This window comes from Symphalangus syndactylus, chromosome 1, assembly GCF_028878055.3.
Source record: "Symphalangus syndactylus isolate Jambi chromosome 1, NHGRI_mSymSyn1-v2.1_pri, whole genome shotgun sequence".
NCBI lineage: Eukaryota > Metazoa > Chordata > Mammalia > Primates > Hylobatidae > Symphalangus > Symphalangus syndactylus.
This window is the reverse complement of record NC_072423.2, coordinates 86,877,407-86,938,354: the sequence shown is the minus strand read 5'-3', so window position 1 is coordinate 86,938,354 and position 60,948 is coordinate 86,877,407. Positions and strand designations below refer to the sequence as shown.

General features: G+C 35.9%; 2 protein-coding genes and 1 pseudogene across 2 annotated transcripts; all 3 read left to right on the top strand.

The window, feature by feature from the left end:
* The first annotated feature begins 1,144 nt into the window (after positions 1–1,144).
* On the top strand, positions 1,145–2,090 carry LOC129490200 (olfactory receptor 5B17). Its single transcript, XM_055293813.2, has one exon. It carries the CDS (start codon positions 1,145–1,147, stop codon positions 2,087–2,089), a length of 945 nt encoding a protein of 314 aa, XP_055149788.2. The 3' UTR covers position 2,090.
* Positions 2,091–9,053: 6,963 nt separating this feature from the next.
* LOC129488634 (olfactory receptor 5B2-like) lies at positions 9,054–11,288 on the top strand (annotated as a pseudogene).
* Positions 11,289–15,514: 4,226 nt separating this feature from the next.
* Positions 15,515–16,447, top strand: LOC129490192 (olfactory receptor 5B3-like). The gene is given in 1 exon segment (XM_055293801.1): positions 15,515–16,447. A coding segment is annotated over 1 exon segment (933 nt).
* The last annotated feature ends 44,501 nt before the right edge of the window (positions 16,448–60,948 follow it).

The window sequence follows — 60,948 nt, the reverse complement described above, 5'->3', positions numbered from 1 at the left end:
AGACAGAGTAAAGCTGCCAACTTCAAAACCCACCCACACCTTGAACCCTGTGTGTCACCTCTACCTTTCCTACACCAACATAGACACCATCATTCCATCCTAATAATAATATTATAGCTAGCACTCATCAGGACTGTGCTGTGTGCCCACATTATGCCAACTGCTGAGCATTATCTCATTTAACTCTCAAAATAATCTCTTGACATAAGTCCTAATATCATCCTCATTTTACTAATGGAAAAAATGAGATTCAAGGAAGTTAGATTAAGACAAGTGTCTCCCAAGTAGTAAATGTTAGGGCTTATTAGTTAATACAAATCTACCTCTTCTTAGAGCCCTGGATTTTATACCCAATATTATATCTTCTCTGCAGAATTGGCTTTGTTGGTTGCACATGACGTTAATGCTGCATTTATTCCACTTCATCTACTATGCATTTATTTGTGCATTGCTATACTATGCAACTTCATATGTTAAGCTTGGTATAATAGAGAGAATGAGTAAATATAAATCGATTAACATTTAAAATAATTCAAATTCATTAAAAGAATTTTAATTCTTTTAATTTAGGACAGGAACCACCTGTTTGTGTCTAAAGCTTAGTTCTATCTACTAGTGCTTGTGTAATCTTGAATAAATTATTCAAACTCTTTTTTTTACCAAGATACTTCATGTATAAATTGGTAATAATGACTAATTAAATAATAGGATTAATGAGAGAATTCTATGAGGATGTACATATAAAGCATCTGGCACAGGACAACTATAAGTGTGTTTAAGATGTTAGATTCAAAAAACATATTATTTGGGAAATAGATTCATTTCAGGCACGTGACGTTGGACAACTCATTATCCTCTTCCTATGACTCCATTTACTCAGACACAAAATTAAGAAGCTGGAAAGATGATCCACGAAGTCTATTACTTTTTTTCTTCAAAAGTCTATTACTGTATAGATAAGTTATCCACTAAATTGTGTTTTCATATCCATAATTTTGATCTAGGAAATATAGAAGACAAATCATTGCTATAATAAAATAACACATACATTTCAGTTTTGCACAACTCTGTTTTGTTCATCACAGGGTTTTTCCTTTTTATCTCCCCTTGCTACAGAGTATCTTGTGGTTCTAAAATAACATCCATGGAGAATAATACAGAGGTGAGTGAATTCATCCTGCTTGGTCTAACCAATGCCCCAGAACTACAGCTTCCCCTCTTTATCATGTTTACCCTCATCTACCTCATCATTCTGACTGGGAACCTTGGGATGATCATATTAATCCTGCTGGACTCTCATCTCCACACTCCCATGTACTTTTTTCTCAGTAACCTGTCTCTGGTGGACATTGGTTACTCCTCAGCTGTCACTCCAAAGGTTTTAACCGGATTGCTTATAGAAGACAAAGCCATCTCCTACAGTGCTTGTGCTGCTCAGATGTTCTTTTTTGCAGTCTTTGCCACTGTGGAAAATTATCTCTTGTCCTCAATGGCCTATGACCGCTACGCAGCAGTGTGTAACCCCCTACATTATACCACCACCATGACAACACGTGTGTGTGCTTGTCTGGCTATAGGCTGTTATGTCATTGGTTTTCTGAATGCTTCTATCCAAATTGGAGACACATTTCACCTCTCTTTCTGCATGTCCAATGTGATTCATCACTTTTTCTGTGACAAACCAGCAGTCATTACTCTGACCTGCTCTGAGAAACACATTAGTGAGCTGATTCTTGTTCTTATATCAAGTTTTAATGTCTTTTTTGCACTTCTTGTTATCTTGATTTCCTATCTGTTCATATTGATCACCATTCTTAAGATGCACACAGGTAAGGGATACCAGAAGCCTTTATCCACCTGTGGTTCTCACCTCATTTCCATTTTCTTATTTTATATAACTGTCATCATCATGTACATACAGCCAAGTTCCAGTCATTCCATGGACACAGACAAAATTGCATCTGTGTTCTACACTATGATCATCCCCATGCTGAATCCTATGGTCTATACCCTGAGGAACAAAGATGTGAAGAATGCATTCATGAAGGTTGTTGAGAAGGCAAAATGTTCTCTAGATTCAGTCTTTTAATGATGCAAAATCATCGCAAAGTTATTTTATCTCTCTTTGATCTACTTTATACAATAACTCAAATGTTAAAATGCTATATGGTATATAGAATGTAAAATTTCATCTAATATTATTTCTGTCTTTAGTTGAGAAACAGTTCTAAGTACCCACAAGTTAGAAAAATAAGATGATAATTTCTCATGGAGTTTAATGAAATATGTGTTGTCTCTTGTCGTATTTTAGCCAACTATAAGTCATTACTGTTTCTTAATAAATGAATATTTCAGGCATTAATAATTTTAGGTATTTGGTACAGCTTGTTCATATGACAATTTATAAATGGAAAATAACTATATTAGAATAATAATATATTAGAATTAAAAGGCAGAGATAATTCTTTTTTTAACCTTAGCCTACGACTATCAAAGACATCTTGAACTGAGAGAAAGAAATAAAATAATGTCTGTTTGCTATTTAAAATATAAAATCATGACCTGGCACAGTGGCTCATGCCTGTAATCCCAGCACTTTGAGAGGCCACGGCAGGTGGATCACTTGAGGTCAGGAGTTCAGAACCAGCCGAGACAACATGATGAAACCCTGTCTCAACGAAAAATACAAACAAATTAGCCAGACATGGTGGCGGACGTCTGTAGTCCCAGCTACTCCGGAGGCTGAGGCAGGAGAATCACTTGACTCCAGGAGGCGGAGGTTGCAGTGAGCTGAGATTGTGCCATTGTACTCCAGCCTGGGCAACAGAGCGAGACTCCATCTCAGAAAACAAAAGATCATAAGTAATCCCCTAAAAATTATTAGAACTAAAAAATCAATTCAGTAAAGTGTCAGGGATACAATAACAACATGCCAGAATCAGTGGTATTTCTATATACTAGCAATAGGTAATCTAAAAATAAAATGAAGAAAATTCTATTTACAGAATCATCAAAAATAAGATGCACAGCAAAAACAATTACAAAAAGAAGTGCAATGCTTATATTCTTAAAACTGTAAAACCTACTTGAAAGATGTTAAATAAAATCTAAATAAAGGAAAACATTACGTGATTATGAACCAACATTGTACAGCTGGCCACATTCCCTAATTGATATTCAGATTAAATACGCTTCCTGTCAAATCCCAGCTGGCTTATTTGCAGAAATTGGTAAGCTTATCCTAAAATTCATAAGGAAATTTAAAAGCCCAGAATAATATTTTAAAAAGAGAACAAAGTTGGAGTACTCTCACGCCACAATTTCAAAAGTTACAACAAAAGCTATAGTAATCAGGATAGTACGGTAATGGCATAAGAATAGACATATAGACTAATGGAATAGAATTGTGAACCCAGAAATAAACCCTTACATTTGTGATCATTTGATATCCTATAAGGGGGCCCAAAGGACTCAAGGAGGGCATGTAGCCTTTTCAACAAATAGTCTTGGGATAATTGAATGTCTACACACAAAAGAATGAAGTTGGACCCCTGTCTTACATCATACACAAAATTAACTCAAAATGGACTACAAACCTAAATGTAAGAGCTAAAATTATATCACTCTTAGAAGAAAACAAAAGAGCTAATGGAAATAGCAAGGTACATTAGGTAATATTTTTAATGAAGAAAAAGTGTAATCAAATTTGTGGGTTGCTGAGGGGGACAAAAATTTATTTATGCATGTATTTATTTATTTTTGTGATTTAAAAGTTTTCATTATTCTTTTGAAAAACCAAAAGCAAAACCCAATAGCCACCCACACGAGAGAGAAGCAACAGGGACCCTAGAGTCCATTTAATACAGTCCAATTTTTGGAAGAGATGTCTGAGTTTCAAAAATCTCATCATAACCCTCCTCCAAACTCTCTCCTAACCCACATCACTTGGCAGGGGGTAGAGGGAATATCATGAGAAGAATGGGAATCAGCTGGCCATGGCTTGCTGAAGCATGTTTGTCTTTAGAAGCCTTCTGCAACTCTGAGGGGGAAATTCATCACACTAAATGCTTATGGCGGCAAAGAAGAAAGTCTCAAACCACTGATATAAGCTACCATCATTAAGTAACTGGAAAAAGAGAAGTAAATTAAGAGCAAACACTGAACAGATCAACCAGAAAAAAAGGAACTGACAAACATATAGCAGAAATCAATAATTTAAAAAAACAAAACAAATGAAATAAAAATCTCTCTGGTGGGGGGAGTGGAAAGTAATAAAATTATAAATCCATAGCAAAAAATGACCAATATCAGAAATCAAGAGGGGGACACTACTGCAGATTAAAAGAAGAGGAAAATTATGTGGTTAAATCTGTGCTTTAAAATGTGACAAGTAAAATAAACAGATTTTTAAGAAACAAAATATCATAGCTCACTTGAGAAAAAAAATATGACTATACCTTCAGGGATCATTTCTACAGTTGGTTACTGGATACATTTCTCTAAATGTGTAGAGCACCTAGAGAAGAGGGATTGAGGGAGAGCTGATCATAATTCCAAAAGACAAAATCCCAATACCATAATCCCAAATGTTGAAATCCCAAAAGATCAAAATCCCAGAAAAATAATTCTGGAAAAAATAATTTTACCACTTTTAAAAAGATGTTTATTTATATTTTTTCAAGAGAGGGTTATTCAAGAAACCTTAAAAAGTGACAACATTTCATAGGCCACTTTACACACAAAAAAGCAGGCAATAGCCACACATTTTTGTGACTCAGGTATACTAACGACAATTGCATGGGTCTAACATAACAGATTCATATCCATAAAAATAGACCAAAGATGGAGATATAAAAATACATATTACTTTGATTGGTAATTGTGTGCACCCAGCTTTATAACTGCAGTCATCTGAAATATCATGAGGAACAACCTAAGTCTTCTGATGAGATAAATCAAAAACACAATGAGTCACCACTGCATAGGCTGCAATGACTCAAAAAGCCAACATCTCAAGAAATCTTATCTTTCACAAATGCAGATGTACAAAAAGGAAATCTCTTTATTTATTGAGAAAATTTTGACATTTTTATGTACACACACAATGCTTACACACAAAGTCAAAACTGTGATAATGCACTCTCATGGGGTCACATTCACAAAAAAAATGCATAAAATGAATAAGAACTCTTGAAAAGTCCATACATGATTTATACCTCCAGTATTGGAAATGATGTGAAGATGAAGCTCATAGCACTTCAAATTGTAAAAATAATGCTGACAAGTTAAAATAGTGAAAAATAACTAAAAAGAACAAAAGAAAAAAAACTAAGAAGAAAATTTGACGTGAAAAAGTGTATCACGGGGATAGATTATGGACAATTGCGTGGAAGACAGTGTGTAAGAGCTAGCCAATTTTTATCTTCATTAGCTGTATTTTGAAGTCTTGTATCACAATGAATAGCTGCTTTTCTTTTTCTTTTGGGCCATAGTTCTCCTCAGAGCATATGTTCACATTCATTTTCTACTTGGCCCTGGTCTTTCTGAAATTCTTCTGTGATTCACTATATACTGACATGAGTATTTCCCATTCAGTTTTCCCACTTTCAGTTTAGAGATTTTGATCTTTGGGGATTTACACATTGGATATTATGGCATTCAAGAGTATGTATTTCGGGATTATGCTCCAAACCCAGTTGGAGGATGATGGATGAGAATTGTTTTGTTCTCAGCCTGTATTCCCACAAGGGCCTCATCATCTCTGGAGCCAATACTGATGTGGTGGTGTGGGACCCTGAAGGCACAAAGACCATCTCAGCTAGCACCTTGGTGCAGGGAGGAAATTTCAATCTCAATAAGAACATGTGCTACTACCGCATGCCTCTGCTCACCATCAAGCCTGGGGGTGCTGTGTATGAGAATGGCCTCTTCATGTGCACTGAGGGCACTGGACAAACTGTTTCCTGTGGTCATTCTCAGCTGAACCATAGAAAGAACACCTTAAACATTAAGGGAGTGACTGTACTCCCTACCTGAGGTATGTAGCTGTTGTGCATCCTGGGAAAGAAGAAATGGGAAGGCCATTTCTGGACATCCCTACTCAGCCTATTATTGACATGAAGGCACGAAGGACCTTCCTGAATTCATCTTCAGCCTCTCTGGTTCTCAGTTTGATGACCATGTTCTAAAATGAGTCTGGCTCAGATCCCTCCCACCCCACTCCATTCCTGCCCTCACCAAAGACAGGTGAAGTGACATTTGGTAAAGGCTGTCCCCCAAGTGAGGGTGGTAGTGCACCTCTACCACCAGCACACACAGCCCCTCCAGCAGCAGCTACAGGGCACAGGAGAGGCTAGACTGGACAACACACCATCTGAGGTGGGTGCACAGGTTCTGGAAGCCATCCCCATGACTGAAATGTGATTCACTGCCCTTCAAGTCAACTCCAATAGGCACTTTGAGATGGGGTCCACCTTCTTGGTCCTTTCCTGAGTTGGTCTCAACACCATTCTGGGGTCCAGGAAGCCCACATCATGCACACAGCCAAAAGCATAGAACCCTGACCAGCCCCTCTCCTCACACCTGCCCCCATGTATAAGTCATACACTCACTTGAAATGCAAAACTATGTTCACACAAAAACCTGTATACAGATGTTTATAACAGATTTTATTGTAATCAATGAAAACTAGATACATTACTATCTGAGTTAGGTCCATACAATGGAATGCTGCTCAAGAATGAAAAAGGAAAAAAAGTACTGATACTACAACAAAAATGGATGTATCTCATCTATGTATTTTGCTAAGTGAAAGTCCAACTCAAAGGCTAGATACTATAAGGTTCCATTTATGTGGCATTTCTTTAAAAAGGCAGGTTACAAGGACAAAAATCAATGGTTGCCAGGAGTTGGGAGTGGCAAGAGGATTTGACTATAAAAGATCAGAAAGCAATTTGGGAGTATGATACAATTGCTGTTTTTTTGTTTTAATCTGGATTGTGGTAGTGGCTATATGATCATGTTTTTTGCCCCAAATCGCAAAAAAGTATACTATATTTTCTGCATATAAATTATGCCTTAATTTTTTTAAAAAAGATAACAAATAATGCAAATACATCTATGTGCTGGCTCAGAAAAACAAGACAGGTATTCATGGTTAGTTTAATTGCTTCTTCTATGAATAAGTGGAATAAGGACCTGTTGCTTCCATAAGGAAAGCCGTTCCCCTGAGATTCTCATGTGTCTAAAACCCTCTCCTGGGCCCTATTCATTGGCTTCTAAAATGCCAATATGATATTGTTTGACCTCATTTTGAAAGGAACAGGCTGTTTGCAGTGATCTCTTCATCATGTATTTACTTATCTGAATGTGAATAGTTGTTAGTACACATGTTTGTCTTCCTGTGAAGGAAAGATTTTTCTGAGTCTGCAACCATTGACAGGGAAAACATCCCAGGATACAAATTATCTTGAATTCAGTTAATATGAAAACCCTTTACTGAGTTGTTTTTTAGACCTTCCCTCATTTGCTTTTCACAGCCAATGCACAATTCTGCATAATTCTGTGAGACACGCATAAGTCTTAATAATAATCATAATAATCATCATATGTCCATTTCACAAATGAGGAAACTGAGGCTGACACAGGGTAAGTGACAATTCCAAGAACACTCTTTGACGTATTCAAGAGAAAGCGTCTCTAATAGAATTCGTACATTCTCTCCTGGCAGTTTCAGGTCAATGAATCAAAATTCAAGGTTGCCAGCACCTTTTCTCAAGGAGCAAGGTAAGCTTCTGTATTCCGTACACATTTTTAGTGAGATGTGAACTACACGTAAAACAGTAGGGAAGATGCATCTACCATGATCTATTTGAGCTGAAAATAAGATGTCATGAATGTTTTTCTGAAATAGTTGGACTAGAGTCTCAGTGACAAAAATACTTCTTTCAGTAGGAAGTACACAGATATTCATGAAACACCACATCATGTGCCTGAAAGAATGAGCAAAAACATTAGATAGATGGTGCTGTTATTGAGTAGTGGTCATTCCAACCTAGTTATTAGCTGTTGATCATTGTAGGAAAATCAAAACAGACGTTTGGATTAACCATTCTTTAGATTCCGAGTCCTCACAAAATTACTTAAATTTATACTGCATTTTAGTTTTCTTTACACCATAATCTCAGCCTTTTCTTTATGTCTAGAAAAGCTGACAATGTGGCGGTTCAAATTGCAGGTTGCGAAATCAGTCATACCTACCTTTGAACCTTGAATCTACTTCACAGTACATATGTAATTTTAGGAAGTAGTATAATTCCTCAAATAGTTTCCTAACCTGTAAAATATAGATAATAGTACTGATATATAATGTTGTTATGAAGATTAAGTGAAATATATCAATATTTAAATCTATAATTCTCTTTTTTTTTTTTGAAATGGAGTCTCACTCTGTTGCCCAGGCTGGAGTGCAGTGGTGCAATCTTGGCTCACTGTAAGCTCCACCTCCCGGGTTCACGCCATTCTCCTTCCTCAGCCTCCTGAGTAGCTGGGACTACAGGCGCCTGCCACCACTCCCGGCTAATTTTTTGTGTTTTTAGTAGAGACGAGGTTTCACTGTGTTAGCCAGGATGGTATCGATCCCTTGACCTCGTGATCCGCCCACCTCGGCCTCCCAAAGTGCTGGGATTACAGGCGTAAGCCACCATGCCTGGCCTAAAGCTATAATTCTCTTATAAGTGTTCATAGAATAGAACATGTGTGATAAAAAATTATAGGTTATACTATACTATTTGGAAATTGGCAAACACAAATCCTTTCAGGGACCAGGAATGTCAAATGAAGTTGTACAGTGGCTAGGATGAAGATGGTAGAGAAGACTAATTACAGAGAATGGATGTCCTGTTGAAGAATCCAAATTCAAATTTAAAAAAACAAAAAAACACGGAGTTTACCGTGAGCACTTATCTGCCAGCTAGAATAAAATCACCAGTCTATAAATTTTCAACCCCTCAAATCTATAGTTTATCTAAGGAATGCAAGTAGAAAGAGTAGAAATGTGTTTTGGGAAAGCACACACTTCAAAATATGGAATGGAGGGAAAGTTAAGCAAAAATAGGCAGAAGGTATCTGGGCTCCTAGGTGGCATGGCTGACAGACAATGAAAAACACAGAGAAGACTGAATGAACCTACCGTGTGAGGAAAAGTAAATACAACAGCGAGACCCCCAGGCTTCCTATTCACCCACACCTGAAAGTCCTGCATATCACACCCAGCTTTCCCAAACCAAAATGAAGATCATCATTACATCCTAATGATATTATCATAGCAAGCACTCAAAAGATTGTGTGAGTGAAGATTGAAGCTTCAAAACACCCACATCGTGCTCACTGGTTTTTATGCATTATTTCATTTAACTCTTACAATAATTTCTTTTGTTAGATCCCACCACCGGCTTCATCTTACAGATAGATAAAACGAGGTTCAAAGAAGTTATGTTAGTGTCAATGTCTTCCAGTAGTAAATAGTAGGGCTGTTACTTGATTGTATATACCCCTCTTCTGAGAGCCCAAACTCTAACACTCAATGCCATACCTTCTCGTTAGAATTGCTTTTGTTGGTTGCATAGGTCTCTACTACTGTTGCGCTATTATCCCACCACACCTAATTTACATATATTACTTCACTAGGCAGCCTAAGCGTGGGCTAATAGACACAATAAGTAAATGTGAATTGAGTTCAAATAAATTCAATTTAATTTCAGATAAGAGCATAGGTCTTGAGAATCACTCTGCCCAGGTTCAAAACTTGCTCTGTCAGTTGATACTCACGTAAATTTGCACAAAATACTCAATCTTTTAACCAGCTGATTAACAGGATTGAACATACTAAGCATGTGGTGTGTGTGCATGTGTGCGTGTGTATATGCTTGGAATGAGTGCTATAAATGTTAACTATTTATACAATCAGGTGATGTGATTTGGGAGATGCGTTTGTTGCAAATATGTGACCTTCAAGAAATCATAGCCTTTTTCTGCACCACTACACCTCTGTTTGTTCATTTACAAAAGTAGAAATTTGTGCATGTGATGTGAGGATACTTCATTTCAACAGTCTGTGACCACATAAATAATTTATCTGCCAAATGTTTTGTTTTGCTCAAATTAATGCTTTAGAATAAAAAATCATGAAGAAAAAATTATGGCCTTAATGAAATGATGAAATAACAGAATATATGTGTATGTGTGTGTGCATGCTCATGAACACAAACTCTTTACGTTATAAGTGCAATGTCTTTTATATTTACCAACTCTTCCTTTTTTTCTTCTTACAGTAGAGAATTTTTTCATTCACATGTAAAATAACTCAAAGGTTACTGATATCATCCTGGTAGGTCTAACCAATGCCACAGAACTGCAGATCCCCCTCTTTATCTTGTTAATCCTCATCCACCTCCTCATTCTGACTAGGAACCTGGAGATCATACTGTTGATCCTGCTGGACTCTTGTCTCCAACTCCCATATACTTTTTCCTCAGTAACCTGTCTCTGCTTGGATACTTATCAACTGTCACTCCCAGGGTCATGGCTAGGTTCCTTAGAGGGTAGGAGGCTAAGTTCCTCCTACAATGCTTGTGCTGCTCAGATGTTCTTTTTTGTAGCCTTGGCCATGGTGGAAAATATTGCTGGTGACATCAATGGCCTATGACCACTATACAGCAGTGTGCAAACCCCTACACTACACTACCACCATGATAGCCAGTGTATGTGCTCATCTGGTCATGTGCTCCAATGTCTGTGGCTTTCTAAATGCCTCCTTCTGCATTGGAGACATATTCAGTCTCTCTGTCTATAAGTCCAATCTTGTCCATCACCTTTTCTGTGATGTTCCACCAGTCATGGCTGTGTCTTTCTCTGGTAAACACATTAGCAAGAAGATTCTGGTTTTTATGTCAAGCTTCCATGTCTTTTTGGCTCTTCTAGTTATCTTGACCTCCTACCTGTTCATATTCATCACCATCTTGAAGACGCACTCAGCTCAGGGACACTTAAAAGCTTTGTCCACCTGTGCCTCTCACCTCATTGCAGTCTCCATCTTCTATGGGACTACTATCTTCGTGCACTTACAGCCTAGCTCCAGCCATTCCATGGACACAGATGAAATGGCATCCTTGCTCTATGCTGTGTTCATCCCCATGCTGAACCTTGTGTTCTATAGCTGGAGGAGCAAAGAAGTCAAGAACGCATTCAAAAAGGCGGTTGAGAAGGCAAAATTGTTCCTAGAACTGTGATTTAGTGTGGTAGGGTACACAATAACCCAGTTTCATTCTTTTCAGAACTTCCCCATGAAATTAATCAAATTGCATTTTCACAAGGCATTTAAATTCCTGTTGTGATAGCCTTACTTCTTCAAAAGGTGATAGCCTTACCTTTCTTTTTACTTGCCTAGTAAAAAGAAAATATTTCCAGAATGTGTTACATGAACGAAAATAGTGCTGGAAAAGCATAAGAACATTTGGGTCCTTTTTGTCAAAACCTTTCTAATGGCAGTTGATTTGTTTCCTTGTCCCACTGCATTTTTTCTATCACCCATCAATGTAAACATATGTACCTAACAGGGGCACAAACAAGCTCATGAACAGAAGCAAATGTATGTGAGAAATTTGTCAGAGGTGAATGGGATCTGACTAGCTTTTAATAAAAACTATTTAAAATAATTAATTGAAGTATTAGAATATTAGACCAAATTTATCTAATATTATTTATTTCTTTAGTCAAATTACTGTTCTAGGAACTTAAATTGAAGAAAAAAATGTATATACTTGATATGGTTTGGCTTTATGTCCCCATCCAAATCTCATCGCCAATTGTAATCCCCATAATCCCTGTGTGTCAAGGGAGAAACCTGGTGAGAAGTGATTGGATCAGGAGGTGGTTTCCCCCATGATGTTCTAACGATAATGAGTGAGTTCCCACGAGGTCTGATGATTTTATAAGAGGCTCTTACCCCTTCGCTCTCTCTTTCCTGCTGACACGTGAAGAAGTTATTTGCTTCTATAATTTGCATCAATAATTTGTCAATTAACAAAAATATACTACTACTGTTATAGGTAACAGTATGGATAGACCTCCAATATGTTTGTTATGCTAAATGAAAGGTGCCAGAACCAAAGATTACATATGCTAGGATTCTAGTTAAGTATATTCTTGCAAAAATAAAATTATGTACACAAAAAGATTGTGTTTGCCTGGTGCAGTGGGTGGGAGAATGATTTGACAACCAAGAAGCTTGAGGTTATTTATTATGTGTGATCATGTTAATGGTTACATGAATATATAACCATTCATTTTATGAGCAAATTTTTAGAACTGTACTTTAAATATACACATGTTTTACAAACATTAGTTTGTAAAATATACATTAATTAAAAATGAAAAAGAGACTAATACAAACATATGCGTGAACAGTCAAAATATCCTGCTTAATTCCCACAGGTAGTTAAATTGCTTCTTCCCTGGGAGAGTGGATGAGGAGCTATAGATGCCCTCATGAGGGACATCACCAGAGAGTTCCATGTCTCCATAATTCTCTGCTGGTTCATTAGCATTAGCCTATGAAAGTCAACATGACTCCAGGTAACTTTATTTTAGAGAGACCAGGCTATGTGATGGGCCTCCTTGGTCATCATTTATTCGTCTGAATCTTAATACGTGTTAGTACAAACAGGTCTTCTTCTGCCATGAAGATTTATTATGAGGTTACTACCATAGTTAGGAAAAAAAAATACACACACACACCACAAAATTAAAATTATATTAAGCAACAAAAATAATAACCACTTAGCAAGTTGTTTTGGAGACCTTCGATTATTTGCTGTTTACAAACATAATTATGTGTATTATATGGAAGATGTAATTTTATAATCTTTATTTTACAAATAGGGAGGATATAAATAACTCCTTAAGGACATAGAAAGAAGGAAGGATAGAATCCTGACCTGAATGTGTATTAGTGTCTTTCCTCCATCTTTCCCTGCCTTAGAGTCCTTAAAATCTCTTGAAGAGGAGGTTCTACGTCTAAGAGTCCTTAGAACCTCTTGAAGAACCTACCTGCAAGAGAATTTCTCAAACAATATTTACGTTATTTCATGGAAGAATTTTTGATTTCAAACACACTATTCAGGAATGGCTGTCCCTTGTTTTCAAGGAACGAGATAAGCTTCTATATTCAATGTATACTTTTAGTAAAAAATTTAATTCCTGCAAAAATAGTGGGGCAGATATAACATACTATGAGTTATTCGAGCACAGAAATATAGATTTGGAACATTTTTCTAAAACACTGAGGTGAAGCTAGGGTATAAATATTAAAATTCCATCAATAGAGAGTTTGGTGATACTTATAAAACATCCTAAGGCTGCTTTCTAAAAATATTAACAAAAAATCATATAGGTGATGTTCTGATTGAATAGATAGTAATTTCAATTTGTTCACTATCCATTGGCTTCTCATTGGAGATTAAATAAATAGTATATAATGAAATGATCCTACTTTGAACTACAAAAGAACCTAAGTGAATTAGCAATATCTGAACTTCTTTTTAACATTTTTCCTATAATCCCATAATCTCATCCTTATTATTATTAGCATATCTAAACATGTTGAGAGTGATGTGGCTAAAAGAACAGGCTTTTGATTATGATAAAACTGGATTTAAATCTTGAATCTTAAATCTTCCTTATACTAGCTGTAGAATTGTACAATATCACATAACTTCATGAATTATCAATTGCCTTGTTGATAACTAAGAACAGGCTTGCAAACACAAACACAATCACACACACAGCTATGTATAAAGCTCTTATCCTATATTTTGGAACATAGTATATGCTAAAAGTGGGATGTGTGTTAAGATGGACAAACATAAAACCCTCTTGGGCTAGGGTTGTACATTGAAGTTGTAAAGGAATAAGAGGACAATAGTAGGGAATAGAATTTAGCAAAGGATGGAAATGCTTCCAAAAGCTTTAAATTAAAATAAAAACGACTTAAAATACTGTTCATACACTAGAACAGATTCAAATAAAAACATTTTAAAGGTAAACGTAAACTTTCCACCAAAACACAACTGCATGCTAAAGGTAATCCACAAACTACGAACTTTCAGCCATCAATATATGTGATTCAACTATAAGGATGACAGTAACGAGAAAAAGAAATTTTCAACTCAAGAAAATTGTGGATTCCAAGAAAAAAATATTAAACAAAAGAATGGCTCACATGGAATGAACAGAGCAGCCAATCATATGGGCAGAGCATGAACCAAGTGTAAATCACAGAGGGGGCACATAAAATCTCATGAACCTGGTGTGTGGGGAAAATAAAGCAAAATAAAGTGGGATAGTTAAGACTTCAAGCATTATCCATACTTGAAGCTCTACATGTTGCCGCCTATCTTCTCAAACCACATAAAGGCAATCATTTCATTCCAATAATAGAAGTGCAACCAGCACTCATCAGGCTGTGCTAAACAATCAGCATTTTACTCATTGACTTTTTTTAATGCACTCTCTCATTTAATTCTCCAAATAATAGCTTGGGGTAGGCCTCATTACCACCTTTTTTATGTAGTTGAAGAAATTCTTGTTCAAGTAGTTAGGTTAGGACCAGTGATTCCTAGGTTGTACATGTAGAAATGACATGCACCTCTTCCCAGAGCCCAAGCTCCATACATAGTGCTATGCCCTCCAGTCCCTCAGCATCACCTCTCTGGTTTACACATTCTTCTACTGCCCCAGTTATCTCACCACATCTACTATGCATGTATCTTTCAGTTAATTCACTGTGAAATCACAAACAGTGATTGAAAAATAGAGAAATAATACAGAAAATGAACAATTCTAAATTAAGTTAAATTCAGTTTTATTTAAATGTAATTTCATTAATCAAATTTGGTAACAATTCTGTCTGGAGTCAAAGCTTTGCCTGCCAATGAATAATTCTGTAAACATGAATAAAACACTTAACCTCTGGTGCCTCACAATCTAAATGAAAGTAACAACTATTCAATTTTATAAATTTATTGAGAAGAATCAAGGAATATAGATGTAAAAGTATCTAGCTGTGGGCACATTGGCAATGTAGAAGTCTATGAATTTATTAGACTAGGAAAAGTTGAACTGGCTGATTTATTAATTCCATAATTATCATGTTGGATAATTCACAAATTTCTCCAAATCTCAGTTTGTAAATATATAAAAATTAAAAACTGGAGAGATGATCTGTGTGGATCCTTCAGTCAACAGTCTAGGGCTCTATTGATAATTAATCCACTAAATCTTGCTGTTAAGTTCATGCTTTCATTATGGAAAATCATGAAACACATATTATTGCTATAATGAAATAGTACATAATGTACATAAACATTTTATTTTCACTGCAATCTCTACTGCCTTTAATACTCTGTTCCTTTATTTCTCATTCATATAGGGTGTCTCCTGATTCCAAATAACACTGATGTAGAACAGTACAGAAGTGTCACAATTCATATTCCTAGGACTAAGCAATGTCCCAGAATTGCAGGTCCCCTTCTTTATCATGTTTGTTCTCATCTATCTCATCAATGTAGTTGGAAACTTGGGGATGATCATTTCAATTCTCCGGTACTCTCGACTCCACAATCCAATGTACTTCTTCCTCAGTAATCTGTCTCTGGTAGACTTTTTTTACCCTTCAGTTGTCACTCCAGAAGTCATGACTGGGCTCCTTAGAGAAGACAAAATCATTTCCTACATTGTGTGGGCTGCTCAGACATTCTTTTCTGATCCCTTTGCCAGTGTGATAAATTTACTATTGGCCTTAATGGCCTCTGACCACTATGCAGCAGTGTGCAAACCCCTGCATTATACCACCACCATGACAAGTGTATGTGCATGCCTGGCCATAGGTTGATACGTCAATGGTTCCCTGAATGCCTCCATTCACACTGAGGAAACATTCAGTCTCCCTTTCTGTATGTCCAATGTAGTCCATCACTTATTCTGTGAGGTTCCAGCAGTCATGGCTCTGTCTTGCTCTGATAGACATGTGAATGAAGTGGCTCCTTTTTATGTAACCAGCTTCAATATCCTCTTTGCCATTCTAGTTATCTTGATATCCTACTTATTTATATTTATCACCATCCTAAAGATGCACTCAACTGCAGGATACCAGAAGGCTTTGGCCACTTGTGCCTCCCACCTCACTGCAGTTGCCATCTTCTATGGGACTATTATCTTCATGTATATACAGCCCAGCTCCAGTCATTCCACTGACACAGACAAAATTGCAGCTGTGTTTTATATTACTGTCTTCCCCATGCTGAACCCTGTGGTCCAAAGACTGAGGAATAAGATGAAGAGTACATTCAAGAAAATTGTTGAGAAGGTAAAATTGTCTCTAGGATGGTGAGTTTAACATTTCAGGATGCTTAATACCTAGTTTCATTCCTTTCTGAAATTCTCCAGGCACCTCATGACATTTTAAGGCCCACACTCCAGTTAATTTCTAGAAATTATATCCTTACCTCTTCAAAAGTCTGTTGTCTAGAAAAGGGAAATATAATGATTAGAAATGTAATACCTGAATAAAAATGGCATAAGGAAAGCATAAAGTGATGTAGTTCAAAAAATGCATTAGGAAGACTTAATTTATTAACTCTTTATATGCATTTTCTCTATCATATGACACAAGTAACATACATGTGAAAACTGGTGACAAACCCATGAACAGAAACGCATACATGTGACTCCTATGGGCACATACACATGGGAGTGAAAAATTAGCCAGAGGTAAAGGGAATGTGGCTAGGGTCTTAATAAAAATAATTTAGTTAATTGGGGTATTCAAATATAAATTTTTGACTACAGTTACCTTTTTCTTAAGTTGAATATTCTAAGCATTATTGTTTGAGAAAAAAAGTGTTATGGCTTTAAATGAAAGTATTGGCTCATATTGTTAGCATATTTTATTGAGAGATACATAGCTAAAGCACTTTAAATGATTAATATTTCTGTCTTTAAATCATTTTGTAGAACATGCATTTTTATATTACATTTTCTTTACATAAAAGACAAAAAGTTTTATTTTTTCTTTATTTTTTTTCAACTTTTATTTAAGATTCAGGGAGTACATGTGCAAGTTTGTTAAATGGGTATATTTTGTGATGTTTAGGTTTGGAGTACAGAATATCCTGTCACTCAGATACTGAGCATAGTACCCAAGAGTTAGTCTGTCAGCCCTTGTGTCCCTTCCTCTAGTAGTCTTCAGTGTCTGTTGTTTCCATCTTTATGTCCATGAGTACCCAATGTTCAGCTCCCACTTGTAAATGAGAATGTGTGGTATTTGGTTTTATATTCCTGCATTAATGTGCTTAAGATAGTGGCCTCCAGCTGCATCCATGTTGCTGCAAAGGATATCATTTCACTATTTGTTATGGCTGTGCAGTATTTCATGGTGTTTATGTACCACATTTTCTTTATCCAATCACCATTGATGGGCACCTTGGTTGATTCCATCTCTTTGTTATTGTGAATAGCGCTGCAATGAACATATGAGTATATGTGTCATATTGGTAGAACAATTTGCTTTCTTTTGGATATATACCCACTAATGGGACTGCTGGGTTGAATGATAGCTCTGTTTTAAGTTGTTCGAAAAATTTCCAAACTGCTTTCCATGGTGGCTGCACTAATTTACATTCTCGCCAACAACGTATAAATGTCCCCTTTGCTCCACAACCTCACCAACATCTGTTCTTTTTGATTTCTTATTAACAGCCATTCTGCCTGATGTGAGAAAGTATCTCAATGTGGTCTTGATCTGCATTTCTCTAATGATTAGTGATGTTAAGCATTTTTTCATGTTTGTTGGTAGTTTGTATGTCTTCTTTTGAAAAGTGTTTTTTCCTCATTTTTAAATGGGATTATTTCTGTTTTACTTGTTTAATTGTTTAAGTTGCTTATACATTCTGGATATTCAACCTCTGTCAGATGCATAATTAGCAAATATTTCCCTCCATTCTGTAGATTATCTGTTTTTAATCTATTGATAGTTTCTTTTGCTCTGTAAAATCTCTTTAGTTTGATAGTCTCTTTTGCTGTACAAAGGTTCTTTGGTTTAACTAGGTCTCACTTGCCAAATTTTGGTTTTGTTGCAATTGTTTTTGAGGCCTTATTCATAAATTCTTTTCCAAGGCCAATGCCCAGAATGATGTTTTCTTCCAGGATTCCTATAGTTTGAGGTCTTACATTTAAGTCTTTAATCCATTTTTAGTTAAATTTTGCATATAGTAAAATTAGGGGTCCAATTTCATTCTTCCAGTTTCATTCTTCTGCATATGGCTAGCCAGGTATCCCAGCACCATTTATTGAATAAGGAGTCCTTTCTTCATTGCTTATTTTTGTTGATTTTGTTGAAGATAAGATGGCTGTAGTGAGTAGCTTTCTTTCTGGATTTCCTATTGTGTTCCATTGGTCTATGTGTCTGTTTCTGTACCATGCTGTTTTGGTTATTGTAGCCCTATAGTATAGTTTAAAGTTGGGAAATATGAAGCCTCTGGGTTTGTTGTTTTTTTTTAATTGCTTTCACTATTCAAGCTCTTTTTTGGCTCCAATGAATTTAAGAATAGTTTTTTCTAGTTCTGTGAAAAATGATGTTGGTAGTTTGATAGAAACAGCATTGAATCTGCAGATTGCTTTGGGCAATATGGCCATTTTGACAATATTGATTCTTCTAATCCATGAGCATGGATTTATTTTTTCCACTTGTTTCCCTGATGAACATGGACACAAAAATCCTCAACAAAATACTATCAAACTGAATCCAACAGTTCATCAAAAAATCATTTCACCATAATCAAGTAGGCTTTACTCCTGGAATGCAAGGTTGTTTCAATATATGCAAGTCAATAAATGTGATTCACCACAAAAGCAGAATTAAAAACAGAAACCATATGATTAATTTAATAGATAGAAAAAAAGATTTTTATAAAATCCAACATCCCTTCGTGATAAAAATCCTGAACAAACTAGGCATTGAATGAATATACCTGAAAATAATAAAAGCCATCTATGACATACCCAGAGTCAACATTATACTGAACAAGCAAAAACACAAAGCATTCCCCTTGATAACTAGAACAAGAAAAGGATGTCCACTGTCACCACTCTTACTCAACATAGTATTGGAAGTTCTAGCCAGAGCAATCAGGCAAGAGAAAGAAATAAAAAACATCCAAATAGAACAAGAAGTCAGTAAACTGTCTTTTTTCCAAGTTGATATGATTCTATAGCTATAAAACCCTAAAGATTCCACCAAAAGGTCCTGCAACTGATTAATGACTTCAGTAAAGTTTCTGGATATAAAAATCAATCTACAAAAATCAGTAGTATTTCTATATACTAATAATGTTCAAGCTGAGAGCCAAATCAAGAATATATCCCATTTACAATAACAAAAACAAAAGATACCTAGTAATATATCTAACCAAGGAAGTAAAAGATGTCTACAGGGAGAACCACAAAGCACTGCTCAAATAAATCATAGATGACACGTTACACTTTTCAAAAGGATAAAATTGCCAGAGGATAATAAAAATTAAGGGAAAATATAGGCATTTTCAATTTATCCATACATGACTACCAACATTCACTCTATTTATGGCCAGAGATAATAATTTTCTACATATTTTCTCTCTGCAAGGGCTTTGAAATAGTTACTCATTAATTTTTAATTTAGTTGAGATACATCATCTCTTGTCAATTCTCCAGTGTTTTGTCTCTATCCATTCACATTACCCTCCTTGATATTTCCTCACATCCCCAAACATGCTCCTGCCTCAGGACATTTGCACTTGCTGATCCTTCTGTATGGAAATTTTTCTTCCTCCACTCAGGCCTTTGCTCAAATAAATGTTAACAAATCATGGAAGCCTTCCCTTTATATAAGTCCCTCTCCCCTCACCATGTGTACTATCCTGTCACCCTGCATTATTCTTCATAGTCCTTAACACTCCCTACTGTATGTTTATTTGATCACTTTTCATTTATCATCCCCGATTAGAACTTGAACTTCTTAAGAGCAGTGACTTTTGTTTTGTTTGCATGATCCTGCTCAGTACCTAAATAGATACCTGTTTCATTGTAGATTCTCTCTAATTATTTGTTAAGTGAATGATTAAAATAATTAAGCTGAGCCCAATTGTATCAATATATTGAATATTTGAGCCATACTATAAACTTTCTTCAGAGGCATGTAGCATATTTCAACAAGTACAGCTTATTTTCTGCTTTGCTGAAATTTTTAAATCTACATTCTCAGTGCTTGCATGCCCCACTTTTGGACCCAATGATTTCCTGGGAATCTCATCACGGAATGAATCATCTCATAATTTTTAGTTTGAAATAATATGTCATTAAGTGGCAAGTCACACATTAAATAAATGCTATTTAGTAAATCACAAAAAGAAATTCAATCTGATTATATAAAAGTATAATGTATGATTATATTTGCAAAATTACTTCCTACATGCAAATCACACAATTAACTGAAATGTTTTTAAATATACAGATAGAATATAAACATGAAAATTTCTATCAGTAAAAAAGATAACATAAATTCAATACGCTAATACAATGCGCGATTTTTGATGCTTTTCCTTTTGATCCTCAGGGAGCTCTATACTATATAAAAACTACTCCCAGGAGCGTGCACCTGTATCTTCTTTTTTGTCTCTGTAAAATTAGATACTTGAACATCTCAGTGTTTGTACGATTGCACTTGTATGTGCTAAGATGCTGGTGTTTGTGGGGCAGTGTAGTACGACACAGATATTTATTTCTGTCTTATGGAAGAGGCAATAAATGGATTGTCCCTTAGACCGTCCTGTGGGAACATATTGCTGCCAACAATTAATTTGGTCTACTGAAACTGCTTTTGAACTTCTGAAGTTCAGAGCTGTGAAATAAATATATGTTATTTTAAGTTTCTAAATTTGTGATAATTTGTCACAGCAGTCATGAGAATTGAATATAAACCCTCCTCTGTTTTCCCCTACGTCATAATCTCATATTATGGTATTTGTCAAAACTAAGAAACCAAGATTACTACAATGTTATATTTTAAATTTCAGGCTTTATTCAGATTTCATTAGTTTTCCACAAATACGCTTTTGCTCTTCTTACATTTACTTGTCATGTCTCTTTAATCTCTAATTCTCTGTGACAAGTTCTCATTCTTTCTCTGTTTTTGATGATCATGACAATTTTAAGGATTTCTCGCCAGGAATTTCACAGAATGCTTACCATTTGAAATTTTCTGAAGTTTTTTTTAATGATTTGACTAGAGTAATGGGTTTTGGGGAGAAATACCTCTGAGATAAAATTCTATTCTTCCGACATCACATCAAGAGTATATTTTATCAACATGACTTAATCACTAATGCTAACATAATCATATGTGCTAGAAAAAATTTACTAAGTTTCTCCATTGTAGATTAGTTTTTAAAACTTTTCTTGGAATAGGAACAGCTCCGGTCTCCAGCTCCCAGCCCCAGCGACACAGAAGATGCGTGATTTCTGCATTTCTGCTTCAGGTACCGGTTTCATCTCACTAGGGAGTGCCTAACAGTGGGTGCAGGACAGTCGGTGAAGCGCACTGTGCGCGAGCCGAAGCAGGGCGAGGCATTGCCTCACTTGGGAAGCGCAAGGGGTCAGGGTTCCCTTTCCTAGTCAAAGAAAGGAGAAACAGGCGGCACCTGGAATATCGGGTCAGTCCCATCCTAACACTGCGCTTTTCCAACGGTCCTGGAAAATGGCACACTAGGAGATTGTGTCCCGCCCCTGGCTCAGAGGGTCCTATGCCCACAGAGTCTCGCTAATTGCTAGCACAGCAGTCTGAGATCAAGCTGCAAGGCGGCAGCGAGGCTGGGGGAGGGGCGCCCGCCATTGCCCAGGCTTGCTTAGGTAAACAAAGCAGTCAGGAAGCTCGAACTGGGTGGAGCCCACCACAGCTCAAGGAGGCCTGCCTGCCTCTGTAGGCTCCACCTCTGGGGGCAGGGCGCAGACAAACAAAAACTCAGCAAGATCCTCCACAGACTTAAATGTCCCTGTCTGACTGACAGCTTTGAAGAGAGTAGTGGTTCTCCCAGCACGCAGCTGGAGATCTGAGAATGGACAGACTGCCTCCTAAAGTGGGTCCCTCACCCCTGAGCAGCCTAACTGGGAGGCATCCCCCCAGTAGGGACAGACTGACACCTCATTCAACCGGGTACTTCTCTGAGACAAAACTTTCAGAGGAACTATCAGACACCTGAATTTGTGGTCTCACGAAAATCCGCTGTTCTGCAGCCACCGCTGCTGACACTCAGCCAAACAGGGTCTGGAGTGGACCTCTAGCAAACTCCAACAGACCTGCAGCTGAGGGTCCTGTCTGGTAGAAGGAAAATTAACAAACAGAAAGGACATCCACACCAAAAACCCATCTGTACATCACCATCATCAAAGACAAAAAGTAGATAAAACCACAAAGATGGGGAAAAAACAGAGCAAAAAAACTGGAAACTCTAAAAAACAGAGCAACCTCTCCTCCTCCAAAGGAACGCAGTTCCTCACCAGCAACGGAACAAAGCTGGATGGAGGATGACTTTGATGAGTTGAGAGAAGAAGGCTTCAGACGATCAAACTACTCTGAGCTACGAGAGGAAATTCAAAACAATAGCAAAGAAGTTAAAAACTTTGAAAAAAAATTAGAAGAATGGATAACTAGAATAACCAATGGAGAGAAGGGCTTAAAGGAGCTGATGGAGCTGAAAGCCAAATTTCGAGAACTACGCAAAAATTGCAGAAGCCTCAGTAGCAGATGCGATCAACTGGAAGAAAGGGTATCGCTGATGGAAGATGAAATGAATGAAATGAAGAGAGAAGGGAAGTTTAGAGAAAAAAGAATAAAAAGAAATGAACAAAGCCTCCAAGAAATTTGGGACTATGTGAAAAGACCAAACCTACGTCTGATTGGTGTACCTGAAAATGATGGGGAGAATGGAACCAAGTTGGAAAACACTCTGCAAGATATTATCCAGGAGAACTTCCCCAATCTAGCAAGGCAGGCCAGCATTCAGATTCAGGAAATACAGAGAACGCCACAAAGATACTCCTCGAGAAGGGCAACTCCAAGACACATAATTGTCAGATTCACCAAAGTTGAAATGAAGGAAAAAATGTTAAGGGCAGCCAGAGAGAAAGGTCGGGTTACCCACAAAGGGAAGCCCATCAGACTAACAGCTGATCTCTCAGCAGAAACTCTACAAGCCAGAAAAGAGTGGGGGCCGATATTCAACATTCTTAAAGAAAAGAATTTTCAACCCAGAATTTCCTATCCTGCCAAACTAAGCTTCATAAGTGAAGGAGAAATAAAATACTTTACAGACAAGCAAACGCTGAGTTATTTTGTCACCACCAGGCCTGCCCTAAAATAGCTCCTGAAGGAAGCACTAAACATGGAAAGGAACAACCAGTATCAGCCACTGCAAAAACATGCCAAATTGTAAAGACCATCGAGGCTAGGAAGAAACTATAGCAACTAACGAGCAAAATAACCAACTAACATCATAATGACAGGATCAGATTCACACATAACAATATTCACGTTAAATGTAAATGGGCTAAATGCTCCAATCAAAAGACACAGACTGGCAAACTGGATAAGGAGTCAGGATCCATCAGTGTGCTGTATTCAGGAAACCCATCTCACGTGCAGAGACACACATAGACTCAAAATAAAGGGATGGAGGAAGATCTATCAAGCAACTGGAAAACAAAAAAAGGCAGGGGTTGCAATCCTAGTCTCTGATAAAATAGACTTTAAACCAACAAAGATCAAAAGAGACAAAGAAGGCCATTACATAATGGTAAAGGGATCAATTCAACAAGAAGAGCTAACTATCCTAAATATATATGCACCCAACACAGGAGCACCCAGATTCATGAAGCAAGTCCTCAGTGACCTACAAAGGGACTTAAACTCCCACACAATAATAATGGGAGATTTTAACACCCCACTGTCAGCATTAGACAGATCAACGAGACAGAAAGTTAACAAGGATATCCAGGAATTGAACTCAGCTCTACATAAAGTGGACCTAATAGACATCTACAGAACTCTCCACCCCAAGTCAACAGAATATACATTTTTTTCAGCACCACACCACACTTATTCCAAAATTGACCACATAGTTGGAAGTAAAGCTCTCCTCAGCAAATGTAAAAGAACAGAAATTATAACAAACTGTCTCTCAGACCACAGTGCAATCAAACTAGAACTCAGGATAAAGAAACTCACTCAAAACCGCTCAACTACATGGAAACTGAACAACGTGCTCCTGAATGACTATTGGGTACATAATGAAATGAAGGCGGAAATAAAGATGTTCTTTGAAACCAACGAGAACAAAGACACAACATACCAGAATCTCTGGGACACATTCAAAGCAGTGTGTAGAGGGAAATTTATAGCACTAAATGCCCACAAGAGAAAGCAGGAAAGATCCAAAATTGACACCCTAACATCACAATTAAAAGAACTAGAAAAACAAGAGCAAACACATTCAAAAGCTAGCAGAAGGCTAGAAATAACTAAAATCAGAGCAGAACTGAAGGAAATAGAGACACAAAATACCCTTCAAAAAATTAATGAATCCAGGAGCTGGTTTTTTGAAAAGATCAACAAAATTGATGGACCGCTAGCAAGCCTAATAAAGAAGAAAAGAGAGAAGAATGAAATAGATGCAATAAAAAACGAAAAAGGGGATATCACCACCGATCCCACAGAAATACAATCTACCATCAGAGAATACTACAAACACCTCTATGCAAATAAACTAGAAAATCTAGAAGAAATGGATAAATTCCTGGATAAATACACCCTCCCAAGACTAAACCAGGAAGAAGTTGAATCTCTGAATAGACCAATAACAGGTTCTGAAATTGTGGCAATAATCAATAGCTTAACAACCAAAAAGAGTCCAGGACCTGATGGATTCACAGCCGAATTCTACCAGAGGTACAAGGAGGAACTGGTACCATTCCTTCTGAAACTATTCCAATCGATAGAAAAAGAGGGAATCCTCCCTAACACATTTTATGAAGCCAGCATCGTCCTGATACCAAAACCTGGCAGAGACATAACCAAAAAAGAGAATTTCAGACCAATATCCTTGATGAACATTGATGCAAAAATCCTTAATAAAATACTGGCAAACCGAATCCAGCAGCACATCAAAAAGCTTATCCACCATGATCAAGTGGGCTTCATCCCTGGGATGCAAGGCTGGTTCAACATACGCAAATCAATAAATGTAATCCAGCATATAAACAGAACCAAAGACAAAAACCACATGATTATCTCAATAGATGCAGAAAAGGCCTTTGACAAAATTCAACAACCCTTCATGCTAAAAACTCTCAATAAATTCGGTATTGATGGGACGTATCTCAAAATAATAAGAGCTATCTACGACAAACCCACAGCCAATATCATACTGAATGGGCAAAAACTGGAAGCATTCCCTCTGAAAACTGGCACAAGGCAGGGATGCCCTCTCTCACCACTCCTATTCAACATAGTGCTGGAAGTTCTGGCCAGAGCAATCAGGCAGGAGAAGGAAATAAAGGGTATTCAATTAGGAAAAGAGGAAGTCAAATTGTCCCTGTTTGCAGATGACATGATTGTATATCTAGAAAACCCCATTGTCTCAGCCCAAAATCTCCTTAAGCTGATTAGCAACTTCAGCAAAGTCTCAGGATGCAAAATTAATGTACAAAAATCACAAGCATTCTTGTACACCAATAACAGACAAACAGAGAGCCAAATCATGAGTGAACTCCCATTCACAATTGCTTCAAAGAGAATAAAATACCTAGGAATCCAACTTACAAGGGATGTGAAGGACCTCTTCAAGGAGAACTACAAACCACTGCTCAATGAAATAAAAGAGGATACAAACAAATGGAAGAACATTCCATGCTCATGGGTTGGAAGAACCAATATCGTGAAAATGGCCATACTGCCCAAGGTAATTTATAGATTCAATGCCATCCCCATCAAGCTACCAATGACTTTCTTCACAGAATTGGAAAAAACTACTTTAAAGTTCATATGGAACCAAAAAAGAGCCCACATCGCCAAGTCAATCCTAAGCCAAAAGAACAAAGCTGGAGGCATCACGCTACCTGACTTTAAACTATACTACAAGGCTACAGTAACCAAAACAGCATGGTACTGTTACCACAACAGAGACATAGATCAATGGAACAGAACAGAGCCCTCAGAAATGATGCCGCATAGCTACAACTATCTGATCTTTGACAAACCTGACAAAAACAAGAAATGGGGAAAGGATTCCTATTTAATAAATGGTGCTGGGAAAACTGGCTAGCCATATGTAGAAAGCTGAAACTGGATCCCTTCCTTACACCTTATACAAAAATTAATTCAAGATGGATTAAAGACTTAAATGTTAGACCTAAAACCATTAAAATCTTACAAGAAAACCTAGGCAATACCATTCAGGACATAGGCGTGGGCAAGGACTTCATGTCTAAAACACCAAAAGCAATGGCAACAAAAGCCAAAATTGACAAATGGGATCTCATTAAAGTAAAGAGCTTCTGCACAGCAAAAGAAACTATCATCAGAATGAACAGGCAACCTACAGAATGGGAGAAAATTTTTGCAACCTACTCATCTGACAAAGGGCTAATATCCAGAATCTACAATGAACTCAAACAAATTTACAAGAAAAAAACAAACAACCCCATCAAAAAGTGGGCAGAGGACATGAACAGACACTTCTCAAAAGAAGACATTTATGCAGCCAGAAAACACATGAAGAAATGCTCATCATCACTGGCCATCAGAGAAATGCAAATCAAAACCACAGTGAGATACCATCTCACACCAGTTAGAATGGCCATCATTAAAAAATCAGGAAACAACAGGTGCTGGAGAGGATGTGGAGAAATAGGAACACTTTTACACTGTTGGTGGGACTGTAAACTAGTTCAACCATTGTGGAAGTCAGTGTGGCAATTCCTCAGGGATCTCGAACTAGAAATACCATTTGACCCAGCCATCCCATTACTGGGGATATACCCAAAGGACTATAAATCATACTGCTATAAAGACACATGCACACGTATGTTTATTGCGGCACTATTCACAATAGCAAAGAGTTGGAACCAACCCAAATGTCCAACAACGATAGACTGGATTAAGAAAATGTGGCACATATACACCATGGAATACTATGCAGCCATAAAAAATGATGAGTTCGTGTCCTTTGTAGGGACATGGATGAAACTGGAAAACATCATTCTCAGTAAACTATCGCAAGGACAAAAAACCAAACACCGCATGTTCTCACTCATAGGTGGGAATTGAACAATGAGAACTCATGGACACAGGAAGGGGAACATCATACTCCGGGGACTGTTGTGGGGTGGGGGCAGGGGGGAGGGACAGCATTAGGAGATACACCTAATGCTAAATGACGAGTTAATGGGTGCAGGAAATCAACATGGCACATGGATACATATGTAACAAACCTGCACATTGTGCACATGTACCCTAAAACCCTAAAGTATAATTAAAAAAAAAAAGAAAAAAAAAATAAAACTTTTCTATACTCTGTTCTTTAGAAAGAAGTCACTAAGTCCAGCTCACACTCCAGGTGTTGTGAAACTAAGCTACATCTAGTTCTTTTGTAGCAAAATTTATCTCTTCCATTCATTTGTTTATTGGCTCAATCAACAACACACTGCAGGGTGTGTCTGCAGCTCTTGAAGTTTAACTTCCAGATCCTCTTAGAGATAGAGCTAGTATATATAGAATAAATACATATTAATATATGCACACAACTATAGTTATTTTTATATCTAGAGAGAATATCTGTGTTTATGTCTATATCCTATTGCTGTTAAGCTAAACATGGCTTCTTATAAATATTTCTGACTCCAATCCAGTGCCTTTACTCTTCCCCCTTTCTTATCTATGACTTCCCTTTCTGACAGTTAGAAACTTAGCTCTCGACAACCCCTATTTATAGACTTATTTTTTGACTCCAATACACAAGTAAGCCAGTTCCATAATTGTTCATCATAATGAGAAGCAATTTTAGCAATAACAGAACCATATTTATGTATAATTCCTTTTACTTTTAGACAAAGTTTTTGGTCAACACACTGTTTTCCAATGTTACTTAGATCAACGTTTTTTTTCTCATCTACCTTCAATGAAATTATGTCATACATTTGTAATACAATTAAATTACTTCATCATCATCTGCTTAAAGATTAAGCAATTATTATTCTCAATAAAGATATTTACAAACACTTTTAAAGAGGTTTATGGGAATGTACAGTTTCAGTTTACACTTTATATTTAGTTCCTTTTTGGCCTATGGACAAACAATTGTTGTGGCACAGTTTAGTGAGAGAATATATTTTGTCTTTGTTCATTTGTGCTGGCTGCTCTAACCAAATAGCACAGACTAGATAATTGATTATAATGAACAGAAATTTATTGGTTCACTGTTCTAGAGGCTGGGAATTCCAAGATCCAAGGGGCTGGCATTTGGTGAGGGGCTTCTTGCTGCATCATTTCATGATGGGAAAGCAAAGAGAGGGCAAGAGAGAGCAAGAGGGGGAAAGCTCACCCCTGCAATAATGAACCCATTCCAGTGATAATGGCATTAGTCTATTGATAGGATACGGCCTTCATGACTTAAATATATCTGAAAGATCCCACCTTCCAATACCATCACAATGGCAATTAAATTTCAACGTGGATTCTGGAGGAACAAATGCTCAAAACATAGCATATTTTCTCCATTGGTCTGTCTTTCCATCTTTCACAAAATTCAATTTATTATCTACCTGTGGATCAATTTCTGTATCCTGTAACCAATTCCATTGATTTATGTGTCTACCTTGTGCCCAATACCATATTGTTTTGACTTCTATTATAAAGGTAAGACATGAAACCAGGTCATGTACATGCTGCAGCTTTGTTCTTTTATAATTATTTTGTCTATTCTGCTAGGTTTGCTGTTATGCAAAAAGTTATAACCAGTTTGTCAGTATTTACCCAAAAACAAGCTTACTTGAGTTTCAGTTGAGATAATATAAAGTCTGGAAAATAGTCACCCTGAAGTCTGCCAATCCTTGAATATAATATATCTTTATGCTCATTTAGATGTTTTATTTTTAACTGATATTCTGTACTTTTTGGAATTTTTAAGACAAATATCTTAAATATGTTCATAGAGCTAAATGAAGTCTTGAAGAAAGAAAGAAATGAAACCAAGAAAACAATGTGTCAAAAAGTTTCTAAAAATTAATAAAGGGAGAGTAATTATAAAATATTACCGTAATAGAAATTGTGGAACAGTAACCAATAAGAGATTAAGTATACCATGAAAAGTAATGGCTCAGATTGCCTGATTTAAAAATATTAATATCTTTTATGCTATCAAACTACTGTCATTTTCACTGCCACATGAGAGTAGGAGCATAGCCTATGAGGAGGGGTAGAAGGTATCTCATTTTGTGAATTAAGAATATATGGCCATGGCAAATCTATACCCAGCTCTTTATGAACAGAGCTAGGATTATAATTGATCTTGTGTTTTGCAGTACAGTCTTATCCACATGCCTGCACATCTGAATTTCTAGATGAAAAAAGAGTCATTTCTTGCTGCTTTATACCTAGAAGTGTATATAAGAGAGTGGGCAGTGCATTGGTTTCTTGGTATTTTAGTGGAATACAGATATTAATTATTTTTCAAAAATAACTTTAATTAGATGAACATTTTATATGTTTTATCGCAGTATTGCAACTCACAGAAGAAAGAAAATTCATGTAGGGTGGTCTGGCACATTCTAAACATTTTCATGGTGATTTCATAACACATTATAGAGATTCTAATTATATCACTTATTACTATTTGGGTGCTTATTTACAGAGCTTATTGGATCTACCCCCATAATAAGTAGTCATGTTATTCACTTTTTAATAACACTGATTAACACAGAAACTGTTATGAAGTCAGAATTCAGTTCTCGTTAAGTGAATTAGGTCAAAGAGACTCAAGCTATGCCTTTTGTGTTAGAGCTAGGAAAACTTTATATTTTAATTCTGAGCACATGGTAGAACATATTTATTATAAAGTGATCACAAGTTCTAAAGCTTTGCATATGTGCAAAGCTATTGAGGAGGAGAATGAGGACTTATTCTGAAGCAAACATTACACTAAGTATTCTATATAATGTATTTTATTTTATTCATCTATTATAAAGGGAGAAAAATATTATTTTTTTCAATTGTACACATGAGGAAAGTAATACATGGAAAAGTTAATTAATGCGACACAGAATTTTGGAAAGACGGTTAAGATTGTGCACTTTAGATGGATTCTAATCTCATTTAAGAGTTGGAAACAAATGAAACAAAAACAGCAACGTGAAATACGAAAAGAAAACCAATAAGATAACATAAAAAATATGCATTCACAACAATTTTATACAATTTTTTATTGAGGGGATAAATATTAAACTAGACAAAGTTAAATTGAGAAATATAGAAGAATTTTAACATATTCAAAATACTCTTCCAAGAGCAAAGAGATAGAAAATACAAAAAAGAATTTAAGTCAGGATGTAGCGATGCCGGCAAGATGGCAGAGTAGAAAGGCCCAAATTTGTCTTCCGCAGAAACACCAATTTAGCAATGATATGTGGATCAAAATAACTTTATGAGAAGTGCAGAATCTAGTTAAATAGTTGCAGTACCCCAGACAAGTACAAAACTAAGAAGAGTCACATTGAAACACGTAAAAAGAGCAATTTCACTTTACCATATCAGCTCTTTTCTCAAGTTGTCACAGCTCAGCACCAACTGAGAGATTGCCTCAGTCTAAAACTTTCTCTTGGAGGGAGGAGAAAGTGGAGCATACATTCAATCTTCTAGTCTTTCAGCATGCTGCCAAAGCCAGTTTGTAAAGACTGGGAAAGAGGGCTTTTTATTCAAACACAGACACCAAGGCAAAGCTACAAGAAACAAAAAAAATCAGGAAAACATGACACAATCAAAGGAATGAAATACATGTCCAGTAATGAAATGTAATATAAGGCTGTTCTTTGTTGCCTCAGTGGCTCTAAAGTAGCTGCATTCTGTCTGCTTTTTTTAAACTTTTACTTAGTCATTTTTCACTACCAAGCACTCACTTCTCAACATATGTGGCCAGGCAATAAGTCATATGATGACCTTTCCATTTTATGCCTTCCTTTCCCTGTTTTGACCTAGTTACATTTAAATTAACCAACAAAAATATTTCCTTCATGCTATGGCACCACCTGTGACTACCCCCCAATAAAAATGCTCACCCATGAGTCATCTCCTCTGTCTGTTTTCCTGACAACCAAGCTGAACCCACAGCTTTTGGCAAATTATGTGACCCTCTGGTAATACTGTGCCTCTTCTTTAAGACCTGTGAGTATAATACAATTTTAAGTTTTTATGTCTCTCTCAGTGCTTTTGATCTGTGTAGAAGTGATCCTTGAAGGACCCCAATAAGGGTGCTTAGCCCTGTTTACACAATACTAACCCTAATGTAATGGAGATCTATAACTTTCTCATCAAAAAAAAAGTAATGATCTTAGAGGAGCTAAGTGAATTATAAGAGAACATAGATGATAAAAGAAAATCAGGGAAATGATACAGGAACAAAATAAGAATATAACAAAAAGTAATGATAAAAAGGAAACACATAGAAATTCTAAACCTGAAGAAAAAAATAACTGAACTGAAAAATTTATTAGAGGGATTAAACAGAAGACTTCATCAAGCAGAAGAAAGAATCAGTAAACTTATAGACAACTCACTTGAAATTATACAGTCAGAGAAAAAAACAAGGAGTAAAAAAGTGAAGGAAGCCTAAGGGACTTAGGATGCAAAATCAATTGAAACAATATACATGTTATGGGAGTTTCAAGGAGTCAACAGATAGAGAAAAGAGCAAAAGAGTTATTTAAATATATTATGGCCCCGAATTCCCAAATCTGGGGAAGAAAATGAATATCCACATTTATGAAGCCCAAAGGACCTCAAATAGGATTACCCAAAGACAGACTATAATCAAATTGTGAAAAGCCAAGGACAAAGAGAGAATTTTGAAAGCAGCAAGAAAAAAAGTAATTAGTGAAGTACAAGTGAGCCTCCATTAGACTACCAATGGATTCTTCAAAAGAAATGTTGCAGGTCAGAGGAAGGGGATAAAATCTCCAAAGTGCTAAAAGAAATAGAAACTACCAATTAAGAACACAATACCTAGAAAAACTGTCTTTCAGAAATGAAGAACAGCTAAAGACCTTTCCAGAATGCAAAAGCGGAGAAAGTTCATCATCACAAGACCAGCTTTATATAGCAGTATCTATGTAGCTAATTTATACAACTAATGTTTTATAATAAATATATTTTATAAAAGTATATTTTATTTTATAATTTACATATTATATTATGAAATATTACTTATGTAAATATATATAATACAAAATTGTATAATAACAATAGCTGTGTAAGGTATCATTCTCTATGTTTTACATTATTAATCATTAATCCAAAACCTACCTGTGAGATAGTATTATCATTTTTCCTAATTCATATATGAAAGAATAGAGGTTCAGAGAGGGAAAAGTAGAGGCAGAAACATAAATACTTGGGATTCCCAAATTCAAACTTTTAATTTCTCTCAGATTTTGGCTCTGACATCCATAATTTTCTAACTTTTAAAAGTTCTCTTCTTCTCTGTCAAAGTTGTACCTTTTACTTATAAGTAACAGCCAGCTAATCCACTTGCTAAAGTGTTCAGCAAGCTCTAGTGGATTTGTGTGATGCTTTCCTCAGAAAATATTGCCACATAAGAAAGTCTTTTAATTGAGCACTAATTATGCACCAGGCAGTATGCTATGTGCCTTATATACACCATCTCTTTTGATCATCACAAAATACTATGGGGTTAATAGATACTTTTTCCATTTCTATTTGAAGAACCCAGAGATAAGAAAGCAGAGGTATTTGTCTAAGGTAGTTCATCCAACTGGTGAGGACAGAGTCAGCAACCAGACAGGAATCCCTCATCTTTCTACTACCAACTTCATTTCTTCTTATATATTTCCCATCCCTTATGTAACAATATTTTTCCTACTCCTAAAGCCGCTGCTTCACAATGCTCTAGATCTCATCTTCTCCTACCAACTCAAAAATTTGCTCACAAAGTATTCCGTCTCCTGCATCAACAATTTCTCCTACATTGGATACTTTCCCTTAACATACCATCATTCCCTGTGGTCCTTTATATTTTAAAAATAGTTCTCCTTTGACCTGATGCCATCTCTAGCTCCATTTCTCTTTTCCTCTATAAAAGTAGAAGTGTATGAAAGATTTGATAAAGACTCTATGCACTTCATTGTCCCCATTCTTTCTTCATCCTTCACTTACTTTAAAAGGTTGAGGATCTGCTATTGTTGAAGCTACTATTCATTTTTGTATGTTTGTCTTATTTGATATATCAACTAATTTGTAATGTAAACTCCATCATAAACCAAGCTGCCATGTGTGCATGGGACAGATATTAGCCTTAATTGTTTATTCTATCCTTCTGTCAATACTACACTTAGATTAAAATAATTTTACAGAAATTCTAGATATCTGGTAGATTATCAGTATTTCTCTTCATCTGCTTTTTTGATTGTTTCTTTCTCTTTTCCTTCTTTTTTCTCTATCTCCTCCTTTTCCTCCTTATGTCCTTCTATTTTCCTTCTATCCTGTCAAATTTTAACTTTATGTTTCAACGTTAATTTTAGAATGAATTTTTAAAATGTGCTGAATCTCTATTAGAATTTTGTGGAATTGAATAAAATAAAGATTATTATAAGGAACATTGCCATCTTTGTGATTATGCTGTTGCAAAAGGATACCTATTGTCTGAATAGTGTGTTTTCTTGTTCTTGATCAATCATATTACAAGACATGTTTTGCTATTCCAAATAAATTTTGTTTATGAAAAAAAAAAGAAATGCTAAAGGAGGTACTTCAAATTAAAATGAAAAGACATGGTGGGGCATGGTGGCTTACCCCTGTAATCCCAGCACTTTGGGAGGCCAAGGCGGGTGGATCATCTGAGGTTGGGAATTCAAGACCAGCCTGGCCAACATGGTGAAACCCTGTCTCTATTAAAAATACAAAAAATTAGCTAGGCGTGGTGGCAGCTGCCTGTAATCCCAGCTACTCAGGAGGCTGAGGCAGGAGAATCACTTGAACCTGGAAGGCAGAGGTTGCAGGGAGCTGAGATCATGCCACTGCACTCCGGCCTGGGTGCAACAGAGGGAGACTCCATCTCAAAGAAAAAAAAAAGAAAAGAAAAGATACTAAAAGCAACATGAAACCATATGAAAGTATAAAATAAAGGTAAGTCCATAGATAAATACAGAATACTGTAATACTGTAGTGGCAGTGTGTTAATCAATTTTAATTCTAGTATAAAAGTTAAAACACAAAAGTATTAAGAATAACTATAATTAAAGAATATTAATACGTTAATGGATACACAATATATGAATTGTGACATCAAATATGGAGCGTGGACAAAAATAAAAATCTAGAGTTCTATGTAATGGAAGCTATTATCAGTTTAAAACAGACTGTTATATGATGTTGTATGTAAGCCTCATAATAACCACAAGAAAGATAACTGTGGAATATAGACGAAAGATAGAAAATCAGAAATTAAAGCATACTGCTATAGAAAACCATCTAATCCCAAAGGAAAATAGCAAGAGAGAAGAAAGAAAGAATTTATAAAACAACCAAAAAAATTATTAAAGTGTCAGTAAAAGTTCTTACCTATTAATTACCTTGAGTGTAAATGGACTAAATTCTCCAGTCAAAAGACATAGAGTAGCTGGAAGGATTTTTTAAGAGATACAGTTAAACTCTGCTGACAAGAGACTCAAGAGATTCACTTTGCCTTTAAGGACACACATACATTGAAAGTAAAGAGATGGAAAAAGATTTTCTATGGAAATGGAAATGAAAAGAAAGCAGGAATAGCTGTATATATATATATACACACACACACACACACACACATATATACAAACATATATATATATACACACATATATGTATATATCATATAAAATAAATTTCAAGTTGAAAAACTATAAAAAGAGACAAAAAGGTCATTATATAATGACAAAGAGGTAAGTCCATCAAGAGGATAAAACAATTTTAAATATACATATACGAACACCTTACATTGGAGTACCTAAATATATAAAGCAAATATTAATAGATATGAGGAAAGAGATAGCCTACAATATAATAATAGTAGAAGGCTTCATTACCCCTCTTTCAACAATAAACAAATCATTCAGATAAAAAGTCAGTAAAGCAAAACATTGGACTTGAATTACATTTTCAACCAAATGGAGCTAACAAATATAAACAACATTTCATCCAACAGTAGCAGAATACACATTAGTCTCAAGCACATAGAGAACATTCTCCAGGGGTAGATCATATCTTAGGTTACAAAAAAGTATTAATAAGTGTAAGAAGGTTGAAATTATAGTAGGTATCTTTCCAACCACAATGGTGTAAAACTAGAAATCAATTATGGGCAGAACTTCAGAAAGTTCACAAATACATGGAAATTAAATAGCATGCTCCTCAACAACTAATTAGTCAAAGAATAAATTAAAAGATAAATTATAATATATCTCGAGGCAAATAAAAATGGAAAAACAATTTACCAAAGCTTATGGGATATAACAAATGCAGTTCTAAGGGGGAAGTTCATAGCAACAAATATTTCATTTCATCCAAAAAAGAAGAAATAATTTAAGTAAACAATACAATTTTATACCTCAAGAAATTAGGAAAAAGAAGAATAATATAAGCCCAAAATTAGTAAAAGCAAGGAAATTTTAAAGATCAGAGCGGTGATAATTTAGAGACTAGAAAACACAATAAAAATGATCAATAAAAGTAATAGTTGGTTTCTTGAAAAGATTAAGAAAATTGACAAACCTTCATCTAGACTAATTAAGACAAAAATAAAGAAGACTAAAATTTAGAGATAAGAGATGCCAGAACTAATACCAAAGAAATGCAAATGATCATCAGTGACTACTGTAAACAATTATATGCCAACAAATTGGATAACCTAAAAGAAAGAATAAATTCCTAGTCACATACAGTCTACCAAGATTGAATCATGAAGAAGTAGAAAATCTGAACAGACCAAAAACAAGTAGAGATATTGAATAAATAATAAAAATTCTCCCATCAAAGACAGCTCAGAAACTGTTGGCTTCACTGTTGAAATCTACCAAACATTTAAAGAACTAATATGAATCTTTCTCAAATTCTTTCAAAATATTGAAGAATAAAAGATGCTTTTAAATTCATTTTAGGAGGTCAGCATTACCTGGAACTAAAACCAAACAAGGACACTACAAGGAAAGAAAATTACAAATGAATATTCCTGATTAACATAGATGAAAAATCTATTCAAACCAAAATACTAGCAAACCAGATTCATCAGCCCCTTAATAGAATCATTCACCATAATCAAGTGAGATTTACCCCTAGAATGCAAAGATGATTCAACATACAAAAATCAATTCTGCAAACACACCACATTAACATAATAAAGGATAAAAATTATATGATTATTTCAATCATTGCAGAAAAGGCACTCGATAAAATTCAACATCCTTTCATGATAAAAACACTACAGAAACTAAGTATAGAAGGAATGTACCTTAAGACAGTACAGACTGTGTGAAAACCCCCAGCTAACATCTTACTCATCATAATGTTATACTTACTGTGGTAATTTGTCTGAAAGGACAAACATAGAATTTGGACTACAAATAGGAATGAAGATTACCAAGATTCAGGAGAAAGTTGAAACCCAATTCAAGGAATATACATAATATGATAAAGTGACACAGAAGCTGAAATTCAAATTTGCCATGTTTTTTAAAAAACAACCAAACTGATCTGATACAGCTGAAAAATTTACCTCAAGAATTTCACAATACAGTCACAATTATTAACAGCAGAATAAACCAACTTGAGAAGAGAATCTCAGAGCTTGAAGACTGGTTCTCTGAATTAACTCAGTTGGAAAAAAAATAAAGAAAAAAATGAATATAACTTCTGAGAAATATGGAATTATGTAAAGAGACCAAATCTAAGATTATTGGCATCCCTAAAAGACAGGGTGAGAAAGAAAGAAACATGGAATATATATTTGAGGATATTATCCATGAAAATTTTTCCAATCCCACTAATGAGGCCAACATTCAAACTCAGGAAATGCAGAGAACCCCTGTGAAATACTACACTATACAAGATGACCATCCTTAAGACAAATAAGTATCAGATTTTCCAAAGTCAACATGAAAAAAAGTAACATTAAAGGCAGCTAGACAGAAGGAGTGGGCACCTGTGAAGGAAACCCCATCAGGTTAACAGTGGACATGCATTCTTAAGGAAAAGAAACCCCAACAAAGCACTTTATATCCAGCCAAACTAAGCTTCATAAGTGAGGGAGACATAAGATCCTTTTCAGACAAGCAAGTGATCTGCCTTATAAGTAGTCCTTAAGGGACTGCTAAATATGAAATGAAATACTGTTACTAGCCACCACAAAAACACTCTTAAGTACATAGACCATTGACACCACAAAGCAACTAAAAATCGTCTACTTAATAACCAGCTGACATATAACAGGACCCAATCCATGCATGTCAATATTAACCTTGAATGTAAATGGGCTAAATGTCCCCAGTTAAAAAACACAGAGTGGCAAGTTGAATAAAGAAGCAAGACCCAGTAGTATGCTGTCTGCAAGAGATCCACCTCACTTGCAATGACAATCATAGGCTCAAAGTAAAGAGATGGAGAAAAATATACCAAGCAAACAAACAAACAAACAAACAAAAAGCAGAGTTTGCAATTCTAATTTTATTTTATTTTATTTATTTATTTATTTATTTATTTATTTTTTTATTTTTTTTTTTTTTGAGACGGAGTCTTGCTCTGTCACCCAGGCTGGAGTGCAGTGGCGCAGTCTCGGCTCACTGCAAGCTCCGCCTCCCGGGTTCACGCCATTCTCCTGCCTCAGCCTCTCCGAGTAGCTGGGACTACAGGCGCCCGCCACCGCGCCCGGCTTATTTTTTTTTTTATACATTTAGTAGAGACAGGGTTTCACCATGGTCTCGATCTCCTGACCTCGTGATCCGCCTGCCTCGGCCTCCCAAAGTGCTGGGATTACAAGCGTGAGCCACCGCGCCCGGCCGCAATTCTAATTTTAGATACGACAGACTTCAAATCAATAACAATACAAAAGACAAAAAGGGCATTATAATAGTAAAAGATTTAATTCAACAAGACTTAACTATCCTAAATATATATGCTCCCAAAACAAGAGCACACAAATTCACAAACCAAGCTCTTAGAGACCTACAAAGAAACTTAGACAACCACACAAAAATAGTAGGAGACATCAACAACACACTTCAGTGTTAGGTCACTGAAGCAGAAAACTAACAATGATATCTCAGACCTCGCTGGATGCAGTGGTTCACGCCTGTAATCCCAGCACTTTGGGAGGCTGAGGTGGGCAGATTACTTGAGTCCAAGAGTTCAAGACAAGCCTGGGCAACATGGCAAAACCCCATCTTTACAAAAAACAAAAACCAAAACAAAACAAAAAAAAAATCTGAACTCAACACTTGACAAAACGGACTGAACAGACATCTAAAGAACTCTTTACCAACAGAATACACATTCTTGTCATCTGCACATGGCACATATTCTAAAATCGACCACAAAATTGGCTATAAAATCATCCTCAGCAAAATTAAAAAAAAACATTCAGAACACATTATCAGATCACAACAAAATAAAAATAAAAATCAACATGAAGAAGTTTGCTCAAAACCATACAATTACATGGAAATTAAACCCCATGCTCCTGAATAACTTCTGGGTAAACAATGAAATTAAGACAGAAATCAAGAAATTATTTGAAACCTGTGAGAACAAAGATGTAACACCAGAATCTCTGGGGCAGAAATAAAGCAGTGTGAAGAGGGAAATTTATAGCACTAAATGCCCACATAAAAAATTAGAGACATTTCAAATTAACAACCTAACATCACACCTGAAAAGTGAGAAAAACAAGAGCAAACAAACCCTAGAGCTAGCAGAAGGCAAATAATAACCAAAAAGAGCAAGGATATTGAGACATGAAAAAATATTAAAAAGATCAACATAGCAAAAGGTTTGTTTTTTGAAAGAATAAATAAGAATGAAAGACAGATAGACTAATGAAAAAAGACAGAAGATACAAATAAAGAAAATCAGTAATGACAAAGGGGGAAATCACCACCAAACCAACAGAAATAGAAAAAATCTTCAGACACTATTATAAACACTTCTATGCATACAAAACAGAAAACATACACGAAAGGGAGAAATTCCTGGGAACAAACAACCTTCCAAGACTAAAACAGTAGGAAATTGAAACTCAAACAGGCCAATAACAAGACCCCAGATTGAATCAGTAATAAAAGCCTACCAACCAGAAAAAGCCCAGTACCAGAAAAATTCACTGCTGAATTATCCTAGATGTATAAAGATGAGATTATACCATTCCTACTGAAACTATTCTAAAAAAATTGAGAAAAGACTTCTTCTTAATTCATTTTATAACACCAGCATCATTTGGATATCTAAACCTAGCAAAGACACAACAATAGAAAAAGAAAACTTCAAGCTGAAAAATTTGATAAATGTAGATGCAAAATACTAGCAAACCAAATCCAAGAGCACATCACAAAGCTAATCTACAATGATAAAGTAGGCTTTATCCCTGGGATGTAAGGTTGGTTGGCAAATCAATAAATATGATTGATCACCTATAGAGAACTAAAAACAAAACCTCATAATCCTCTCAAGTGTTGTAGAAAATGGTTTTGATAAAATTCAACACTTCATGTTAAAAACTCTCAAAAATAGGTATTAAAAGAACATACTTCAAAATAATAAGAGCCATTTATGACACACCCACAGCTAACATCATACTGTATGGGCAAAAGTTGGAAGCATTTCCCTTGAGAACTGGAGCAAGACAAGGATGTCCACTCTCACTACTCCTATTCAACATAGTACTGGAAGTCCTAGCCACAGCAACTAGGCAAGAGAAAGAAATAAAAGGCATTCAAATAGAAAGAGAGGAGGTCAAACTAACTCTGTTGGCAGACAATATGATTCTATACTGAGAAAACCCCATAGTATCTGTCTAAAAGCTCCTAGATCTGATAAACAATTTTAGAAAATTTTTAGGATACAAAATCAATGTAATTAGGACTACATACCAACAATGTCCAAGCTGAGAGTGAAATCAAGAATGCAATCACATTTGCAATAGCCACAAAAAGAATAAAGTAGCTAGGAATACAGCTAGCCAGGGTGGGGAGAGATCTCTACAATGAGTTACAAGACACTGCTAAAAGATGTTATTGATAACAAACAAATTGAAAAACATTCCATGACCATAGATACAAAGAATCAATATTGTTAAAATGGCCATACTTCTTAAAACAATTTATAGATTTAATGCTATTCCTATCAATCAATTAATGAAATACTTCACAGAATTAGGAAAAACTGTTCACAATTCATATGGAACCCCCAAAAAAGCTCGAATATCCAAAGCAATCCCAAGAAGAAAGAATAAAGATGGAGGCATCATATTACCCAATTTCAAACTATCCTACAAGGTTGTGGTAATCAAGACAGCATGGTACTGGTACAAAAAAAAAAAAAGACACACACACCAATGAAACAGAGTAGAGAGCCCAAAAGTAAAGCCAAACACCTACAACTATCTGATCTTTGACCAAGTTGACAAAAACAAGCAATGGGAAAGGACTCCCTATTCAATAAATAGTGCAGGGATAACTGACTAGCTATATGCAAAAGATTGAAACTGTACCCCTTCCTTACACCATATACAAAAATCAATTAAAGATGTAAATGTAATACCTAAAGAAAACCTAGGAAATACCATTATAGACATAGGCCTTAACTAGTATTTCATGATGAAGATGCCAAAAGAAATTGCAATAAAAGCAAAAATTTAAAAATAAGACCTAATTAAACCAAAGAGCTTCTGCACAGGAAAAGAAACTGTCAACAGAGTAAGAAGACAACTCACAGAACAGAAGAAAATTCTTGCAAACTATGCATCCAATAAAGGTCTAATATCCAGAATCTATAAGAAATTTAAACAAATTAACAAGCAAAAAACAAACAAACTTATTAAAAAGTGAGCAAAGTACATGGACAGACACTTTTTCAAAGAAGACATACACATGGCCAACAAGCATATGAAAAAAATGTAATCCTAAGGAAAAATAACAAAACCAGAGGCATCACATTACCCGACTTCAAACTATACTACAAGGCTACAGTAGCCAAAATAGCATGGTACTAGTACAAAAACAAACACATAGACTGATGGAACAGAAAGAACCCAGAAATAAGGCCACACACCTATATACATCTAATCTTCAGCAAACCTGACAAAAACAAGCAATGGGAAAGCATTGCCTATTCAATAAATGGTGCGAGATAACTGGCTAGTCAGCCATATGCAGAAGATTGAAACTGGACCCCTTCCTTACACCATATACAAAAATTAACTCAAGTTGGATTAAAGACTTAAATGTGAAACCTGAAACTATAAAAACCCTGGAAGACAATCTAGGCAACAGCAATTTGGACATAGAAACAAAGATTTCATGATAAGGATTACAAAAGCAATTGCAACAAAAGCAAAAATTGACAAATGGAATTTAATTAAACTAAAGAGGTTATACGCAGCAAAGAGAACTATCAACAAAGTGAACAGACAACCCACAGAATGGGAGAAATTTTTTGCAAACTATGCACTATCCAGCATCCATAAGGAACTTAAATTTACAAAAACAAACAAAAGAACAGGCACTTTTCAAAAGAAGACATACATGTGACCCACAATCATATGAAAAAAAAGCTCATCATTACTTATTAGAGAAATGCAAACGAAAACCACAATGAGATACCATCTCACACCAGTCAAAATGCCTATTATTAAAAAGTAAAAAAAAAAAAAAAAAAAGATGCTGGTGGGATTGTGGGAAAAAAAGGAATACTTATGCACTCTTGGTGGGAGTGCATATTAGTGTAACCATTGTGGAAGGCAGTGTGGCAATTCCTCAAAGATCTAAAAACAGAAACACCATTCAACCCAGCAATCCCATTACTGGGTATATACTCAAAGAAATATACACTGTTCTATTATAAAGACGTATACGTGCATATGTTCATTGCAGCACTATTCACAATAGCAAAGACATTGAATCAACCTAAATGCCCCTCAATGGTAGACTCATAGACTGGATAAAGAAAACATAGTACATATATACCATGGAATACTATGAGGCCACGAAAAAGAATGAGATCATGTAATCATGTCCTTTGCAGGAACAAGATGGAGCTGGAAGTCACTATCCTCAGCAAAGTAACACAGGAAGAGAAAACCAAATATCGCATGTTCTCACATAAGTAGGAGCTAAATGATGAGAAAACATGGACACAAAGAGGTAAACAACCCACACTGGGGCCTATCGAAAGGTGAACAGTGGGAGGAGGGAGAAAATCAGAAAAAAATAACTAGTGAGTACTAAGTTTAATACCTTGGCGACAAAATTTTTTTTTTTTTAAGTGGAAATGTTTTTATACGAAAATCATCAAACAGGTGGTAATTTTAAAACATGGCTTTTCCAGGCAGCAAATTTTCTGAATTTATTGCAAAAGAAGATAAATCACGTGTCTATGTAGATCATGCCAATGAAATAAACAATAAAGGTTACTTATTAGAATATTGAAAGTGGTTGATAATAAATTATTTATATTTATGGTAAGAGAAATAAACTTGATTTTTAGGGGGTTCAATGACTTCCTGAAAATATCCTTTCACAGATTTTCTCAGAGTGTCTAGTTGGCAAAAGCACAGCTCCAAATAGCTATTTCTGTCAACGTCTACAGAACATTTACAGTTTGATTTCTGAAAGTTTCCATTTCTACTGATCTTACAAATTTGTAAAATGAATGCCCACCAGGACAAAATATTAAGTGATAAAATTAATCGGATCCTACAAGTGAAAATCTAGGCAAGGAAAGTCTTCTTCCTTCTTTTTTTTTATTTTTTTATTTTTTTATTTTTTATTTATTTATTATACTTTAAGTTTTAGGGTACATGTGCACAATGTGCAGGTTTGTTACATATGTATCCATGTGCCATGTTGATTTCCTGCACCCATTAACTCGTCATTTAGCATTAGGTATATCTCCTAATGCTGTCCCTCCCCCCTCCCCCCACCCCACAACAGTCCCCGTAATGTGATGTTCCCCTTTCTGTGTCCATGAGTTCTCATTGTTCAATTCCCACCTATGAGTGAGAACATGCGGTGTTTGGTTTTTTGTCCTTGCGATAGTTTACTGAGAATGATGTTTTCCAGTTTCATCCATGTCCCTACAAAGGACACGAACTCGTCATTTTTTATGGCTGCATGGTATTCCATGGTGTATATGTGCCACATTTTCTTAATCCAGTCTATCGTTGTTGGGCATTTGGGTTGGTTCCAACTCTTTGCTATTGTGAATAGTGCCGCAATAAACATACGTGTGCATGTGTCTTTATAGCAGCATGATTTATAGTCCTTTGGGTATATACCCAGTAATGGGATGGCTGGGTCAAATGGTATTTCTAGTTCTAGATCCCTGAGGAATTGCCACACTGACTTCCACAATGGTTGAACTAGTTTACAGTCCCACCAGCAGTGTAGAAGTGTTCCTATTTCTCCACATCCTCTCCAGCACCTGTTGTTTCCTGCTTTTTTAATGATGGCCATTCTAACTGGTGTGAGATGGTATCTCACTGTGGTTTTGATTTTCATTTCTCTGATGGCCAGTGATGATGAGCATTTCTTCATGTGTTTTTTGTCTGCATAAATGTCTTCTTTTGAGAAGTGTCTGTTCACGTCCTTTGCCCACTTTTTGATGGGGTTGTTTGTTTTTTTCTTGTAAATTTGTTTGAGTTCATTGTAGATTCTGGATATTAGCCCTTTGTCAGATGAGTAGGTTGCAAAAATTTTCTCCCATTCTGTAGGTTGCCTGTTCACTCTGAAGGTAGTTTCTTTTGCTGTGCAGAAGCTCTTTAGTTTAATTAGATCCCATTTGTCAAACTGGCTAGGCATATGTAGAAAGCTGAAACTGGATCCCTTCCTTACACCTTATACAAAAATTAATTCAAGATGGATTAAAGACTTAAATGTTAGACCTAAAACCATTAAAATCCTCCAAGAAAACCTAGGCAATACCATTCAGGCCATAGGCGTGGGCAAGGACTTCATGTCTAAAACACCAAAAGCAATGGTGACAAAATATTCTATACAGTAAACCCTCATGACACAAGTTTACCTATATAACAAGCCTGCACATGTACCCCTGAACTTAAAATAAAAATTAAATTTAAAAAACAATCAATGGCTCAAAAATAGACCTTAAGAAAAATTATAAAATACTTAGAAATTAATTAAAATAAAAAAGTATAACAAAGCATACAGCATGTAGCAAAACCAGTGCTCAGCAGGAAATTTAAAGCTGTAAAAAGAAATAAGTCTAAAATCATTAAACGAATTTTGCACCATGAGAAACTAGAAAAAGAAGAGAAAGCTAAACCCAAAGCTAGCAAAAGGTAGGAAAAAACAAAGATTAGCACAGAGATAAATAAAACTGAGAACAGAAAATCAAGTAAAACAATCATTGAAACCAAAAGTTGGTTATTTGAAAAACTTAAAAAATGAAAAATTTTTATTGTATTGACAAATAAAAAAAGAAAGAAGACACAAATAACTAACATCCAAAATAAAAGTGGTGATATTACTACTGACCTTATAGAAATATAAAGGATTATAAGAGATTTGACTAACAATGGTGCACAAATACATTAGGCAGTAATTAAAATAAATTCCTAGAAACACAAAAATTACCTGAAATTACTCAGGAAGAAATACAAAATCTTATCAAATGGACATGTCTCAAGTAAAGAGATTAAATCAATAATAAAAAACCATCCATAAAAGAAAAATCCAGGACCAGATGGCTTCCCTAGTGAATTCCACTACACATTTTTAAAAAAATAACATCAATCCTTCTAAAATTCCAAAATACAGAGAAGGGAACACATTCCAACTTATTATCTGAGGAAAGCTTTGCCCTGACATCAAAACCAAATAAAGACATCACAAGAAAAGAAAATTATGAAGAAATATCCCTTACTAATATAAATGCATATTTTTAACAAAATACTAGCAAACCAAATCAAACAATATATTAAAATTATTATGTACTATAACCAAGAAATATTTATCTCAGGAATGCAAGGGTGCCTCAACATAAGAAAATCAATCAATGTAATACACTACATTATTTGAAGAAGCAAAAAAATCACATGATGATCACAATTGATGCAAAATTGCATTTAACAAAATCTAACACCCTGTTAAGAATTAAAAAAAAAAAAACAAACGGAAATCTAGGAATAAATAGAACCTCCTAAACTTTTCAAGAGTATTTATAAAAAATTCAAGGCTAACCTCATACTCGATGGAAGAACTGAAAGCTTTCTCCCTGAGATTAGGACCAAGAAGCAAGAAGCTAATAAATGGATTTAACTAAGTTTGCAAGGTACAAAAGCAACATGAAAAAAATCACTTGGGTTTTTATACACTAGCAATGAACAATTTGAAAATGAGATTAAGAAAGCAATTTCATTTATAACAGTATCTAAGATAAAAGGCTTCTCTTATCAGTAATCAAATACAGCATTTTGATAAGGAGCTAGTATCCAGAATACACATAGAATGCTTACAACTTAACATTAGAAAGATAAGTAGCCAAATTTTAGAATGGGCAATATATTTGAATGTATATTGCTCCAGAGAAGACACACCAATGTCCAATAAACACAGAAAAAGATGCTCAGTATCTTTAGTAAATGCAAATCAAATCCATAGTAAGGCAGGTATGGTGGTTCATGCTTGCAATCCCAGCACTTTGGGAGGCCTAGGTGGGAGGATCGCTTGGGACCGGAAATTCAAGACCAGCCTGGGCAACATAGTGATATCACATCTCTACAAAAAAATAAAAAAATTAGCCAATTGTAGTGGTGCATGTCTGTAGTCTCAGCTACTCTGGAGGCTGAGGTAGGAGGAGTGCTTGAGCCCAAAATTTAAGGCTGCAATGAGCAGTGATTGAACTATTGCACTTCAGCCTGAGTGAAAGAGTGAGACTCTGTGATCCACAGTAAGATACCACTTTATACCTGCTAGGATGGCAGTAATGAAGGAAATGGGCACAATAAATTTTTGAGTTATGGTGGAGAAATAGGAACCCTAATATCTTGCGGGTTAGGGGGATGTAAAGTGGTCCAGCAGCTATGGTTTGGCAGTCCTCAAAATGTTAAACAGAGTTACCATATATGACCTGATGATTTTGCTTCTAGGTATATATTGAAGAGAAGTGAAAACATATGATCAGACAAAATTTGCATATGAATGTTCATAGCAGCATATTCAAAATTGCCAAAAGGTGAAAAGAACCTAAATATTCATCAACAGATGAATACATGAATTAAATGTGGTATATTCATAAAATGTAATATTCAGTCATAAAAAAGAACAAAGTACTGACATGTGTTACAACATGGAAGAACTTTAAAGATATTATGCCAAGTAAAAGAATCCAGATACCAAAAGACAAATATTATATAATTCCACTTATATTCAATATCTAGAATAGGCAAATCAATAGAAACAGAAATTCGATTACTCATTGACAGGGGATTTGGGGATAAGAGGAATGGAGGCAACAACTAACATATATGGAATTATTTTTTGTGGTGATAGAAATATTTTGAAATAAGATATTTGTGATGGGTGCAAAATATTATGAACATGAAAAAACAGATTGTGCACTTTAAAATGATGAATTTTAGATTGTGAATAATTTCTCAATAAAAATATTGCAAAGAAAACATATGAAGTTGAATCCTTTCTTCACACCACTCGCAAAAATTAACTTAAACTATAGGCATAAATGTAAGAGCTATATCTGTAATACTCTTAGGAGAAAATAGAGAAGTAAATCTTTGTGAACTTTAGTTGGGAAAAGACTTTTTACATACAACACTAAAAGCAGAACAGCAAAAGAAAAAAATAGGTACATTAGATTTCATCAAAATTAGTATTTTTTTTGTTCTAGAGGGCAACATCAGGAAAGTAGTATCTACCCACAGAGCAGGAGAAAATATTTTCAAATCTTACTAAGGTCTTGTATTTAGAATATATTAAAAATTCTTATACCAATAATAAAAAGAAAAACAATAAATGGGCAAATATATGAATAGGCATTTTTCTAAAGTACATATACAAATGTCCAATTAGCACATGAAAAGATGCTCAACTTCATTAGCCAATTGGGAAATACAAATCAGAACCACGATGAATATCACTTTCCAGTAGAATGGCTAAAATAGAAAGGATGGATAGTAGTAAGTGTTAGAAAGGGTGTAGAAAAATAGTAACCCTAACACATCACTGTTGGGAATGTAAAATAGTGTAGCTTGTTTGAAAAATAGTCTGAAAAACATGTTTGAAAAACAGCTCCTTAAAAGTTTAAACATAGAGTTATCACATGATCCAGAAATTTAGCTCAGGTATGCACCCTAAAGAAATGAAAGCATATGTCTACACAAAAAATCATACAAATTGCATAGTTCAAAATTGCCAAAAGTAGAAGCAACACAAATGTCCATCAACTAAAGAATGGATAGATAAAATATGACATGTCCTTACAACATAATATTATTCAGCAATAAAAAGAAATAAGTAATGATAAATGCTGCAAAATGGATAAAACTTAGAACATTATTCTAAGTAAAAGAAGACAGTTGTAAATGATGACATATTGTATGACTCTAGTTAGCTGAAATGTTCATGTTAAACTAATATATAGAGACAGAAGTTAGATAAGTGGTTTTCTAAAGCTTGAGGTGGGTGGGGGGGTGGAAGAAAATGGGAGTGACTGCTAATCAGTACAAGATTTTCTTTTTCAGGTGTTAAAAATGTTCTAAAATTGATTGTGGTGACAGATGCATAACCCAAAGTATACAAAAAATCATTGAATTTTATATTTTAAATGGATAAATTTTATGGTCAGTTAATTACATCACAATAAGTCTATTATATAAAAAAACAAGAAATGAATGATAAGGAGAGTGGTTCCCAAGAGCATGTCATTTGTTCAAAAAAATAAAATAGATAGACAACAAAATGTACATAGTTTATTATACATAATAGACTGGGGAGACTAAGTTACACTGCCGTAACAAATAAACTCAAAAGTCCAATAATTTAAAACTACAAATATTTATTTATTACTTCTGCTAATATATTTGCATCACAGTTTGTCTAGGAAAGGGGCAGTCTCTCTCCACATGTTTACTCAAATACCCAGGCCAATAGAAGCTTTGCCCTCTGTAGCCACATTCTCTGGAAGATGCAGACTCCCCAGTTACTATAGCAGAGGGAGAGGCAAATGGATGGTTTTGCTTGGGCTTTTCCATAATTCAACTCCAAAATAACACATACTGCTTCTTCTCCAGTCCATTTTATAGAGCTAGTTCATGGTTCTACCTAGTTGCAAAGGGACAGGGAAATATGAGGAGCAGGTGTAATGTTTGAGTATGACAATTTTTGTTCCACATGAGATACTAATTTTTAACTTATGACGAAATAGTGGTACTTAAATGCATTGATCTCTTGATATGTTCCAGATATCATGATCTGCTTTGTATATATATCATCTCATTTCATCTTTGTGATTCTCCTATGAGATACATAGGAGAATTATCTTATTATCTCCCTTATATAGGTGACATACTGAAGTTTGGAGAGATTAAATAATTTGGCCAAGGTCACACTGCAAAAGGTGACAAGACTAGGATTGAAGCTAAGTCACATGACCACACAGCTCACATTTATTATAACTACATTTGACTGCATTGATAAAAGAGAGATACTTCTGGGAGCCAAGATGGCCGAATAGGAACAGCTCTGGTCTACAGCTCCCAGCCTGAGCGATGCAGAAGACGAGTGATTTCTGCATTTCCATTTGAGGTACCAGGTTCATCTCACTAGGGAGTGCCAAACAGTGGGTGCAGGACAGTAGGTGCAGCACACCCTGCACGAGGCCAAGCAGGGTGAGGCATTGCCTCACTCGGGAAGTGCAAGGGGTCAGGGAGTTCCCTTTCCTAGTCAAAGAAAGGGGTGACAGATGGCACCTGGAAAATCGGGTCACTCCCACCCTAATACTGCGCTTTTACAATGGGCTTGGAAAACAGCAAATCAGGAGATGATGTCCCACACTTGGCTTGGAGGGTCCTATGCCCATGGAGTTTCACTGATTGCTAGCACAGCAGTCTGAGATCAAACTGCAAGGTGGCAATGAGGCTGGGGGAGGGGCGCCCACCATTGCCCAAGCTTGCTTAGGTAAACAAAGCAGCCTAGAATCTCGAACTGGGTGGAGCCCACCACAGCTCAAGGAGGCCTGCCTGCCTCTGTAGGCTCCACCTCAGGGGGCAGGGCACAGACAAACAAAAAGTCAGTAGTAACCTCTGCAGACTTAAATGTCCCTGTCTGACAGCTTTGAAGAGAGTAGTGGTTCTCCCAGCATGCAGATGGAGATCTGAGAATGGGCAGACTGCCTCCTAAAGTGGGTCCCTGACCCCCAAGCAGCCTAACTGGGAGGCACCCCCAAGTAGGGACAGACTGACACTTCACTTGGCCAGGTACTCCTCTGAGACAAAACTTCCAGAGGAATGATGAGACAGCTGAATTTGTGGTTCATGAAAATCCACTGTTCTGCAGCCACCACTGCTGACAACCAGCCAAACACGGTCTGGAGTGGACCTCTAGCAAACTCCAACAGACCTGCAGCTGAGGGTCCTGATTGTTAGAAGGAAAACTAACAAACAGAAAGGACACACACACCAAAAACCCATCTGTCAAAGACCAAAAGTAGAAAAAACTACAAAGACGGGGAGAAAACAGAGCAGAAAAACTGGAAACTCTAAAATAAAGAGCACCTGTCCTCCTCCAAAGGAACGCAGTTCCTCACCAGCAACAGAACAAAGCTGGATGGAGAATGACTTTGACGAGATGAGAGAAGAAGGCTTCAGACAATCAAACTACTCTGAGCTACAGGAGGAAATTCAAACCAATGGCAAAGAAGTTAAAAACTTTGAAAAAGCTTTCTACATATGGCTAGCCAGTTTTCCCAGCACCATTTATTAAATAGGGAATCCTTTCCCCATTTCTTGTTTTTGTCAGGTTTGTCAAAGATCAGATAGTTGTAGATATGCAGCATTATTTCTGAGGGCTCTGTTCTGTTCCACTGATCTATGTCTCTGTTGTGGTAACAGTACCATGCTGTTTTGGTTACTGTAGCCTTGTAGTATAGTTTGAAGTCAGGTAGCATGATGCCTCCAGCTTTGTTCTTTTGGCATAGGATTGACTTGGCGATTCAGGCTCTTTTTTGGTTCCATATGAACTTTAAAGTAGTTTTTTCCAATTCTGTGAAGAAAGTCATTGGTAGCTTGATGGGGATGACATTGAATCTATAAATTACCTTGGGCAGTATGAGCATTTTCACAATATTGATTTTTCCAAACCATGATCATGGAATGTTATTCCATTTGTTTGTATCCTCTTTGATTTCATTGAGCAGTGGTTTGTAGTTCTCCTTGAAAAGGTCCTTCGCATCCCTTGTAAGTTGGATTCCTAGGTATTTTATTCTCTTTGAAGCAATTGTGAATGGGAGTTCACTCATGATTTGGCTCTCTGTTTGTCTGTGATTGGTGTATAAGAATGCTTGTGATTTTTGTACATTGATTTTGTATCCTGAGACTTTGCTGAAGTTGCCTATCAGCTTAAGGAGATTTGGGGCTGAGACAATGGGGTTTTCTAGATATACAATCATGTCATCTACAAACAGGGACAATTTGACTTCCTCTTTTCCTAATTGAATACCCTTTATTTCCTTCTCCTGTCTGATTGCCCTGGCCAGAACTTCCAGAACTATGTTGAATAGGAGTGGTGAGAGAGGGCATCCCTGTCTTGTGCCAGTTTTCAAAGGGAATGCTTCCAGTTTTTGCCCATTCAATATGATATCGGCTGTGGGTTTGTCATAGATAGTTCTTATTATTTTGAGATACATCCCATCAATACCTAATTTATTGAGAGTTTTTAGCATGAAGGTTGTTGAATTTTGTCAAAGGCCTTTTCTGCATCTATTGAGATAATCATGTGGTTTTTGTCTTTGGTTCTGTTTATATGCTGGATTACATTTATTGATTTTCATATGTTGAACCAGCCTTGCATCCCAGGGATGAAGCCCACTTGATCATGGTGTATAAGCTTTTTGATGTGCTGCTGGATTCGGTTTGCCAGTATTTTATTAAGGATTTTTGCATCAATGTTCATCAAGGATATTGGTCTGAAATTCTCTTTTTTGGTTATGTCTCTGCCAGGCTTTGCCATATGTAGGAAGCTGAAACTGGATCCCTTCCTTACACCTTATACAAAAATTAATTCAAGATGGATTAAAGACTTAAATGTTAGACCTAAAACCATTAAAACTCTACATGAAAACCTAGGCAATACCATTCAGGACATAGGCGTGGGCAAGGACTTCATGTCTAAAACACCAAAAGCAACAGCAACAAAAGCCAAAATTGACAAATGGGATCTAATTAAACTAAAGAGCTTCTGCACAGCAAAAGAAACTACCATCAGAGTGAACAGGCAATCTACAGAATGGGAGAAAATTTTTGCAACCTACTCATCTGACAAAGGGCTAATATCCAGAATCTACAATGAACTCAAACAAATTTACAAGAAAAAAACAAACAACCCCATCAAAAAGTGGGCAAAGGACATGAACAGACACTTCTCAAAAGAAGACATTTATGCAGCCAAAAAACACATGAAAAAATGCTCATCATCACTGGCCATCAGAGAAATGCAAATCAAAACCACAATGAGATACCATCTCACACCAGTTAGAATGGCCATCATTCCAAAGTCAGGAAACAACAGGTGCTGGAGAGGATGTGGAGAAATAGGAACACTTTTACACTGTTGGTGGGACTGTAAACTAGTTCAACCACTGTGGAAGTCAGTGTGGCGATTCCTCAGGGATCTGGAACTAGAAATACCATTAGACTCAGCCATCCCATTACTGGGTATATACCCAAAGGACTATAAATCATGCTGCTATAAAGACACATGCACACATATGTTTATTGTGGCACTATTCACAATAGCAAAGAGTTGGAACCAACCCAAATGTCCAACAACGATAGACTGGATTAAGAAAATGTGGCACATATACACCATGGAATACTATGCAGCCATAAAAAATGATGAGTTCATGTCCTTTGTAGGGACATGGATGAAACTGGAAAACATCATTCTCAGTAAACTATCGCAAGGACAAAAAACCAAACACCGCATGTTCTCACTCATAGGTGGGAATTGAACAATGAGAACTCATGGACACAGGAAGGGGAACATCACACTCCGGGGACTGTTGTGGGGTGGGGGAAGGGGGAAGGGATAGCATTAGGAGATATACCTAATGCTAAATGATGAATTAATGGGTGCAGCAAAACAACATGGCACATGGATACATATGTAACAAACCTGCACATTGTGCACATGTACCCTAAAACCTAAAGTATAATAATAAAAATAAAAATAAAAAATAAAAAATAAAAATATATATATTAAATACAAAAAAAAAAAAAACAGGTTTCAGTGTGATACCATCTGAGCAGTGAGAAATCTGTGATATTTTTTCCTCAGCTTCCCTGTGCCCTTTGTTGATGGTGGCATCAGGACAATTAGCTCCCCAGCAATTTTGGTCTGGTTTACTCATGGACTAAGAGTGCTTTTTCAGCCACAGTAAACCCTCAGGTCAAGAGTGCAGATGCTTTCATCAATAAGGCTTAGCATGAATGAGGACAATGAGCACTGAGAGGCTGTAGGTAAAGTATCAAGGGTATCTGCTACAGGAGGATAAATTAACTTCAGAGAAGACAATATTACCAAGCACATCTGTTTACAGATCCAAGCCAAGTTTGTAAATAGTCTTTACTGATAATAAGTAATTACTTATTACTTTATTATTTAGCAATTGGCTTTATTAGTAAGAAAGTTGATCTGACCTCTGTAACCAATTTGTCAATTGGTTGTAAAGTCAGGAAATACATAAAACAATATTGTTTATTAATTGCTTAAAATTTTTTAGCAACCTAAAAATTTCATCATAACAACTAAAAAAATTGAAAGTAGAAAAAATAAATAAATAAGAAATTATGACAAATAGAAAACATAAAATGAATTTTTGGAAATAAATCTCAAATATGAGTAACGACAAGAATATTAATAGATTAAACTCAGATCTCGTTGTTAGAATAAGTACATAGGCAGATATGAGCAGAGCAGGATAGGGACCCAAAGGATGTCAGGTGATTGTCAAGCAGCTGGTGACAGGGAAGGGAAAATTGCCTAAGACACATGAGACATCTAGAGCTTGTGGACAACAACTTCCTGAGAAGAATTTTAAATGTCAGAGTTTGACTTTCCTCTGGGGACATGTCCAGGCATGTGCAATAAGGGGGGAAATGACAGTTTGACTGTTACATGACCTTCCTCTGGGGGCGCTAGACCAGTAAGAAAAAATTGCCCTAAGAGAGCATAAGCATAACTGCAACCACAAAACGGTTCAGGCAGCCTCTCCCAGATACTGGGAAATCACTGCACATGTAAGGAGGGGAAGAGATGGGGTGAAAAAACAGGAAATAGTAAATTTATAAGAACTCTCGGCCAAAGGTTGAGTAGGGCACTCAATCTTTTGAGTCGCCCGTTTGGTTCCTTCCAAGTGTACTTGAAGTAGGTTGAATAATGGTTTCCAAAGATATCGGGTTCTAATCCCTGGAAACTATATGAAAGTTTGAGAATGTAATTCAGTTAAGAGTTTTAAGATTGGGAGATTATTCTGGAGTAGTCAGTTGAGCCCTTAATAACCAACCGTGTTCTTATAAGAGGGAGGTGGAGGGAAGTTTACTACATAGGAAGAAAGGAATGTGCCAACTGAAGCAAGACACTATGCTACTGGCTTTGAATATGAAAGACAGGGTCATGAGTCAAGGAGTGCAGCCCTGGAAGCTGGAAAGGACAAGGAAACAAATTCTTCCACAGAGAATGAGAGCATGTGGCCTTGCTGACAGCTGGATTTCAACACGGTGAAACAGATTTCAAACTTCTGACCTCCAGAACATTAGGAAAAAAATTGCCTGTTGCTTTAAGCTACTGATTCTATGAAAACTTGCTGTAGTAGCAATGGGAAACTAATACACTTCATATGGTGTACAGTTGGCCCTCCATATTTTGGTTCCACATCTGCAGATTCAACTGTGTATAAAACATACTGGGGAAAAGAAACAATGAAAATTAACCACAACAATAAAAATAATATGAATAAAAATACATTATGACAACTATTTACATAACATTTACATTGCATTATATATTAAAGGTCATCTAAAGGTAATTTAAAATATAGCGAGAGGATGTACATAGGTTGTATGCAAATACTACACCATTTTATATAAGGGGATCTAGAACCAATTCGCCACAAATACTAAGGGATCACTGAGATGAGAATGGCACTTAGTCTCCATGACATTCTTTCCCAAAGTCCACAGCCCCAGTATAATCATGTGAGAACACCAGAGGCATTCAGATCAAGGGAACTTTACAAAACCCCTTTTAGTTCTCTGCAAAATCATCAAGGTCATGAAAAACAACAAAATGCTGAGGAACTGTCACAGATCAAAGGAGACTAAGAGCCTTGATGGTTAAATGGAATGTGGTTTCCTGGATTGGATCCTGTAACAGGAAAAGAACATTTGTGGAAATTTTATAGATTGATTAACAATAATGTATGACTTAATTTCCAAGCTTTGACAAATATACTATGGTTATGTAACATGATAACATTAGGAGTACTGAATGAAAGATATATGGGAATTCCTATACTATCTTTGCCACCTTTCTGTAAGTCTAAATTATTCCAAAATTTAAAGTTTAAAACAAAAATAACCAACAAACACTTCAAACTATAGAAAAATAGTGTAAATTTACTTATAAAGACATATATAAACAGCATTATACAAAAACTTTAAAAACAAAGAAATGACTAAATAAAATAAAGTGGCCTAGAAAAACAACTATAACAATATTAAGAGCACATACACAAATAAAACTTAGGATTAAGTTTTATTTCAATAGGAATAGAAGGAGGTGGGAATAATGAGGAAAGAGATCATTTATTAAGAGGAAACAACAGCTATAATGTAAAAATGTAACACTGTAGTCTTGAATACTTTTTAAAACTGGCAGAAATATAAGAAGAAATAATTCTACAATAAGATTAAAGAAGTTTAATTTACCTTTTTCAGGATTTGGAATACAAAGCAGAAAACTATTAACAAGGATATAAAAGATGTGAGTAACACTAAGATAAAGATGATTTTAGACATGTATAGAAAGCTGAATGCAAGTCATAGAATTTCCATCTTCTTTCAGTGGTGCATGTAACATTTACAAAAATAAAATGCATCTTAGGGCAACAAATTCTAAAGAATTATATATTCCAGACCTGGCTCTCTGAATGTAATAAAACAAATGAAGAATTCAACATTGAAAATGTAATCTACTCGTAAATGTTTGGAAACTGGGAGTTTCTAGGTTTCGTTTCTTTAACATCCCATCTTAAATTGCGGCCAATATACATCTGCATGTTGGCAGCAATTTAAGATGGGATATTAAAACAACTTCAACAAATTTAGAATATCTACTTTTTTAATGTTTGTCTGAAATTAAGTGTTGTGTTTTCAAAATTAACCTCCATGCTTTTGTCAGTCAATTTTTGTACAGTGATTTGTCCTGTAAAATATTAGTCAGATCTCAATATCTTTGGATTAAAAAAATGGATTCCAGATTCACGAACATGGAATGCAGGGCTTTTCTTTTGACAGAAAGTAAAGTTCCAAATATCCTATCAAATTTGTAAGTGATTTCCCAGATGAGCAATATCAGGGTCCTCAATAACTTGAATGATAAATGTTCAATTATAGAGTGTAGCATAACCACAATCTTTTGGAACTCCTTTCTTTCAAGCTTTTAGCTTTTGTTTTTACCCTTTCATTTTACTTGATATTTAAAAAATATCTTGCATTCATTCTTTACATGGAAGTACTAATATAAGTAAAAATACCAAAGATATTAGATAACTAAACAAGTCTAGCTGTCTAATTCATATCTTTAGAAAGTCAGAATGAAACTGTTTTTTCTGTCACAGAAACACTAAGATTTTGTTCTGTATTTCAAACATTCTCTACAGAAATTTTTCCTTCAATAACCAGAGCAAGTCAGCATACAATAATAGTTGTTTATGATTAGTTTCCATAATATGACATAATAAAGAGAATAATCTCAATCCTTTACTGGGTCTTCAACTTTTACTATGTTATTAAGTATACTGTTTGGTTCAGCTGATTTTTTTTGAAGCTAGAAGCAGTGCATTTATTTACATAATGATACAAAAGATCTTAGGTAACTACTCCAAAACAGTTCCTTGTTTTTGAATCTGCTCTTTCAATATATGCACCTTCACAATTTAGTTGATAATGTAATTCTATGCATTATCTTACAGTTTTGTACTAGTCATGTTATTAGCAATGGTGATGAACGAAAAATATTTTCTTCATAACACCATTATGGTCAAATTGCATATATACTAAAATAATATCTATCATCAACATCTGGGCATGCATCAAGTTGCAATGCAAAATAATTTACTGGCATTATTTGTTTTATAAGTTGGTCTTCCATATTATTAGATAGTTTGTGAATACATAAAGATCTGCTGTCGCTGAAAAGTGATACTTGAGCCACAGATTCACCCATTTCCAAACAAATATCTCTAATACAGTCATTACCTAATATATCAACAATTATATACATTGTTTTTAGTCTTGGCAAATATTAGTCCTCTATGAAAATCCCACCGAAGATTAATATTCACAAGTAAAGTATTGAACATCTGCTCTGTCAGCCTTTTAATCTGGTATTTTCTCTTTCAAATTTTTTGTTTTGAAATTATTACTTTGTATTTTATATGTAAACATTGCTTAAGTTTTGATGTTTTCCGTGTTTCTTTATAGTTCATCTCTGCAAATAACACACTATGGTTTTTAAGCACTTCATCAGTAATTATGACCACAAAATTGAACTCTACATATAAGGGATCATGTTTCTGAGTAAAACTACAATGAACTCTTTTAGTCTCTATTTCGTTGGAATCACATCCATTGTTACCATTTGTATTAGTCCATTTTTCACCCTGCTGATAGACATACGTGAGACTTGTCAATTTACAAAAGTAAGAATTTTATTGAACTTACAGTTCCACAAGGCTGGGAACGCCTCAAAATCATAGCAGAAGGCAAAAGAGGCAAGTCATATCTTACATGGATGGCAGCAGGCAAAGAAAGTACTTGTGCAGAGAAACTCCCATTTTTTAAACCATCAGATCTTGTGAGACCCATTCCCTATCATGAGAACAGCATGGGAAAGACCCACCCCCATGATTCAGTCATCTCCCACCAGGTCCCTTCTACAACATGTGGGAATTATGGGAGCTACAAGATGAGATTTGGGTGGGGACACAGAGCCAAACCATATCATTTTGCCCATGGCCCCTCCCAAATCTCATATCTTAACATTTCAAAACCAATCATGCTTTCCCAACAGTCCTCCAAAGTCTCAACTCATTTCAGCATTAACTCAAAAGTCCACAGTCCAAAGTCTCATCCAAGACAAGGCAAGTCACTTCCACTTATGAGGCTGTAAAATCAAATGCAAGTTAGTTACTTCCTAGATACAACAGGGGTACAGGCTTGGTTAAATACAGCCATTTCAAATGAGAGAAATTGGCCAAAACAAAGGGACTATAGGCCCTATGCAAGTCCAAAATCTAGCAGGGCAGTCAAATCATGAAGCTCCAGAATGATCTCCTTTGACCCCATGCCTCACATCCAGGTCACACTGATGCAAGAGGTGGGTTCCCATGGTCTTGTCAGTTCTGCCTCTGTGGCTTTGCAGGGTACAGCTTCCCTCTCAGCTGCCTTCACTGGTTGGCTTTGGGTATCTTCAGCTTTTTCAGGCACACAGTGCAAGTTGTCAGTGGATCTACCATTCTGAGGTCTAGAGAATGATGGCCCTCCTCTCACAGCTCCAATGGGTGGTGCTGCAGTGGAGACTCTGTGTGGGGGCTCCAACCTCACATCTTCCTTCCCCACTGCCCTAGCAGAGTTTCTCCATGAGAGCCCCACCCCTGCAGCAAACTTCTGCCTGGACAGTCAGGTGTTTCCATATATCCTCTGAAATCTAGGTAGAGGTTCCCAAACCTCAATTCTTGACTTCTGTGCACTGGAAGGCTCAACATCATGTGGAAGCTGCCAAGACTTGAGACTTGCACCCTCTGAAGCCACAGCCCAAGCTCTACAGTGGCCCCATTCAGCCATAGCAGGAGCAGCTGGGATGCAGGGCACCAAGTCTCTAGGCTGCACAAGGCACAGGGACCCTGGGCCTGGCCCAAGAAACCACCTTTTCCTTCTAGGCCTCTGGGCCTGTAAAGGAAGGAGCTGCTGTGAAGACCCCTTACATGCCCTGGAGACATTTTCCCCATTGTTTTGGGGAGCAACATTGGGATCCTTGTTACTTATGCAAATTTATGCAGCTGGCTTGAATTTCTTCTCAGAAAATGGGATTTTCTTGTCTATTACATTGTCAGGTTACAAATTTTCTGAACTTTTATGCTCTGATTCTCTTATAAAACTGTGTGCCTTTAACAGCACCCAAGTCACTTCTTGAATGTTTTGCTGCTTAGAAATTTCTTCCACCAGATACCCTAAATCATCTCTCCCAAGTTCAAAGTTTCACAAATCACAAGGGCAGGGGCAAAACACTGCCAGTCTCTTTGCTAAAACATAACAAGAGTCACCATTGCTCCAGTTCCAAACAACTCCTTCATCTCCATCTGAAACCACCTCAGCCTGGATTTCACTGTCAGTATTATTATCAGCATTTGTTGAATGGTCAAAGCCATTTGACCATTCAACATGTTTCTAAGGAGTTCCAAACTGTCCCACATTTTCCTGTCTTCTTCTGAGCCCTCCAAACTGTTCCAACCTCTGACTGCTACCCAGTTCCAAAGTCACTTCCACATTTTCAGGTATCTTTTCAGCAGCGTTCCACTCTACTGGTACCAATTTACTGTATTAGTCCATTTTCACACTGCTGATATAGACATACCCAAGACTGGGCAATTTATGAAAGAAAGAGGTTTGTTGGACTTCAGTTCCACATGGCTGGGGAGGCCTCACAATCACGGCAGAAGGCAAGGAGAGTTCTCTACTTCCGCAGAGAAACTCTAGCTTTTAAAACCATCAGATCTTGCAAGACCCATTCACTATCACGAGAACAGCACAGGAAATACCACCTCCATGATTCAATCATCTCCCACTGGGTGGCTCCCACAACACGTGAGAATTATGGAAGCTACAAGATGAGATTTAGGTGGGGACAAATAGCCAAACCATATCACCGTTTGTTTACTACTATGTAGTGTTCAGAAAATATTTGACAAAAATAGCCAATGATTTATTCTGGTCACATCTAAATTAGACTTTAAAATAAATGATAAATTTATGTTTAATTTTAGAAAGTTTGAATTTTGGCTTTCAATGTCTAGTTTATAATCTAGCTCAAATTTGACAATGTTTAAAATATTGAACATGTTTACAATATTGAACCTCCAATCCATGACCATTTGCTTTCAGCAGGCAAAAAATGGCCTGGACATAACACAAGAAACACTAACCACAAAAGAATAATTAAATAAATTATAAATTTTATATAACCAGCATTAAACCGTGTATACATTAAAAGACACCATAAGAAAATAAATACATAAATCAACACTGGGGGAAATATAAGTTCTGAAAATGAACTTATACCAGAATATATAGAGAATAAATAGTGATAAGTAATTAATGAAAAGATAAACAGCATAAGTAATTAATGAAAAGATAAACAGTAATTAATGAAAAGATAAATAGCAAAACGTTGACCAAATACTTTGCAAAGAAAGACATACATATGCCCAATATTCCCATTAAAAAAGTTTTCAACATTATTCTCCAAGGAAATAAAAATTAAAACCACAATGATAATGTGATTTTAGAATGTCTAAAATTTAAAGGACTGCCAACACTAAATGCTGGCTAGAATGTGGGGCAAATGAACTCTAATACACTGATGATAAATGTGGAAAGAAATTTGATAGTTCTTATAAAATTAAAAATTCTTCAATTCTATGATCCAGAAATTTGACTCAGTATTTAGCCAGGACAAATGTTTTTCAACAGAACAGATCAGTAATTTCAGTATACTCATACAATGAAATACTGTTCAGCAATGAAA

Excerpts from the sequence above, each read along its gene's own strand:
- LOC129490200 (XM_055293813.2), top strand. The coding sequence starts at position 1,145 with ATGGAGAATAATACAGAGGTGAGTGAATTCATCCTGCTTGGTCTAACC.